We start from the raw sequence: 72,089 nt of genomic DNA, 5'->3' as shown, positions 1-72,089 counted from the left end.
TGTCTTCCTTATTTGCTGGTTCTGGAAGGTTATCTCTGACATCGAAAAAGATCTCTTCTCCTTTTTCTTCGACATCGATTTCTTTGACAGGCCTAATGAGAGATGAGGGGTCAACCTCGTTTTCTTCATCGGAGATAGCCAATGTATGAGCTAGAGGTGCATTGTCAATGCTTGGCTTCTTACTGGAAGGGGGCAACGGCAGTTTGTTATTGTCAATCAGGTCTTGGATGGCTTCCTTTAGCTTCCAACAGCTTTCAGTAGAATGGCCCCTACCTTGGTGATATTTGCAATGTGCGTTGGGGTTCCAATTAACCGACCTCTTCTCAACTGGTGGATCCCCAAATAGTCCAATGGGAGTTATAAGACCTTTTGCATTTAATCGATCAAATGCGGTGTCATAACTCATGCCAATAGGAGTGAAGTTCCTCCTAAATGGTTTCCTTTGTCCTTGGTTGTTCATAGCGAGGACTTCTTCTAGATTAAAGGTGCTAACGTTATTTGAGTGGGCGGTTTTGGAAGAAGAAGGATTGTCGTTCTTCTTTCCTTTCCAGCCACTGTTGGAGTTATTGTTGGCAGCTTTAGACTTAACCAAGTCATCTTCAATATTGATCCCAATATCATAAACAGCTTTAAAGGTATGGAGGTTATTTTGATATTTAAGATGTTTGGAATATTTTTCTTGGAGATTTTTGATGAACAGTCTCACGGACTCTTTTTCACTTGGTACCTCGATTATTTTAGCTGAGGTTTCTCTCCACTTGTTAAAGAAAGAAGTGAAGCCTTCATTCTCTTTCTGTTTGAGGATTTCAAGTTCTCTATGGTCAGTTTCGACTTGAATGTTGCATTTGTACCTATCAACGAAAGCGTTTGCTATAGATTCCCAGGTAGAGGTCTTTTCTTTCTCGAGAGAAAAGAACCATTGTTGGCAAACGGTCTCGAGAGATAGTGAGAATAGAGAAGGGAAGACCTTCTTATCAATACCCTTGATACTCATTATTGTTTCAAATGCTCTTAAGTGGAAGTAAGGGTTGTCAATTGCTCTGAATTTTGGGATGTCGTTGGCGTTGAACTTCTGCGGAAAAAGATCTTTATCCACCGAGACCCCTTGGGATATGAGTTCTTGAAACTTGTAGGCGCTGGACAACTTGCTTAGGCTCTCTTGCATGAGGTCCATTTGTTGTTGTTTCACGGGATCATCGATCCTAAGTGCGAGAAGCTTCAGTGTCTCAGTCACAGTAGCCAATTGGTTCTTAAGATCATTGACTTCTTCTTGAGTTGCCATTATAACTCTTGCTTTCCTCTTGCGGGCTATAGGTTTGTCGAAAAGTTAGACTTGTACGAAGAGGTTATCTTTGATTAATCGTCCTTCCTTTCTTGACCACGCGCTGTAAATTAAACCATTTTGCGTTTTAATTACTTGACTCGAATCAACTTGACTTTATGGTTTTTTTTTTAAAAGAAAAAAAAAAGGATGCATATTTTTTGCAACAATAATGTACATATTTTTAGGGAACTAAGTATTATTATTTATATTGGAGGATTAATCCGACTTACCCCCCTAAAAAAATGACGGAAAAAACGCGCACACAAGACTCTCTTAATCATGATCGAAACATGTGTATTGGTGTGTGCATTGAGTGTAAGTGACATGCTTGGACTCTTGTGTAAGACCATGGGACTTAGTGCCTAAACTCGGTTATTGATTCAATTAAGCATTATTGTCAGTAAAATTAACCGAATTAAACAGACAACTGATTAATTAGACTTTAGACGATGACTCGACAAATAATCCGAACTGTCGGCCAAGCAACAGGACTGGCGTCACACTGTGGTGGTTGGCGCCAGACAATTTAGTTAACGTCTGGCGCTACACACCATAGTGTGGCGCTACAGCTCAGACTTTGGCGCCAATAGTGGAACTTTGGTCTGGGACTGTTTTCGGTATTATTAGTCAGCTAGGGTATGCCTAAAGTCGTACTAGGTCAATTCCGACTAAAAAAAAATAGACTTTATTGACTCAAATTAATTAATTAATTAGGCAAAGTTCTTTAAGTCATTAATTTATTTAATCTTAACACAAGTCAACAAACGGTTAAGAGAAACATAGAATATATATGCACAACAAATAATGCACAATTAGTCAAGTAGGCACAATATGATGCAATGAGTTCGCAACCTAACCATGGCTCTAGTTCTCTAAAGTTCGGGATATGGTTTGGTCAATAGAGGGTCCATGGTTAATTGTCCGGATGCACCGTGCGGAAGCCTAACCGTGAAGGGTTGGTGCGAGTGGATGGGACACCGCGAGTTTTAGAAAAAAAAACTTGTTTCCGTGGTTTGGTGAATTCAACATCTCGGATGTACCCTTTGTTGCACTGAGCGTTCAATCGGGTAGATGGAGCATGAATTCCCAGAGGGTTATGTCCATATGTAGAACACATATGGGTTTCAGAAAAGTGAGAAAAAATTCAATCAGGAAGTAGGATCGAGCAAACAATACGAAAAATTGGTCGAAATTAGAACGCATATTTCTCGCTCGGTATTGGGGGAAATTGGCGCCAGCAATCAGAGACTGGCGCCAACTTTTAACTGTAGCGCCTGGCACTAATACTGGTGTCTGGCGCTACGGCTAAAAGTGTGGCGCCAAGCTCTGGCCTCTGACGCTACTTCCCACATGCCTCAGCAGCTTTCTGTGCTCGATAAAATCTTCCAGTTTCGCGTGGTGTTATTTCAGTCCTAGTTGTGAAAGACATTTCTCAAATTTCCTACGTGTAAAATCCTATATTTTTGACTCATTACGGATGGTATTTCCAATGAGAACCTTTTTATGCATATGACAATAATGTTAATCAAAATTACGCACATGAAATACTTAGAACTTTTCGAGTCTCATCCACTCATTCTAAATCATTGTCGAAACAAATTAGGGAATTAAAATAGAAATCCTCCCCAGTGGAGTCGCCAAAAACTGTAGGGAATAATTTCAAGCCTTTAAATCCCACTAGCTCGAACCCCACTGTGATCATACACTAAAGTACGGTGGCGTCCAAAAGGGAAGAAAATAGAGCAAAAGAGTCGCCAACAAATTTTTAAGGAACTTGTAAACCGTTCATAGGATGAAAGTTACACCCCTTAACGATCCAAGAGATCGTCAACTCCATAAGGTCATGAACCAAATAAGGGTTCGGGGATGAAGGTACAAATCCAACCTAAAAGAGATTGAACCTGCCCTAATAATAGGTCTCTACTTTATTCTGTTCGTATTCATGTGCGCTTTTTAATTAACATGCAATCAATAGAATTAACCCTAAACCTGTTTAATCTAAGTTGGTTGAACTTAATGCACAAATAAACTATTGTTGGCGATCACTTGAAATATAATCATATTAACCCTAACAAGATTATTAAATATCTTATTAAGAGTGATTACAAATACCAAATTCCCTTTAAACATGCAATAAAGGTGATCAAGCAATAACAATAAAAATAATTGACCAAGCAACATAATAATAAACAATCAATATCATGAATAAACATGAATTATAATAATTATAATAATCATCATGAAAATAATAATAATAATATTCATCATCATAAATCATAATCATAATCAAAATCATGCTCATATTAATATTAAAGCACAATGAACATAGCAAGATCCTAGGCATGGTACTAACAAGATTAATAACAAACCCTAGCATGTCACTAAGCATTAAAAATCAAATCTTTAACCCTAACATGATACTAACATGAATTAATATTAGAAAGAACATAGGAAGCATCGTAACAATCATATTTAATATTAAAATTAACCTAGACATGATACTAGGAATCATAACAACAATATAAACATGATATCTACATCGTAATATCAATCAAATCAATTAAAGTACTTACTTTGATGCTTCGTTCCTCTTTCTAATGACAAAATACACACGTTAGTAACTTCAAGGAAAATAATAATCAAAACAATTAAATTAAATAATTGAAAGAGAGATTTGGGACCAAACCCTCATAAATTAAAACCTTTCTCGTCTAGGACGAAGGCAACTTCGAATATGGCTAGGCGTTTCTAGATCTTGTGAATGCGGAATTTTGTATGAAAAAGTAAGAAAGAAAGAATTGAATGAATGAAAGAAAGAATGCTAAAGAATTAATGTTTGTTGAGAATTCGTGAATGAAAGACCATGAATGATGATTGTAGATGATTGAAAACGGAGTTTTTGATACGATATTTATAGAGAAAATCAGCCAAAAAAGATAATTTAACAAAACAGAGTCTGACGCCAACAAGGTTGGCGCCAACCCTGGCTAGCTGGCGCCAGCCACCAATGGCTAGCGCCTGGCGCCAAGCCTGGTTCCAGGCGCCAAGGCCTGGGGTTGGACGCCAAACTGGATTTCAACGCGTTTTCGAAAATCTGATAAATTTACCGTACTAGAAGATAAAATAATATAATTTCTTCGAAAATGCTATTTGATTTTGATTAAAACTCTGAAAAGTCAACAAAGTCAACTTATTAATGCTAATTGAATTAGGAATGAAAAGAACCTTCTAGAAGATTCTAGAAGACTAAAACCATTCCTAATTGCATTAGGAATGATAAATCATATTAGGCCCTCCCCTAGATCATTGGGCCGTACATAAAGCTCAAACAGGGCCCAGTTTAGTAAATTGGTCATAATTTCCTCAATATTCATCGGAATTGGGCTTATAATATATCGTTGGAAAGGTCTTTGCAAGCCACATCGAACTACACTACTATTGGAGCCATATCATGGACCAACCAAACTGGATTGGCTGTTTTCTTAAAATAAAGTTTTCAAAAACAGAGAGAAGAGAAAAGAAATAAAAACATTCCGCAACACTAGACTTTTCACACTTTCGTTTCATTCGATTATGATTCGACGTGAAAGGTACTCATCACTGGGTTTGGTTTTGGGGAGACACAAATGGGTGTCTACAGTGGGTATATATGCGGCAATGGGAAGGGGGGTTGGGGTTGGCCTCGGGGGTAGAGGCGAAGGAAGGATGGCTGGTTGGTGGGGGTTGACTTTTAAAAAAAAATATTTTAGTTGTTACAACAATAGGAAAAATAAACATTATGATAGAGTATAAAACATATTCCTAGGCGCTGCCCCACACAGCCAAGTCACGCACACCACTTGCTCAGGCTCCCCTGCCTACACACCTCCACCTCTCCGAGGTCACCCCCATCACCCCAACTCGTCCACCTCCTTCTCCACAAATGTAAACTCGTTCCAATTACGGTATTTATACACCGATCCCAAAATTCGGAGTTGCCATTACCACCCTGAGTCATCCAATAACCCGATCTCCGCTTCCCAAATATCACAAACAAGCCCTTTCTGACCCAAATTGGAATGTCGCGATGCGTGATGAATATAGTGCTTTAATTAAAACGGGGACGTGGGAATTTGTTCCTAGGCCTACGGGGTGAATATTGTTAATTGTATGTGGATTTTTTGTCATAAATTGAATTCTAATGGTGATTTGGAACGACACAAAGCTCGTCTTGTTTGCAATGGTAATTCACAGGTTGAAGGTGTGGATTGTGACGAAACGTTTAGTTCGATTGTGAAGTCGGCTACTATTCGCTCAATGCTGAGCCTGGCTATGACTCGTAAGTGGTCTATTCATATACTTGATGTTAAAAATGCTTTCTTACATGGTGATTTGAAAGAGTGTGTGTATATGCATCAACCCCCGGCTTTGTTGATAAGAAATTTTCAAGCTATGTTTGCAGACTCTGTAAAGATCTATATGGTCTAAAATAAGCTCCACGAGATTGGTATCAACGGTTTGCTAACTTTCCTTTGCAGATGGGGTTTGTCATTGCTAAAAGTGATAATTTTTTATTCATTTTGAGACACGAAAATGATGTGGCATATCTTTTATTATATGTTGATGATATTGTGTTGGTTACATCCTCAGATCTGTTACGTGAGCGCATCATCTCTCACTTACGTACAGAATTTCCAATGACTGATTTAGGTCCTTTGAATTTCTTTCTGGGCATTGCTGTCACTCGTACTCCATCATACTTATTTTTGTCATAGCATAAATATGCACAGGAAATTTTAGAGTGTGTAGGTATGGCCGGTTGTAAACCTGCGGCAACTCCAGTGGATACTCAATCCAAACTTAGTGCGAAGACAGGGCCTAAATTTCATGATCCAACACTATATCGCAGCCTTGCAGGTGCACTATAGTACCTGCCCTTCACTCGTCCTGACATAGCTTATGCAGTCCAGCAGGTTTGTTTATTCATGCATAACCCTAGAGAGGCTCACTATGATGCATTGAAACGCATCCTGCGTTACATTCAAGGCACCATTGATCACGGGTTATACTTATATCCTTCATTATCCTCGCAATTAAATACTTATACTGATGCAGATTGGGGTGGATGTCCTAACACTCGTCGGTCGACCTCAAGGTATTGTTGTTTTCTAGGTGACAATCTCATTTCCAGGTCGTCCAAGCGTTAGCCTACTCTTTCTAAATAAAGTGCAGAGGCAGAATATCGTGGCGTCGCAAATGTTGTTGCCGAGGCATGTTGGCTTCATAATCTTCTTTTGGAGTTACTGTGTCCTCTTAGAAAGGCCACTGTTGTTTATTGTGATAATGTCAGTGCCATTTATTTATCTCATAACCCCGTACAGCACCAACACACCAAGCACATCGAAATGGACATTCTTTTCGTTCGAGAAAAGGTGGCGTTGGGGCATGAACGGGTCTTGCACGTTCCTTCGCGCTATAAGTTTGCTTACATGTTCACCAAAGGCCTACCTCGACAACTATTTTTGGAGTTTCGTTCTAGTCTTAGCGTACGTCCTCCTCCCGCTATGACTGCGGGGGTGTGATAGAATATGATAGATATTCTAAATATTATTTTGTATAAAAGGATATAGTTTGTTAATATTCTGTAATTACCTTGTGAGATCTCCTAATGTGTTTAAGAATCACTCTTGTAACCCTATACGTATTTGATCAGTGGAATCACTCCAATCTGAGGAGTTTTACACAATATCTAACACATTATATATGGATAATAATTTTAATTAAAATAGTTATTATCTTTGGTAATCAATAATACACGATTACTAAAGACAATAATGTTTTTTTCCAAATCACCAAAGAGGAAAATAAAAATTTAGGTGTTACCAAAGAGAATTTTCCAAAACTATATAATTTAATTAGAAACAATTTTAATTCAGTAAAATTAAATTCAACTCATTAAAAATAATTTTAGCTATGTAAAAATAAGTTCAATTCGATAAAAAAAATCAGTAATTTCAAGGAAATAATATAATAGAAAATTAGTAAAAACAATTTGGGTTCAGTAAAATTAATTTTAATTCAGCAAAAATAATTTCAGTTCAATAAAAAAAAATTGAAGTTCAATAGAAATAATTTTAGTTTAGCAAAAATAATTCAGTTCAATAAAATTAAGGTTAGTGCGTGAACAAGGCCTAATTTTAAAATTATTACCTTAAAATAGTTAAAATGTTTGGGTTTTTTTTTTCGAAAAGTATTTAAAATGAATTAAAGGATGGCTAGAGCGTGTGACCGTTGTTACGTACTTATTCAGGGTTTACGTAATTGATTAATTAGGGGTTATTTATTCTTGTGTGATTCATTCAATTAACGCACTTTTTCCGAGGTTGCCTATTCAGGGTTTTTTTTTTTTGGATTACTCCGTCGGTCAATAGTTACTTATTCTGGGTTACTCAGTCGGTTAGTGTGTTTTCTGTGTGAGGTAACTCTGATCGACCGAGTAAAAATTGACCGACCAAGTAACTTCTAAACAAGTAACTAGTAAATATACAAGTAACCCCTGACTGATCGAGTAACCCCTAACTGATCGAGTAATCCTTAATTAGATAAGTAACCTCAGTCGCACGATATGACCAACCACGTATAAAAGTTTATGTTTACTTTTTTTAGATTTTTTATTCTTCAACCAACCCCATTTCATCTTATTTTTGTAGGGAGTACTTTCTACTAATTCTTTTAAAACTTCACACATGAACGAAAAACATTAAATATAGAGAGAGTACTATTATATTTCCTTTTATAAAGCGTGTAAAAAAAATTAGCTCTAGTGGATATACGAACTCAGGTCTAGAAAATATAATAAACATAACATTATCATCGATACACTTATGTTATTTTCTTTTAGTAAACTATATGTATAATTAATTGATTTCGGGGCTCTTTTTTAGGGGCCTTGAGCCGTAGCCAACCTTGCACGGCTCCAGCCCCGCCACTGATATTAGGGGGACCATGATGCATCCACTCTTCAAGTCCAAAGAGCTCTCATGAGTTGGGGCTGTTATAGAGTATGTAAATCGATTTTGGATTTCAACCATCAGTTTAAGTTTTTGGTTGAAATAATGTTTTATATATATTACCAATAAAAAATATAATGGATGAAATATACAATTTTTTTTTTTTTTAAAAAAAAAAAAAAAGAATGTAGGCCTAACTTTTGATGATGTGAAGAAAGGCATACTCATTGCCATTAAAAGAAGAGTGTCAATAAAATCGGAATTCGGCGATGATGATTTCAAAGAACAGGAGAAGGAATTTTGTAGAAAGCACATGCATGGAACAACATGAGAATGTGGTTCTACCCAATAAAAGCAAGTTTGAGGTCGGCAATACCAAATAATGGGAGCTAAATAAGTAAACTAACTATGCAATTGAAATGGTAGCAAAAGTTCAAACTATTGATGGTCCACAATGGTTATTCAGTACTTTTATTGAGTTAACAAAATCTGTTACAATGCGTGCGCAATGGCGTATTCAGGAATTATGAAATGTGGGTTCGAAATCAGAAAGACTCAAAAAAAAAAATTCATAGTGGAAACTCCACATATGTTAAGCATAATTCATATGATTGTGATGTAAATCTAACTCCATATTTAATTGATATAATTGTATTTCAATCAAATTAAACTTTGTAATTATGTAAATGAAAAATTAATTGATAACCTCCAGAATTAATTTTTATATCAATGGTAATATGGTAGTGTAGACACCTAAAAATGTCTCCCCAAAACCAAACCCGATGATAAATAACCTTTCACCGCCACTATTGGTCGGGTTTAGTATTTAATCCCGAGAGTTCTTAAAAAATCGTATTTTATTAAATTCATATTTTTGAAAGGTCTATGGATCAGTCTTGGTGTTTGGTAAAAGCATAGTTTTAATTTGTTAATTAATTTTAAGCCCAAACCTTTTTATTTTATTATTTTATTATTTATTTTTGGCCCAAATATTTTATTTATTTTTATTATTTTCTTATTTTAACCCGAATAATAAAAGTCAGAAAAAAGCCCGAAATTATCAATCGGCACTTAAAAAGCCGAAAGAAATTAGGGTTAAAAATGAATTTAGACGGAAAAGTGGACTGGAACTGACCGTGTCACGGTCAAGCTTGTCCGTGTCACGGGAACTCTTCCCGTCTGACGGTGGGACTTCCCGTGACACGGGAGGTCTGCCGTGACACGGGGAGTTCCGTGTCCTTTCCGCGTAAACCCTTAACGCGTTTTCCGTTCCGTTTTCTAAAAATTTCCCGCGACACTCCAAAACTGACCGTGTCACGGGAACTTGTACCGTCTGACGGTACAGTCTAACCGTGTCACGGTACAGTCTGACCGTGTCACGGGATGCATTTTTAGGGTTTTTATCATTTTAGGGTTCCGTGTGCTCCCTCAGCACATTTCCCTATAAATACCCCCTCATTTCTGATGTACGGGGCAACCAGAATTCGATTATTCTTACTTTCTCTCTTCTATGCTATTAACCTAAACACTAGCCTACCCTTTTCACTTCAAAATTCCTTCTTCAAGCACTCAAAGGAGTCCATATTTTACTCGAGGTTCTTGTTGAGTCACTTAAGGTTTTGAGTGATGACAAACAGCTGACTAGCTGGTTCTTGTTGGTTTTATATCATATCAACTAACATTTTGAACAGGAACAGCTATCCCAAGTACTTGAGGCAATATGAAGTCCTTTTGAATCAAAGCATTCAAGAAATATGTATCAGAATGTTCTATCAAGGAAGGCCGTCAAGACTTGAAGATTATGAAGTCTCTCAGATTAGGATAGTTGATCTTTGTAGTCTTTATAATGTTAAGTGTGCATGGATGTTTGTACGTAAGCTATCTGTATCCCTTACTTAGAATATTTAGTGTTGTAGAGATCAGGAAAAGTTGACCTGATCTCTAGGACACTAACAGGTTAGGAAACAGCTGCTTCGTAGCTTGTTTCATGAACCTGGACATTAGTTCAGTAAATATTTTCTGGAATATATATTTCCTATCCTTAGAGAATATTTACTAAACTAATTGATTCAGTTTATGCAGAGTTGGAGATGAATTATTTCGCATATAACTTAGAATATATTATTCTACCCATTTATGGAAAGTAGAATAATATCTTAGAATATCTCTTATTTACAAAATAAAAGATATTCTATTTACCTAAGTTATGATCTGAAAAGATCACGAAAGAATTCATCTCCCAACCTTATAAAAGCATAAACTCGATCAGAATTTCGAGAGAGCTTTTCTGAAAAACTTCTCTATCTTTGAAAGCTCGAAATACACTCTAAGGGAAATAGTTAGTTCATCTCTTACAAACTATTTATGCACACAGTAAGAATTGTTTTGTAATTATCTCTTGTAAGCTTTGAGTGGAAGCATTTAGAGGGAAACAAAGGGTTTGTATTGAATCACTAAGAGGTTAGTGATTGGGTAGCATTTACGAGTGTGAGTGCAAGTGCTTGTGAGTTCAAGTGCGAAGTGACACCTAGAGTTAGGTGTGGGGATCACGAGTGTGATCATTTGTAATTGCTTTTGTTTTTCAGAGTTGATTAATAAAAGTAATTAGGGTAGTGGAGGACGTAGGCTCAGAGTTGAGCTGAACCTCGTTAAATCTTTGTGTTGATTATTTATTGAATTTTCTGTTTCCGCTGCAGGACCAGTTCATCACCTGGTCCCCCTACATAAATAGAGAAGAAAATCCAATAATTCTTAACACTGCCCTGTACTCAATTCAACCCCCCCCCCCCTTCTTGAGTACCAGCTGCACTTTCAATTGGTATCAGAGCCTCGGCTTCTTGTAAGGGTAACACCTAGAGAAGTAGATCATGAGTACTCAGGAAATGAATGCTATGGGATATGACAACAAGACACCAAAGTTCAATGGGAAGAACTATGCATGGTGGAAGAACAGAATCAAGAACATCATCATTGGCATTGATTATGAATGTTGGTTGGTTGTTAAGAATGGTCCCTTGACCATTGAGAAGTCTGATCCAGAAGGGAAGCTAGTCCCAAAGACTGAAGATGAATACATCTCCACTGATTACAAAAAGCTGGAGAAAAATGCTAAGGCTATGTCGATACTGCAACAGGCCATTGCTGAGAATGAGACAAACAGGATCTCAGCATGCACCACTGCCAAGGAGATCTGGGATACCCTTGAACTTGCCTTTGAGGGTACCAGTGAGGTAAAGAGGTCTAAAATTGATTTACTTATGTCAAAATATGAATCTTTTAATATGTTTAAGGATGAAGATATTAATACTTGTTTTGGTAGATTCATGACTATTGTAAATGATTTAAAATCTCTTGGTAAAAGCTTTACTGATGAAGATCTTGTTAGAAAGATTTTGAGAAGTTTGACAGGTGAATGGACTCCCAAGGTTACAGCCATTTATGAAGCAAAGGATCTTTCAATTCTTTCAGTTGAACAGTTGATAGGCTCCCTCATGACCCATGAAATGCTGGTTGGATCTAAGTCAGAGAAGGTACCAGCAAAAGGAATTGCTCTAAAGGGAACAGTCGAAGATGAGGATGATGAGATAGGAATGATGGCTAGAAGGTTTGAAAGAAGTTTCAGAAACCAGAAGGGAAAATTCATCAAGGGTAAGTTTAATAATGCATCAAATAAAAAATCTAACAACTTCTCTGCAACAGGATGCTTTAAGTGTGGTGAGAAGGGACACCTTGTGAAGAATTGTCCTCAATGGAAGGACAACCAGTCCAAGGAAGCAGACAAGATGGCCTACAAAAAGGCCATGGTTGCTGCTGTCTGGGGAGATACAGACAGTGATGAAGAGGGAGATGATTCAAGTCAGTCAGATGTATGTATGACAGCAATACTGAATCAAAGTTCAGAAGAAGGTACCAGGAACAGCAGAGGAACTAGCTCAGATGTCCACTGCCTCATGGCAAAGAAGCACCCCTTGGATCAACATCAGGTAAACATTGATCAGATCAAAAAGGATATGCTCTTTTATGATAGAGAAAACTTGATGGAATGTGCTAGTAGTGCTTTAGATCAATGTTTAGAACTTGGAATTGCTTATCATGATTTTAAGAGAAAGTTTAAAGAAAAGTCTAAAGAATATGATATTGCTAATTCAAGTTGTGATTTGTTGGAAAGTGTCTGTGCTAACTTGAAGCAGGAAGTGGCTGAACTAGAGATTGCTTTAGATCAAAGCAAACTTGAAATTCAGAGAATAAAATCTGATATGGGTTTGTGTGATGACAGTGATGATGAATGTGAGAAACAGTTTACAAGTTGTGTCATTAACGTGCTTGATTATAGTGATGATGACTTGTACGACTTTGATAGTATAAAATCTAGGGCAAGTGTTCTAAATAGGTCTAAACTGTTAGAAGGATTCAACTTGTTAGTTGATGATGTAGAGAAACTATATAAAGCATATGTCCTAGTTAAGGACAGCAAAAGTACTGGTTCTGAAACTGTTTCTAGTAATATGCATGATGAATGTGAAGCTAAAATTTGTAGCTTGCAGGTTGAGTTAGCCCAGCTTAGAAAGACTAATTCATGTGATTCTGTAGTTTTGCATGATTAAAGTATTTCAAAATTGCAAGCTGAGCTTGAAAGAGCTAAGCTTGACTTTGAGATAGTTGTTGACCAGAATTTATCCCTGCATGAGAAAATGAACTTAAAGGACAGAGAGTTCATAGAATTTAAGAAGAGAATGGATAAAGTCCTCCAATCCCAGAACTCATTGAACCAGTTAACCTTAACTGCTGGAAACAGTGGTAGAAGGGGACTTGGTTATACTGGGAAGGGGAACAGGAGGAACTGGTCTCCCAGAGATACTACATGGTTACAGGAGTATAAGAAAGGTAAGTATGTCTTAGCGAAAGACATGCATGTGTGCTATCATTGTGGCAAGAATGGCCATAAGAAATATGAGTGTAAAGACAGGAAAAGTAGATTGGATAAAAATGAGAAAAATGTTAAACAGATTTGGGTTAGAAAAGACTTGCTTGAATCTGTTGTTGGAAAGGGACCCAAAAAGATTTGGGTTCCTAAAGCTAACGTTTGAATTTTTCCTGTGCAGGCTGAAGTGAGAGACAATACCTACTGGTATTTGGACAGTGGCTGCTCAAGACACATGTCAGGGGATAGGAAACAGTTTCTCTCACTTACAGCTCATGAAGGGGGAAAGGTGACTTTTGGTGATAACAGCAAAGGTACCATTCTTGGAATTGGTAAGGTTGGTAAGTCACTTTCCCATGCTATTAGTGATGTATATTATGTTGATGGTTTACAACATAATCTCTTGAGTATTTCACAATTATGTGATAAAGGTAATAAAGTTGAGTTCAAAGACAACCTTTGTCACATAGTGAATTTGCAAACAAATGAACTTGTCTGCCAGGGATTCAGACATGAAAACGTTTACATTACTTATTTAAACCAAATCCCTGAGAACAAGTCCATCTGTTTGAGTGCTGTTTCTGATAGGGACCAGTGGCTTTGGCATAAAAGGATGGGACATGTCAGCTTTAGACTTCTTAACAAACTCAGGTCTCAAGAATTGGTGATAGGCCTGCCTAACATCAAGTTTGAAGCAGATAGAGTTTGTGAAGAATGTGCTAAAGGGAAACAAGTCAAATCCTTTTTTAAGCCAAAGAAAACTATCAGTACCAGCAGACCTCTAGAACTTATTCATATTGATTTATGTGGACCCATGAGAGTCCAAAGTAGAAATGGTTCTAGATATGTGTGTGTCATTGTTGATGATTATTCCAGATACACATGGACTCTATTTCTGTCTTCTAAAGATGAAACTTTTGATGAGTTTATTGTATTAGTAAAGCAGGTTCAGAACAAGATCAATCATCAACTGGTTGCCATAAGATCTGATCATGGATCAGAGTTTGATAACTCTAGCTTCATAGAGTTCTGCAGGGAACATGGAGTTTCTCACAATTTCTCTGCCCCAAGAACTCCTCAACAAAATGGAGTAGTTGAGAGGAAGAACAGGACTTTGGAAGAAATGGCAAGAACAATGCTCATTGAGAGTTGTCTCCCCAAGTCTTTTTGGGCAGAAGCTGTAAATACAGCTTGTCACATGTTAAATAGGTTGATGTTAAGGCCTCAAATGAAGAAGACTCCATACGAACTTCTTAGAGGAAGGAAACCAAACATAGCATACTTCAGAACCTTTTGTTGTAAGTGTTATGTGCATAATAATGGTAAGAACAACTTGGATAAATTTGATCCAAGAAGTGATGAAGCTGTTTTCCTTGGTTATTCTTCTCACAGTAAGGCATATAAAGTATTCAATAAGAAAACTTTGTGTGTTGAAGAAAGTGTTCATGTAGTCTTTGATGAATTTAATATGTGTTGTGAGAATGTGCAGGTTGATGACTTAGATGAGATAGGACTTTTGTATTTTACAGGAGAATCAACTGATGTTTCCTTAGAAAAACCAGGTTCACATACTGGTTCACCAGGTGCTGCTGGTGAAGGACTTAGTCACAATGAAGGAGATTCTCAACAAGTAGATACTCATGAGGATGGAGGTCCCCAAGTAAATGGAGAAAGCAACACCTTAGGGGGAACAGAAAACTTTCAGGACAAGTCTTCCACCCAGGTAAGAGAGGTAGGGGGAACATCTCAGCATACTGGTTCATCTGTGCAAAACCAATTTGATGGCACAAATGAACCAGGGATGCATGATGGTTCTGATGGATTAAATGAGAATGCACCTAGATCTAGCTTTTTTAAATATAAATCTTCTCATCCTACTGAACAAATTCTGAGTGATATCAGTAAAGGCATTCAGACTAGGAGAGCAGTTTATGAAAACTTTTGTGCATTTTTCTCATTTTTATCCAATATAGAACCAACTGACTACAAGATGGCTTTAAAAGATCCTGATTGGGTTTTGGCTATGCAAGATGAATTAAATCAATTTGAAAGAAATAAAGTGTGGCATCTTGAGCCAAGACCTGAGAACAGGTCAGTCATAGGTACCAGGTGGGTCTTCAGAAACAAATTGGATGATCTGGGTACTATAGTCAGAAACAAAGCTAGACTGGTCGTGCAAGGTTATAATCAGCAAGAAGGCATTGATTATGATGAAACCTTTGCACCAGTAGCTAGACTTGAGGCAATAAGGATCTTGATTGCCTTTGCTGCTCATAAGAACATTAAGCTCTTTCAAATGGATGTTAAGACAGCATTTCTTAATGGTTATTTGAAAGAAGAAGTATATGTTGAGCAGCCCCCTGGCTTTGCTGATAGTCAATTCCCAAATCATGTATATAAGCTGGACAAGGCACTCTATGGTCTTAAACAAGCTCCTAGAGCTTGGTATGAAAGGCTGTCCAACTTTCTGATGGAACATGACTATAGAAGGGGAACGGTTGATAAGACCCTCTTTATCAAAACCAGGAATTTTGATTTGATTGTAGTACAGATATATGTAGATGATATAATATTTGGTGCTACTAATCAAATTTTGTGTAGTGAGTTTGCAGATCTGATGCAAAGTGAATTTGAGATGAGCATGATGGGAGAACTAGGATTCTTCCTAGGATTGCAGATCAAGCAAACAGTTGATGGGATCATGATACATCAACAGAAGTATCTAAAGGAACTAATCAAGAAGTATGGATTACAAGACAGTAAATCATATGCAACTCCAATACCTACAAATGCAAAGCTAGACAGTGATGATAAAGGAGAGAGTGTGGAAGCTACACGGTTTAGAGGTATGATTGGTTCTCTTCTCTACTTGACAGCTAGTAGGCCAGATATAGTGTTTTCTGTGGGATTGTGTGCACGTTTTCAAAGCAATCCCAAAGAATCTCACCTAAAGGTTGTCAAGAGAATACTTAGATACTTAGTAGGAACAGATGATCTGTACTTGTGGTACCCCAAAGGTGGTTCAATTGAACTATTAGGATACACAGATGCAGATTATGCTGGATTCCTAGTAGACAGAAAGAGCACATCTGGTATGGCACATTTCTTAGGTCCCTGCTTGATTTCATGGGGATCAAAGAAACAAAATTCTGTTGCTTTATCCACAGCAGAATCTGAATACATAGCTGCTGCAGCTTGCTGCTCCCAGCTGTTGTGGATAAGGAACCAGTTGAAAGATTTTGGTATTTTCTATGAAAATGTACCTATTTTATGTGATAATACAAGTGCTATTAACATTTCTAAGAATCCAGTGCAGCATTCCAGGACAAAGCATATTGAGATAAGACATCATTTCCTAAGAGATAATGTTGAGAAAGGTCTTGTAGAGCTGAGTTTTTGCAACAGTGAAGATCAAATTGCAGATATCTTCACTAAGCCATTGGGTAAAGAGTCTTTCTGCAAGTTTAGAGTCATGTTAGGTCTGACTAGGTCAAACTAAGAGACCTCTCTCAGCTGTTTTCCCCAATGATTGGCTAATTAAGTATTCTTTAAATGTGTGCGTGCATCATACCTTTGCAATCTGTCTATTATCTCAATGTTAATTGCTTATCTCTATGTGAGCAATATTGCAGCTAATCACTTTCAGGATTAAAGGCCATATTGAACAGATGAGCAACTGTTTCAGTAACCCTACCAGCAGAGGAAACAGCAGCAAATACAAACGGATTAATTTTGAAATTAATTTCAAATTAAACCGTGAGAAAATATTTTTTATATTCTTATTTGATTTTAAAATCTTTTAAATATGGCAGTTATTTTCCTCCAACGGCAATTTGTTCTGACAGTTGCAATTATGGGCAGTTGTTCATTTATGGAAGTTATTTCCAAATTAAAATAACTTCCAAATATCTTCTGATCCTCTGATTTTATTTCTGATTGTCTCTATAATTCCTCTTGCTATATATTTGCTTCCCTTTCCTTGCTCCGTGATTATTCATCATTCATCAAAAATTCTCAACTTCTCTCTCTACACAAGATCAATTCTTCGAAGCTTAGACTAGCAACAATGGTGAGAAAGGCTGGAACTGGAAGGAAAGGAGGAAGGAAAGGAGGTTCCAAAGCAAGTTTGGCTAGTTCCCCCTCTTCAAAATCTCAAGAAACAATCAAGGATGTTATTATGAACGTCTCTGAGCAGACTCCTTCACAAGCAACACCAGAAATCAACCCCTCTGAAACTGAACCCATCAAGGCCGTTCCCTTGAGACAAACTCCTTCAAAAGAGAATGTCTTGAAGGAAAAACCTGCCTCACCATCAAAGACTAAAACTTTAACCCCTTCTCCACAAAAATCCAAATCCAAAAAGGCCCCAAAAGAGAAATCCATCGAAACCCTCACTCAAATAACTGAAACCGTTTCTTCAAACCCCAAATCACCTTCTGAGGGGGAACCTGTTAAAAAGATAGCCAAGAAACTTGAAAAACAGTTAGAGGAAGTGGCTGATGAAGGATTGGATGAGGAGAAGGAGGACAAGAAGATGGAGGAGGATCTAGATGTAGTGGTGACCAAGGTGGTTGCTGGTACCACTACTGGCTCTGTAAGGAAAAGGCAGACTAGGGCTGCTTCAAAGGTCATTAAGGGCTCAGAAGAGAAGGAGACTACACCATCTGAGCCTAAGAGAGGAGAGAAAAGGAAAGCAACATCATCTGTTTCCCGTATCTCCAAGGCTGCTAAAGGTAAACAACCTGTTAACCCCAGTACTGGTGCAACTTCTTTAAGTTCTAGGACTGTGTTATCTGGTTGTGGTGTTGAGAATGAATATTTTGATATTCCTGCTTTGAGTCAAGTTAAGGAACTTCTTGAGTTCCAAGGATGGATGTCTCTGTTTAATAATTTAAATGATGCTTTTGTTGGTCCTGTTCGTCAGTTCTTTGTTAATCTAAAGCAAAACATTGATATGTCTGTGGCATCAACTGTTTCTGGTAGTATTGTACATGTTTCTGAGTCTGTTTTATTTGAGTTGCTGGGTATACCTAGAGATGGTTTTGGTAGATATAGCAGTGATGGGTGGCCCCTAATGGGAGGAGTAACACCTGAGGAGGTTACTCAGTTTTTGTTTGGAAAGAAGGAAGAAGCTGGTTCCCCTAGTGACTTTAGGGAGGCAATTATGTTGGTTCTGCACTCCATGTGTTTGAAGGTCTTTCTGCCCAAGGGTCAAGGCAGGGGTACTGTTAGGATCATGGACATGGTCCTGATCTATCTGATCCTGAAAAAGGTTAAGGTTAATCTGCCTGCTCTAATGATGGAGCACATGTTGTACTGCCATGCTTCATCCCACAACTCCCTGCCTTATGGTTCTTTTATCTGCAAAATCATCAAGGAGCAGAATCCCAAGTTTTCTTTTTCTGGTGAGGTGGTGAGTCTTCAGTTGTTCTCCAAGAAAATACTCACTCAGAAGAAGATTGACTACTCTGGAAAGAAGCTGACTTTTGTAGGTCAAGAAAGTAGCCCAAGGGATGCAGGGAACCAGGAGGAAATCACTCCTGAGGATGTGGCAATGCTTCTTGCCAAGTTGGAAAGGCAGGATGAGAGGATCATAAAGTTGGCTGCCAGTCTAGTGCAGGCTGAAGAAGAAAGGAAGCTTGATAAGCTTATGAACAACAGGAAATTCCTCACTATTTGCAGGGTGATTGATCACCTGTTGCCCCCAGAGTCTGGGATGCAGTTTGACTCTACACACTGTAGGATCATTGAGACGGATGATGAGGAATCCTCCAGTGAGAAGGGTCCTGATGCTGAAAAAGGAGAAGGTTCTGAAGAAGAGGAAAATGAATCTGATGAGGAAGAAGAAGAAGAGACAGAGGAAAAGGAGAAGAAGGAAGAAGAAAAGACAGCTGAGGAAGGTTCTGACTTCGAGGAGGAGATCAACCCAGAGGATGAAGAAGAGGATGAAGATGATGATGAATGATCACTTCAGTCTCCCCCTCCCCTTCCATTAACTGCCATAATATTTGCTGTTCCCCCACACTGCTAGACTGTTTTTCATGCAGTGTGGTTTCTATTATGTTTCTAACCTTCTGGTGTGTAATCCTGCACAGTTTTAAGCTTTTTCTGTTTCATGTGATTGAATAACCTGTTTGTGCTAACCTGCAGCATTGAGATTGATCAGTGGTTGAAACTACTGATTTTTGGCTTACTTGCGATATTTTGGTGTGCAATTCTATTTTTTGAATGCTTTTTAATGATGCCAAAAGGGGGAAAAGCAGGTTGAAGTTTCTGAAAAGGCCTTGTTAGACAATTAGATTGAGTCTTTTATTTCCTTGAGTCAGATAATCACAAAAACAAGTTAAAATAGAGAGAACAGTTAGATTAACTAACTGTTTCAGTGTCTTTTTCCAAAAATCCAAAAACAAGTTGTTCCTTTTAAATGAAGATGGCTATCCTGGTCAGTCATTAGTGTCATAAGTCTTTTACACAAGATATCCCCTGTGTAGAAAGTCTAGTAGAAAGTCTTGTCTTCTTAAGTGTAGATTAGAACTTTCTTTACTTTGCTGTTTCTCACTAACGTGCAGGTGCAGGAAACTTCAAAGTGTTTGTCATCATCAAAAAGGGGGAATTTGTTGAGTCACTTAAGGTTTTGAGTGATGACAAACAGCTGACTAGCTGGTTCTTGTTGGTTTTATATCATATCAACTAACATTTTGAACAGGAACAGCTATCCCAAGTACTTGAGGCAATATGAAGTCCTTTTGAATCAAAGCATTCAAGAAATATGTATCAGAATGTTCTATCAAGGAAGGCCGTCAAGACTTGAAGATTATGAAGTCTCTCAGATTAGGATAGTTGATCTTTGTAGTCTTTATAATGTTAAGTGTGCATGGATGTTTGTACGTAAGCTATCTGTATCCCTTACTTAGAATATTTAGTGTTGTAGAGATCAGGAAAAGTTGACCTGATCTCTAGGACACTAACAGGTTAGGAAACAGCTGCTTCGTAGCTTGTTTCATGAACCTGGACATTAGTTCAGTAAATATTTTCTGGAATATATATTTCCTATCCTTAGAGAATATTTACTAAACTAATTGATTCAGTTTATGCAGAGTTGGAGATGAATTATTTCGCATATAACTTAGAATATATTATTCTACCCATTTATGGAAAGTAGAATAATATCTTAGAATATCTCTTATTTACAAAATAAAAGATATTCTATTTACCTAAGTTATGATCTGAAAAGATCACGAAAGAATTCATCTCCCAACCTTATAAAAGCATAAACTCGATCAGAATTTCGAGAGAGCTTTTCTGAAAAACTTCTCTATCTTTGAAAGCTCGAAATACACTCTAAGGGAAATAGTTAGTTCATCTCTTACAAACTATTTATGCACACAGTAAGAATTGTTTTGTAATTATCTCTTGTAAGCTTTGAGTGGAAGCATTTAGAGGGAAACAAAGGGTTTGTATTGAATCACTAAGAGGTTAGTGATTGGGTAGCATTTACGAGTGTGAGTGCAAGTGCTTGTGAGTTCAAGTGCGAAGTGACACCTAGAGTTAGGTGTGGGGATCACGAGTGTGATCATTTGTAATTGCTTTTGTTTTTCAGAGTTGATTAATAAAAGTAATTAGGGTAGTGGAGGACGTAGGCTCAGAGTTGAGCTGAACCTCGTTAAATCTTTGTGTTGATTATTTATTGAATTTTCTGTTTCCGCTGCAGGACCAGTTCATCACCTGGTCCCCCTACATAAATAGAGAAGAAAATCCAATAATTCTTAACACTGCCCTGTACTCAATTCAACCCCCCCCCTTCTTGAGTACCAGCTGCACTTTCAGTTCTGTCCTTAAACCAAGGCGTGAAAGGTAGAATTGTTTGAGGGTTTGGCCCCAAAATCAACTTTATTTTATTTAATTTAATTTAATTATTGTTTTATTATTTCCTTGAAGTTACTAACTCGTTTATTATTTTGTAGTTGCAAACAAACAGATTCAAAGTAAGGATCATGCTCTTTTTATCATTGTTATTTTTTCTAACGATTTTTATGTTGTTGGAATTATGATTAAATTGGTTTTATATTAATATTGATTCTATTATTTATTTTGATCACCATATTGCATGTTTAAAGGGAATATGTAATTGAAAATCACGCCTAATAAGATAATTTGGACAACCGGTTTAGGTTCCTTTTTAATCTTGTTATTTAATCAAGTGATCACAAATATTTTAGAATTATATGTTGCATTAATATTCAACCAATTTAGCCTAATAATATTTTGGAGCAAATTGAATATTTTATTGTATGCCTTTGAGATCACAGGAATGCTTTTCACTATAAGAATCGAGTAGAGGCCAATACGGGCGAATGTGACTCCATGACTCACTTCGTACCATCATCCCCGATCCTCCTTTCGTGGTTCCGAACCATATGGAGTTAGTAATCTCATGGATTATGAATGGGGTGTAACCTTCACGGGTCAATCGTTGTTGCCTATCGTTGTCCCTTATTCGTGGGTGCCTTTTATGATCCGTGAACGGTTTACAAGTTCCTTAAAAACTTGTTGGCGGCTCCCTACTTTGCTTTGTCCCTAATCGTATGTCAATTCCCACTTCCTATGAGTGTCAAGCATATTCACCACATGCTTTTAACGTAGGCGCACTTCAAACGACGCCTACAGGTAGTCTATTAGATTCTGAATTTTTAATACACATAAAAAAACTAACAAAAAGTCCAAAACAATCTAAATTTAAAAAATTAATCTAATACTAGTACCAAAAAATCTAAATACACAAATAAAACAAAAATTAAAAAAAAAAAAGTAAAAGAGAAGTCATCCCAATACACAAATTTAAAACAAAAAAGTAAAAATATAAAAGAAGGCTAAAGGATTTGATCACAAAAAATCCCAATATACAAATTAAAAACCAAAATAAAAAATAAAAGAGAAGGCTAAAATTCCGATACACAAAAAACCAAAAAAAAAAAAAAAAAAAAAGCCTAAAGGGATTTGAAACAAAAGAAAGGGAAAAAAAAAAAGCCTAAAGGAATTTGAACCCTTGACCTCAAGTTATGAACCAAGGTTAAAAAATCATTAAGCTACGACACCATATATTAATAGTTATGTACAAAAATATTTATTTTAACACTTTTTTAATATATTATAAAACTTTTTTTTTTTCAAAAAATGGGTGGGTTCAATGAACCCATTTGAACACCCACCCTAGATCCGCCAATGATGTGTTGGCCCTTTTAGGTTTGGAGGGAAAAAATTATGGATTCCTTTCCTTTTTTTTTTCTTTTTTTTTATTTTTTTTTAAACCACCTGCGGTCTGCAGATAATAATACTACCTCCGGTTCATTTTAGTTGCAACAATTTTCTTTTCGGGGTGGTTCACTTTACTTGCAACATTTTTTTTCCCTTTTTTGGTAAGTTTTTGGGTGTAAATTTACATATTTGCCCTTACTTATTTACTAACCTATTATATTAACACTCCTAATCTGTTTTACTTAGTTTACTTATTTTATTAATTAATCTAACTACTTTGTCAAAAAAAAAAAAATAATCTAACTACTCCCACCAAATTTACCCCCTCCTCCTTTAAATTGCTTCATCTCCCAACCACCTTCATTGAATCTGCATTCAATACTGGAAAATGGTTGGGAGAAATAAATTCTGGAAAATTTTTCCAGAAATGAAGCCCCCCCTCTCAAACCCTAACTGTTCAAATTCTCTCTCTCTCGTCGTTTCTTATTTCTCTCTCTTCTTCGCCTTCTCTTTCGTTCTCCTCCAACAGCTTACTTCTTCCTCCTTTCTCTCTCATCATCCTCTGTATTTTCACACCGATTCACCCCATTTCACTCTTCAAATGTCTTCTTCTCAACCAAAAATCATCGATCTCGAAAGCCATGAGTCCCTATCTTCTAGATCTACTCGAACTCCAATAAAATCTGAGCGAACCATGTACATACCTCGTCGTGGTTCTGGGGTGATGAAGTTGCTCCGTCGTGCTTCTGTAATTGCAAGGAGGAAGATTCACGGTGCGAAGCTTGCTGAATACATTTCAAGCGACGAGGATGACAAGCCCATTAAGGTTTCTGGGTCCAAAAGGGCGGTTCCGCCACCTCACAGCGCAGATCTGGAGGTAGTGTCCGCCAAAGACGGTGGATCTGCTGCTGTGGTGGCTGTTCCAACTGCTTCACCACCACCAGACGCTAAATCGGAGACGGGGTCTTTGTTGTTCCAAGAGCTCACTGCCGGAGAAGTTCTCCAGCCACCCACTTCCCATCCCATGATGGGTGGGAGTGCTTCTGGGTCTGGCGCTGGTAGGAAGCGCTTGAGGGGCTTACCTCCAGATCTACTACCCCCAGTAGTCCCTTCCCCCATACTAATTGGGCAGCATAATTTCTAAAACTCTAATCTTCTTCTTCAGTTCCAATTTATGCTATATTATGGTATTCATGAGTCCCCTGTTGGTTGTTATGCCTAGTCTGATATTGTTTGTTGGTTGGCTTCGATTTGATGTGTTTCCTTTTATTATTGAATATGTTGTTGGTGAATCAGTTGTTGGTTGTTTGGGTTTGGATTAAAATTGATGAGCCCCCTGTTTTTTTTTTTTGGAATTGAGATGTTGGTTGGAATATGAAATGCATATGTTGGTGGTGTATCAGTTGTTGGTTGTTTGGGTTTAAATTGTTTTTTTATTAAGGTTTTATCTTTATCCAGTGATATGTTTGAATATCTTATTGTTGTATGAGTTGTTGGTTGTTTGGATATGAATTGTTGTTTTGGATTAAAATTGATGAGTCCCCTTATTTTTTTTTGGATTTGAGAAGTTGGTTATGTGCTTCAGTAACTATGGTTGGAGTATGAAATGGGCTGTGTATGATTTTGTTCCTTGAGTCCCCTATGTATGATGCATTGAGTCCCCTCTCCCAACTGATTGCATCAAATTGAATCTCATCCAAGTGATGAAGGGACTCATCTGATAGCTATTTGAGTGACATGGCTGCTCTAGATACCTCTGATTGAGGTATCTATTGAGGTACCATAACTCATTGATGTCTTGAAAGAGAAATGTAACCCTATCTGATGGAATATTAGTGACCAAAATAGATTGAGTTTCCATTAATTACCAAACTATAGTACCATACAAGACTGCCTAACAATGTTTACATTAACTATGTACCAAAATACACCTAACCAATACCAACAAAAACTACAAAAAAACATGTTAAGCTTTTACTGGTTAGATGTGGCAGTCTTTGGTTGTGTTGGTTTGAATGTGGTTCCTTATAGTCTTCAATCTGCATCCACTTCCATTTGAAATTCAGTTGCATTTGAACTTGGAATTGTGATTGAATCAAGATAGGAAACAACCTCTGCAATTAATTCCTTGTCTACTTGAAGCAATTCTGGTAGAACACCTTGCCTGTCTAGACTTCTTTTTTTCATGTGTGGTATTGTGTAGTTGTTTCCTCCTTTTCTTCTTAACACCTCAACCATGCATGACTAAAGTGTAATCCAACTGTATTTGTTCAACTCTTGATCAAATCCTTTGAATGCTATTTCTACTTCTTTGATGAGATCATCTAAAGTTTGAGGGAATGACTGATATTGCAGTGATTGAATGACATTGAAAAGTCCTAAGTCTATAACATTCATGTCTGGTGATTGTGCTGGTTGAAAAACAAATTGTATGTTGAATCCATATGCTTGACATGCTTCTTGAAATTCTGCATCTTGTGGTATTTGGTGAGGCCTAGCATTATCCCATTGGATAGTTATTTTTTGGGAAGTTGGGGTGGCCATTGTTCATATTGTTGGCTACACATGATTAAGTAGCATGTCCCTTATTGCTTCCTTGTTAATGCTCTGGACTGCCTTAGCCTCAATGGTTCCCTTGTCTCTGTTTTTACTCTTTTTCTTTGCTTCCTCATACTTCACAAAAGGGAAAAGACCATACTTCCCATCATGTAATAATTGTTTGTTTGCATCATACAATGGTTTCCCAATCATACCCATAAACATAGCCTTTATCTTGAACCTTTTGGACTGTTGGGCTCTGTATGGATTGTCTTCAGCTGGGAGGAGGTAGAATGTCCTTGTTTTTGGGTTTATAAAAAACCACTTTTCATCAATGTGTATCCATTGTTGCATGTCTTCAAATAAAGGGTCCCCTTCTGCTGGAATTGGGGTTATGTGACTTAGAGCCCATTTCATTCTTGTTATTTTATGCTGGTCAGTGAGTGCTGGTTTGTTTGTGCTTGTGTGTGTTCTCAATCTACCCCTTTTCCTTAATCTGTGAATAGCTGACTTTGACACATTAAGTGCTGCAGCATATCCTCTTTCAGTTTGTCTTTTGTACAAAGGCACTGATGTTAAAAATTCATCAGTGTACTCCTTTTGTTTTCTGCCTACAGTGCCTATTTTTTTGGTCCTTACATCTACATCATTTCCTTGTAACATGTGTTGTTTAACTACCTTAAACCATCTTGTTGTTGTTGATCTATGCACATGATGCTTTCTTGCCAAACTGGATAAAAATCCCCTTAGCAATGAGTCCCCCTCCATATTGAGCATGATCTCATCAACTAGTTGGCGCTTTTCTTCTACTGTCATTTCTCTGCTTTGTCTGCCATACATATGTAGTGGACCATGTACTTCACCATCATCATCTCCATCATAACCACCTTCTTCTTCTGAGTTGCTGTTTTCATCTTGAGTCTCTTCATCTGTGAAATGATGCCATGCTTCCATTGTTTGCTCCTCATTGTACAGTTGATTTTCATTGAAAAAGAGTTCTTCCAAGAACTCTTCCATGAGTCCCTATACTTTTTTTTTTCAGGCTGACTGTAGGTGATGAAGTGGTGGCTGGATTTTTTTGGAATGGTCTTCAACGGAGCCTAGAAGAATGGAACATAGATGCTGCTTTTGTCTTTTTAGCACTGTGAATTTTAGGCTAACTCTGAACTAAGTTTAGGATTATGTAATTTGTAGGATGGTGTTTTGTAAACAATTAACTACTCACCCTTAACCCCCCCCAACCCCTCCCTGCTATCTCTTTTACACTACAAGAAAATAACCCTTTCGTAGCGTTTATTTTAACCTTTAGTATCGATTGTAATTGCAACAAAAAGCTTTCCCAACGAATGGTCATTCGATACAATATCCCCCGTTGCCTTAGCCTATAGTATTGGTTTTCAATATCGCTGGGGTTGGCCTCAATAATCGATACTAAAAACTAAATCCAATCGTGGTGATTATTGTAGCGATTACAATCGCTATAAATGTTTAACTCATTTTCTTCAAACTATATATATATATATATATATATATATATATATATATATATATATATATATATATATATATATATATATATATATATATATATATATTAGCGTGCGTATGATCTTTACAAGATTCGAACATGCAACCTCAAAATCTTATATTAAATGTTTCACCAATAAGCTATGACATATTTTATGTATTCTTTGTCAAATAATATTTATATATCTAGTGTTAAAAAGGCTTTTCGTATCGATTTTTAGGATATAGTGGCGATTGTAAATGATACGATTTCTCAAAATTATATAAATGTGTAAAAATAGTGTGGATATGTATTATTATGTTTTCCGTATCGATTTTATATGGGAAAATCATGGCAATTGTAAAAATGATACGACATCCTTAATTATTTCACAAACATACTTGCATATTGTAGCGAATGTACAATCGCTACGAAATAATCGCTACGAAAAGAGATTTTTCTTGTAGTGATTTGCTTGAAAAACAAACTGAAATATGGTTTGGATAGTCCTCTTTTTATAAGGGGATATGATTTGAATATGAAAAAGTTTAGGTTTTGGGGTATTTGGCAAATTTTTTGAATTTGCCTTCAAAATTCAGGAGGGAAATTCGTGGGAAGTGAAAAAAATAAAGGGGATACCCTCCTCAATTTGGCTGAAAAAAGGGAGGGAATCCCCACCCATGTGCAAAGTCAGGGAGTATTTGGGAGGGAAAAGTACACCTCACCATTTTTTCCCACTTGTTTTACTTTATTAAAAAAAGACCCCACATGCTTTCCCTCTTATTTTACTCCCTTAATTACTTAATCTCCACATGCTTAAAGTCCCTTAAAAGTTTTGCCTAGGTATGCGTAAAATGGTCCTTTGTTGCAACTAAAATGAACCGGAGATAGTATTAATAAAGGTCAATTTCCACAAAAGTTAAAAGACTTTGAGGAAAAGGACCAATGCAAACAAGTTCATTACAATCTCTAGAATTCCACCTTGTAACATTGTCACCTAGAGTATTATCCGCACGCTTAACTTGAGAAATTGAAAAAGCAAAAAACTATGAGAAATAACATTAATATCATCAATAAGTAAGGAAAACGGAGTTAAATTTCAAGCCTTCTTCTTTACTTCATCCACAACCTTAGTAGCATCAATCTCCAAAACGACCGAGGAATAGCCCAACCTGCCAACCAATTGAGCCCAAATCTGCAAGCAGCAACTTTAGCAACATTAGAGGGCCACCCAGCTTTCTCCTTGCGAAGAGTAGCCAGAAGCTTACCTCAGCATCTCTGATCACAACCCCCAAAGGTGAGATTATTTGTCGCGGACACTCAAAAGGTGAGGTTATTCGCAACAATTTTTCCTTTGACGCATGAATGATCTCGAGTTTTTAATGAAATTAATATGAACCAAAGATTAGGTGGTCTACCACACGTTAATAAGAAGTTAAGATGCTAACTTAGGATCTGTTCTTTTCAGCTTAATTTTAGTTCAGTTTAATTCAATTCTGTTTAGTTCAGTTCAGTCCAACACTTAATTTTCTTCTCTCATAAAATATTCATTTCAGCTCTATTTAGTTCAGTTCAGCTCCAATCATTTCATTTCAGTTCACTTAATCAGAACAGAAACTTAGACCTATCAAAACTTGCCCCCATTGCAATATATGATCACTCTCGTGTGTAAACAAGAATTAAAGATGGTAGCAGTGATAAGTGTTCAAATTAACTAATGTGAAATGAAAGGAGTAACACAAAATATTTGTTTTAAGTTTTTGTGGCATTTAATCTCAATCGGACTCATGAATAAATTAACTCACAATGCACGACTGTTTCGCCTAGGGGTGTTTGCGGTGCGGTTTGGATCATAAACCGCACCAAACCGCAAAATTGCGGTTTTATTTTTCAACTCGCACCAAACCGCATCTCAAGATGCGGTTTGGTGCGGTGCGGTGCGGTTTGCGGTTTAACCGTATTTAATTAAAATTGTAATTATTCTTTTTAAAACAAAACTTTTATTTTATATTATAATTATTAGTTGATAATTTAAATATTAAACTCTTTTTATTAACCTTTAATTAACTAATAGTAAAAAATTAGCTCATATATTTTAGTTCTTTATATAATTTTAATGAAAATATAGTATGAAAATCGCAAATCGCATTAAATTGCGGTTTGGTCTCAATAATTTTGGAAACCGCACCGAATCGCAAACCGCGGTTTGGTCATTTTAAAAAACCGCACCGCATTTTTCAAACCGCAAACCGCACCAAACCGCAAAATTGCGGTTTGGTGCGGTCCAAACCGCACTTTGTACAACCCTTGTTTCGCCCTCTATTAGTTCAATACCAGCTATAGCTCAGGCAGGCGCGCCCCTTCATCTAGTCTAGTAGTTCTCATGCTCAACCCTTGTTCCAACTGATCTGATTATTTTTACAGTACAAAATGGTAAGTACTACACAATTCGCCTAATAACAATAGATAGAAGTCTAGAACCAGTCTAGTGTGTGCGCTCAACCTTTAGGGCCTGTTCTCATTGACTGAACTGATCAGCTGAACTGAACTGAATTGAGCTGAACTAAACTGAACTGAAATGAATATTTTAAAAGAAAAGGAAATTAGGAGCTGAGCTGAACTGAACTGAACTGAACTAAGCTGAACTGAACTGAACTGAACTGAATTTCAACGTAAGAGAATAGGCCCTTACTCTGATTGATTGTTGTACAGTACAAAATGGTAACTATACCTAGATAAAAATGTAGCTAGAACAAGAAGATGAATTTTATTCCTAGATTCGAAAATACAGTTTTCAGAAAATTTACATAGAAATCTCCTAGCAGTACATACTTTCGAAAAGGTATGGCAAGATTAAGATTAACTTATTTGACGAGTTACAAGTTAATGTCAAGATGGTATTGTAGAACATTGCCAATTAATTAGATAGTATCTTAAGTACTCTACTCATCAGATGACAGTTTTTTCTCTGAATTTTCATCTTTTTCCACTTTCTCTACTTCAGTTTTTTCTGTCAACTTCTTTTCTTCCTCTGCTTCTTTTAGTTTAGCCTTCTCCTTTTCTTCTCGCTCTTCTTTCATCTTCTCATCCTCCTTCGCCTTCTCAAGAGCCCGAATCAAACTCACCAAACACGCCTCGACATCCAAGTCAAAAGACTTAGGCATCAAATTCTCACCAACATCAGCAGGAGTCATCTTAGTGTCCTCCAACAAACTCTCTATCCTCTCAAACAGAGGATGTGTATCAATATCCAAATAATTCCAAGCAAGAACCTTAAACGCCTCGAAACAACAATAACTTAACTCAATATGCATATCCATTCGACCCCTTCGAATCAATGCAGGATCAAGTTTCTCAATATGATTTGTCGTAAAGATTATCACCCTCTCTTCTCCACAAGCAGACCATATCCCATCAATAAAATTCAGTAACCCTGATAACGTTACCTCGCTTTTCTTGGTTTCGCCTTGTTCCTTCACCTTCTTCTTGATTGCATCAGCCCCTTCTTCGCCTTCCTTATTATCCTCACCATCCTTGTCTTGCTTCTTTTCTGTTGATCTTTGCCCGGTTAAATCAAGTGAGCAATCAATGTCCTCGATCACAATAATAGACTTACTCGACGTCTCAATTAGTAATCTCCTTAACTGAGTATTGTCCTTGACAGCAGTAAGCTCAAGGTCGTAAATATCATACTCTAATAAATTTGCCATTGACACAACCATGGTTGATTTACCCGTGCCAGGCGGTCCATACAGGAGATAACCGCGTTTCCATGGCTTTCCGATTTTTTTGTAATAATGGTTTGCCTTAGTAAAACGGAGAAGGTCGTTTACAATAAGTTCTTTTTTAGATGCCTCCATTGCAAGGGTGTCAAATGTAGCAGGGTGATTGAACTCGATATGAGTCCATAAGTTTGATTTTCCATATGAAGGTGATTCGTTTAAGTTTGTGTACAACTTTCTTTGTCTCTTCTTAATCGCGATTTCTTTGCCTTGATCTAAGACGTGCCCCAAGTATGATTCAGTGATGAGGTCTCTGTTGCGACTGTGGAATGTAAGCTTGTAATGCCTGTTAAATTGCTTAAACAAGTTAGCATTGCTTCAATATTAATAGCAACGTTTTAAGAAAGTCAATATTACACTAACATAATTAATTTTAATTGAAAATTTGATGCTAGAAGAAAGCCACATTAATTACAAACTTAGAGTTCGTTCACATTTACTAAACTGAACTAATTGGAGCTGAATTAAAATGAACTGAACTAAAATTGATTGGAGCTGAATTGAACCGAACTAAATTGATATTAAGTTGAAGTGAACAGGCCCCAAATCTTTAAAAAGCTACAAATGTTACTTAGATACTTGCTAATATCTTTTCATAACCCGCTACATAATAGTATACACGTTACGAGTTCAATATAAAATGTTATCATCAAATAGGGCCAAAACACGTGATAAGTGGAAGGCTTTAGAAACTGGACGAAAAGATTTATTTGGTTGGCAAAACCATATGGAGTAGGTTATTTGCACTTTTTTTTTAACAGATGAAGAAGGCTTGCATAAGTCTTGTAGATAAGTGGACTATTCCATTAAAAGTTTGTTACTTCATATGGTTAACAAAAGAGTTAGTGAACTTCGGAAATGGAAGTACGTGCTAAAATAATTGAATTCTTATAATCTTACCTTCAGCCAAAAATTCACTAAGGGCATGTTATATTCAGCTTAATTTCATTTTAATTCAATTCAGTTTAGCTCAGTTATTAATTTTTCTCTCATAAACAATTTATTTCAGCTCTATTCAATTTAGTTAAGCTCAGTTGTTTCAAGTAAATTAGAACAAACCCTAAAATTTTCAAGCATTTTACCTTACCAATTCGTACATTTGTTATGTAGGATGAATATAGAGCATTTATAAATGGATCTAGAGTAAATAGTATTGCTTTTTCGTGTACGTTTTGTGTATCATTTATGTTCACTACTCAATTGTTATTGATCCAATATAAATATAGGTGTTATATATTAAAATCTAACCCTAATGACTTAATTAGATAATAATTCAAACAAAAATTCAATTGCGTGGAGACTCGAGTTTGATTAGACTACAAAAATAGTAAAATCCTACCCAATGACCCGAACCAAAAGGATTATTTTACAATGCAACCAATATTCCCAAAAGTTAACAAAAGGTTTCAAGATATTAATAATCAAATCTTTAAAACGTTGAGCACCCATTCACTATACATGGATATACTCCAGTATTGTATATTCTCTCTGTCTCTAAAAGAACATTTTTTGGGCATTTTTCATGGGTATTAAGAAATTTAAGTGGGAAATACAAGTGTATGGAAAGTTAGTAAAAATATATTGAAAAGGTAAATATACTTAAGATTTGCAGAAAAGAAAGTATTAAAAGTAAACGGAAAAAAACAAATTTTATATGAGGAAGTTAATTTTGCACAAATATTATTGTAAATTGGAGAATATTTTAATGCAAATGGGAAGAAAGGAGTAATATAATTGAAGTATAAAAGTATTTTGTTTTTTTTTTTTTTAAAGAAATGTATTAATGTATAATACTATAAAGTAAAAATACGTGTACCATGTGAGCTACACACTAAATTTGTCCATAAATGAGGCCTACCACGTGAGCTACACACTAATTTTGTTCATAAATGAAGCCCAATATTTTTTTAATGCTTGGTGAGGGTTATCCGCCATGTCGGTAAAGTTGATTGTTGGTTCCACGTGTATTATGTGTGCACATTTCCAATCTAAACAAACCAAACATCCTTTATTTGTTTGGTTTTGGTTCCACTCTACTACTCTAGCCTAGCCATTAATAGTTTAGTGATTGGTGAAGTCATCTACTACCTCTGTTTTGCTGAATCTTACTTTTACTTAGTTATTGTATGTAGTTATGAAATAAAAAAATTAAATTAGGATCATACATTAAGAGAGGAGAGATATGATGAATAAGAAATTTATTAAATAAATTGAGCCCCACAAGATGGGTTTGTGAATGATACCAAGTAATAAATTAATAAAAAATTATCATATAAGGAATAAAGTAAAAGTGAGTAGAACTTAAAAAGACAGATAAAAATAAAAGTAAGTAAACTTAGAGAAATGAAGCAAGCTAGTAGTACTTAATGTATTATACACTAAGTTGCTTTTTATCTTTTATTTATTTACTCTACCTTTTCATTTGAAGATGTTTTTAACAAATTATCCTATTTTCATTGTTGATCATGAAGATTCCTCTTGTATATGCTTGCATAAATTTCATTTAGCCTTGTTACTTTTGTTTCTTAATAAGTTTACTTATAACTTGTTTTGTTTATCTTAATTTTACTTATATTAGAAAATTTTGATATGATAGTTTAATGCTTTATGAAATACAAGTTTTGGTAAATATTAATAAAGGTTTTTTTAATTTAAATCTAAACTAAAGTAGTTTTTAATAAGTTCATGTAAGTTTTGATAAAGATTAGATAAAAGTAAAATTATGTAAATAAATCGTACACTTACTATAAATAATAAAATAAAGAAAAGACCTCATTTATCACCTTGAGATAAACAAAATTTGTTTATCAAGTGACAAATAGTAAATTATGAACAAAAAAATTTTAATCAACCTGATATATTTGTAATAGTATCGACAGTTACGGGATTAATTTTTTTTAATAAAAAATTGTTTTTTTTTTTTTACACTTTTTCCATTTAATAAATACTTTTTGTTTATAACGATGATAAAGGTTATTTCTCAAAAATAAAATCCAGCACAAGAAATTGGAAAAGAAGATAAATTTATTTTAAAAGGGATCAAACTCTTTTTTCTCCTTCTAGTTCATTGAATAACCAATTTTCTATTTAATTTTTTTCTTTTTTCAAACTCAAAAATAGCAACCTCACCAACCATGGGCTTTTAAAACTTTTTCATTTTCTGAAGTCCAAAAAAAGCAAACTCAACAACTATGGGCTTTTAGTTTATATATAATACTCATTTGAAGTCAATGACTACCAACTGTCCAACTCTACCACATATTAGTCAACGAAAAAAGATACTCCGTAAAAAGGAATCCAAAATCAAAATTGATTAAATAATTGGAATTCTCTTTCTCTCTTCTCTCTAAAAATAATTGGAATATTCTCTGTATTTTTTTTTTGTTTTTGGGACTATTGGGCATTTCATACGCATGAGTCATGACGATGGATTCCACGCCATTTGCAACTCAGTCAAATTGAATATACTACTACCTCCGTTACCGGTTATGTGCAACGATTTGACATAAAACAGAGAGGAAAAATATCTAATCATTGCACATAACCTGTAACGGAGGTAGTATATACATACTCATCCCGCTGTTGTTATTTTTACCCTATAGTTTTATGATCACTTTAATTTTTCGTTCTATATATTTGGTACGGAGTAAAAGAGAATAATATTATGTCCAAATTATTATTTGTGAGAGAATAATCCTAACACAATCTCTATGATTTACAAAAATCAAATAATCTAATAAGTAATTACAATATATAATATCAAATATATTTCACATAACATAATACTCCATCCGTTTCATAATGTTAGTTCCATATGGAATCAATCACATAAAATAAGAAAACAAATATATTTGGAATCAAACATTAAAGTACAACACAATTCATAATTAATTTACTTATTTAACTTTTTTGATTTTTTATTAGAAAAACACAAGTCATAATTGCTTACTTTAAGGTAAAAATTTCCTTATTTAGAGTCATGTCATCAATCCACAATCAATTAATTCCAAAAATATCAAGTTATAAATGAAATATATTCAATATGGGGTAGATTTTTTTTAAACGTCCAAAATAGTATTTGGGACTAAGGCCCTGTTTGATTCACCTTAAAAAAATAATATTAAGTAAAAATAATTTCAGTTCAGTAAAAATAAGTTCAGTTCAGTAAAATTAATTTCAGTTCAGTAAAAATAATTTCAGTTCAGTAAAAATAAGTTCAGTTCAGTAAAATTCAGTTTTCTTAAAGAAGAATTATAATAGAAAATCAGTAAAAATAATTTCAGTTCAGTAAAATTAAGTTCAGTTCGGTAAAAATAATTTCAGTTCAGCAAAATTAAGGTGAATCAAACAGGGCCTAACATTATGAAATGGAGGGAGTATCGTTACACCAAAGATAAAAGGATTTGATTATAATGTTGATATCAAGATAATATCTCTAATTATTATGTTTTCAAATCAATTTAAATAAATTAAAATGCATAACTCTAATAAAATACAATCTCATACTCCCTCCGTCCCGAATGGTAGTCACTATTTCCATTTTTGGGACACCCAAAATGTTAGTCACATTTTATAATTTTAGGTCCCATATAATAACACAAAATGGCCTATATACCCTCATTTTTTTTGGCTGTATTATCTGTGCTTCCCAAAATACCCTCATATTTGCCTTGTACTTGTGCCTTAATTGAATGAGTTGTCTCCCTTTTTAATGACAATCAGTTTCTCTCTCTTCTTTTTGTTTTGCACATGATTGGATTTTAGTTTCCATGTACTTTATTTCTCCTTGATTCCGTGATTTTCACCCAAAAGTGACTATCATTTGGGGATGGATGAAGTATTATAATGACCCATGAATCCATGATATCATCCAAGTCAATATATGTAATCCCTATAATTTAAATCACTTACAACTCCCTAACATTTTTATATATTTGCATATTTTGTGACAATCAAGGGGCAATAGAAAAATTATACACATTGCAATTATAATTAAAAAATACACCTACTAAACAGTCTGATTTAAAAACAAACAAACGAACAATGTACTAACCTCTTCTCATCGGAACCAGGATAGAGAGCAATTCCTTGAGATCTAGTAACAGTCTTACAAGCATTCCACCAAACCTTAACACCTTGATACTCATCCGTAACTTCCTCGTTATCAGCTAATCCAAGCACTAACGACTTACTATCTTTAATAAAATTGGCCTTCAAACCCCTTGCTTTATTAGAGGTTCTTTCACTTAGGTACGTTTCAATGGTGGTGTACGCCTCGCTACGCTTGAAACGTCCACCTGCGTACTCATCAAAGCTAATGTGGTTGTAAGGGGTGAGTACCTTAACAAACCTCTCTGTATAACGATACAGAAACGAGTTGATCGAATCGCGCCATTTGTACGGCAAGTATTGCTCGTACAATGCTTTCAGAAATACTATTGTTGCTAAAATTGAACCAAATTGCATAAATGTATCACTCGGATTTATCATCATCATCTTTTTTTATTTCCTCTCTTATTTTACTTTGTTTTGTGTTGTACGATTGCAGCCCATGTGAAATGTAATTTATAAATGTGTATTAATACATTGAAGAGAAACGTCAACGGTCAACAATCGTTCTTTCTAAAATAATGTCTACGATATTTCTTAAAAGTTTTTTTTTTTTTTTTGAGGAAATGTTGTTTTAAGTGCCTTTTGATCAATAATATTTATGATGATGTGTTTTTATTATATTTCATTTGTTTAACTAAAATTACCAACACTTTTAATTTCACGGTTGTACAATATTATTTCAATAATCTGTTACACAAACGTCACAAATAGAAATGGGGTAGTAGATTTTTTAGTAAATTTAATCATAAATCATTATATTAATATGGAAATTTTGTCAAAAACCACCCTCTAAAAACACTTTTTTGTCAAAAACCACCCACTTAAAAATTTGTTGCCCAACACCACCCAAATTTAAAATTTTGTTGTCAATGACCACCTGACTCAACATTCCGGCATTGATCATAAACTCAGGCGTTGACTTGGGGCACGTGACTTTTAATGACCCCCCAAACCACCTTCGCAATCACTGCCATTAACCCCCACAGTATGCACAGCCGCCACAACCACCCCAAAAACCATCGAATTCCCCCCCTTCACCTGAAACCAATTACACTGCCCAGAAAAAACCCCTACCCAGCCACGAAACGCAGCCACCACACCAAAAAGTTGAAAATCGACCACCTCCACCACCTAAATCCACCTCTTCTGCAGATCCAAACCTACCAACCAAAAATCCACCACAGCCGCTCTTCTCCTTTTCCTCAAATTTACCCTCACCACTTCGAAAACCTACCCCCACCACTCGTAACGCTAGACCCACCACCACAAACACCTCGCCCTACCTTGAAATCTTAGACCCACTACCCTATCCTTACGCTAATTCCCTGAAACCAACCCGCACTTTGTTTGCTGGAGATTGCGACATTTAACCTGAAATTTGCCCAGTTCCAATCAATTAGTAAACCCTAAATTAAGCAAATTGGGGGGGGAAAAAACGAAAGACAACCACGACAATGACACTGTAGGTTTCGGAATTATCTAAGGTTGTTGATACTAATTACAAACCTTTTCGTCACTAACAATGGAGCTTTTACAGATGGATGAGAGTGAAAGAACAGAGAAAGAAAGAACAGAGAGGGGAGAGAGAAGGAAGAGGAGAGAGACTATAGAGGGAAGACTGAAAATTTCGAAAGGAAAATAAAAATAAAAAAAAATAAAATTGGAAAGGGAGGGTTCATTAAAAGTCACGTGCCTTCAACGCCGGAGTTGGCAGTCAATGCCGGAATTCAGCCCATAGTGGTGTTTGACAACTTTTTTTTTTATAACAGGTGGTCCCTGGCAACAAATTTTTTTTCGGGTGGTTTTTGACAAAAAAGAATTTTTAACGGGTGGTTTCTGACAAATTTTCCTATTAATATTGATTGAAATTCCCTTAACCATGAGCTACAATAGATGATTAAACTCTTAACAAAGGATAATATAAATATTAGAGCTAAGGAAGAATAAAATCTTGACAACTATCTTCGTGTATCAATACACATAAAATTTACATTGATCGAATTGTGTTATTAATAAAGCCGATATAAAATATTAGGAGCTCTTCTGGTAAGAAGGCAAAGTTGCATAAACTGATAAACATATCGTATTCGGGTATACATCATCATCACCAATTATGTCAATATCTTATTTCGTTTTTATATTAAAGACCACTGCCTTTACTATTGACTCATACATGTGAATGTAATGAATTAATTAATGTGTACTAAGATTAAGACGACCCTTCGTAATTAAGAAATAATTTTGCGATGACAGAAACTGACATAGAGTGAAGGAGACCCAAAAGAGGCGTCAATGATCAACATTACTTGGTCTTTTTTGTTCTTTTATTATAAGGAGACTTCAAGTCTTTGGGTTGTTTTCTAATACATTCACAAAACAAGTTCAATGTATCTTTTTTTTTTTTTTTGAAACAAAGTTCAATGTATCTTAATGTTACTGTGCATGCGGAGTAAAAATAGTCGTTTTACTTTTGTGGTGATGTACTACCTTTTCGTCCCAACTCTTTTTTCACTATGCAATTATTATAAGTCAAAATTTTGATACATAATAATTTAGCAACTTTTCTTTGATATATATTAGGAAATTGTATCTTAATTTCTATATTTATGATATATGATTTTGAGAAGCTATTGTGTCAATCCGGACAAACAAAATGCAGATTTTTGATTCTTTAATTGGCGAGATGATATCCTCTATTGGCTGGATAATATCCTCCAATAACTGAATAATATCCTCCAGTAACTGAATAATATCCTTTATTAGCTACATGATATTCCTTATTGGGCGGATGATATTTCTACTAGCTGAATGATATCCTCTATTAGTTGGATGATATCCTCTACTAATTGGATGATATCCTTTATTGGCTATATGATATCCATATTGGGTGGATGATAATTCTACTGGTTGGATGTTATTCTCTATTGGCTGGATGATATCTTTTATTGACTTATAATATCCTTTTATTGGCTGGATGATATTTCTACTAATTGGATGAAATCCTCTATTGGCTATATGATATCATGGCTGGATGATATCCTATAGCCAGATATCATTCAGGCATGATATCATATAACCAATAGAGGATCAGTGCGTTTCTGGTGCGGCAGGGTGCCCTATTAGTAACCCCTAAAGTAACACCTCAAGTAACCTCCCAAGTAACCCCACTTAAGTAACCCCTCTATTAACCCTCCAAGTAATCCCCAAAGTAACCCCTCAACTAACCCCACTTAAGTAACCCCCCAAGTAACCCCCAAAGTAACCCCTGACCGGACCAAGTAACCCCTGACCGTATCAAGTAACCCCTAATCGGACCTGATAACCCCCATAGTAACCCCTAACTAAGTAAGTAACCCCTAATCCTACACCACCTCAAAGCCATAAACTCCACCACACCACCACCACCTCTCGTACTCACTACCCCATGCCACCAGCCCCAACGCCACCAGCAACAACGCGCAACAACCATGCTGCCACCAACTCCGATACCAAAAAACACCCTAACTACCAGCAACCACCGACCACGCCCAGCAACCGACACCAGCAACCCACACCAACCACGCCCACCAACCCACACAACCAACCACCAGCAACCCCACCAACCACGCCCACCAACCCACACTAACTCCGATCCCAAAACGAACCCACCCTAACTACTAGCAACTCCAATCCCAAAACCACCCACACCAACCATGCCCAGCAACACACACCACGCCCAGCAACGAACCCACCACCTCCCGTACCCGATGCCACCAACTGCGCTGCCACAAACAAACCCAAATCCAACCAAAACACATCCAAACCGGAAAAACATGCAAAAACAATTAAATCTAACAAATACCTTAATTATTAACAATGGCTTCAAATTGGCTAAAAAGGCAAAATTTGACCATGAAAACACTAGATCTGGAGTTTTCATGGTTGAATTTGACCTTAAAAACCTCTAAATTGTTTTCCGACGACGGAGTACGAGGAGCTTCACGACGACCACGGGCTAGGTTGGAGCTTCAAGGAAGTCGAAGACGATCTGAATTGGATAAGGAAGTCGACGACAATCGTTGGAGCAAGAAGTCGGTGCTTCAAGGATGAGAAAATGGAGGAGAGAAGAGAGGGAAATTTTTTTTATGGCTGGCCGTACGGTGCGGCCAGCCGCAAATAAAACTTTGTGATAGAGGATATTATCCGGCTAATAAATGATATCGTAGACACAATTATAAATGATATTAAATAACCAATCAATAGAGGATATCATCCAACCATGATATCATATAACCAACAGAGGATATTATCCAGCCAATGAAAGATATGTACAACTTGTTTGATGATATGTATAATTTGTTTGATAATATGTATAACAATGGTGGAGCCTCCATTGAAGTGCTCATACTAAAGGTTATGGGTATAACATAACCACTACTAGAAAACAGCCAAATTACGACGGAAATTTTCCGTCGGAAAACTAGTTTCCGACGGAAATCCGTCGTAACTGGTTGTCGCGATATACTTTGTCGGAAAAACGCACTTTTCCGACGAAAATTCCGTCGGAAAAGCGTTTTCCGACGGAATTTCCGACGGAAACCAGTCCGTCTAAAGAGGTTTTCGGGCCTAGGAAAGTTCGTCGGAAATTTCCGACGGATATTATTCCGCCGGAAAATCCCGACGGAAATTCCGTCGGAAAATTTAATTAAAAAAACAAAAAAAAACTGCACCCACCCAAAACCACCAGCCCCCACCCCAGAACCACCAGACCCCACCCCAGAACCTCCAGATCGTTCTTATCCCACCACCACCGACACTACCACACCATTATTGAACCCCAAAAAATGAAAATAAATCCCGAAAACACCCAAAAAAAATGAAAATTAAACACCAAAAAACGAAAATTAAACCCAACGAAACAAAAATCAACCCCAACGAAATGAAAATCCACCCCCAGATATTCGAAAACTAACACCACAACGAAAATTAGCCCAAAAATCTTAAATTAACAACGAAATCGAAAAAATCCACACAATTATCTAATAAAATTCATAAATTAACATAACAATTACAAAAATATACAATTAGCCAATATAATTCATAAATTAACATAACAATTACAAAGAAATTAACTAGATCTACAATCTAACCTAAATTAAAACTAGATCTACAAAACAAAAACCTTGAAAACAGTCGGCTTTGTTATAATATTGTTGCGTCGTTGTTGTTGCTGTTGCGTTGTTGCGTTGTAGCGTTGTTGATGTTGTTGCGGTCGATGTTGGTGGTGGTTTGGTGGTGGTTGATGGAGAAGATGGAGGATTGGTGGTTGAGGGAGAAGATGGAGGATTGGTGGTTGAGGGAGGATTGTTGTAGCTGTTGCGTTGATGCGGCCGTGTTGGTGGTGGTTAGAAGATGGAGGATTGGAGAAGAGTAGAGGGAGTAGAGACGGAGAGGAGGGGCAGAGGGAAAAGAGGAGAGAGAAGAGGAGAGAGAAAGAGAATGTGAAGGGGAAAGTGTAAAGAGGCGGAAGAAGGGAATTAAGGAATTAGGGAAAGTGAAGGGGGGGTTAGTTGTTTAGGGTAGGTTCCGAATTTTTTTTTTTAAATTAGTTTACGACGGAATTTTCCGTCGGAAAATTCCGACGGATATAAATTCCGTCGGAAAATTAAATTTCCGACGGAAAAATCCGTCGGAAAGAACATATTTTCCGACGGATTAATTTTCCGTCGGAAATTTCCGACGGATTTCCGACGGAATTTTCGAATTCGTCGGAAATATTCGACGGAAATAAAATCCGTCGGAAATATTCACTACTAGAAAACAGCTAAATAACGACGGAAATTTTCCGTCGGAAACACCCTGTTTTCCGTCGGAAAACTCGTTTCCGACGGAATTCCGTCGTAACTAGTTGTCGGAAAACTATTCGTAGGAAAATGGGCTTTTTCCAACGGAATTTCCGTCGGAAACACTATTCCGACGGAATTCAGTCCGTCGGAGAATATTTTCAGGCCCGAGAAAGTCCGTCGCAAGTTTCCGACGGACTGAGTTCTGTCGGTATGTTGCGACGAAAATTCCGTCGAAAAATTATTTTAAAAAAACAAAAAAAAAAGCCTCGCACCAGCCCACATCACCAGCAACCAACCACCCTGCACCACCAGACGGCCAGACCCCACTGCATACCCTTTTCCCACCTTCAAACATCACCACCAACACCCACAGCAACCGTTTTCCCACCTTCAAACACCACCACCGACACCCAAACCAGCCACCAATCCACCTTCAAACACCGCCACCGACACCCACCCTAGCCCCTTCCCACCTTCAAACACCACCACTCCTAAAATAAACCCCAAAAAACACAAAATTTAGCAAAAAAAAACCGAAAATAACCCATGATCGAAAATCAACCCAAAAATACGAAAATTGAGACAATAAAATCGAAAAACACCACACAAATAAATCAAAACCAATAGATCTACAAATTTAGCAAGAATTTCATAAAGAAAATTAAAAAAAAACGATAATTAACCACAAAAATTATCCCGAACCACAAAAATTATCCCGAACCACAAAAATTATCCCGAACCAAATCTCCATAAAATTTTTAAAACAAATCTCAAAAACCAAAAATACGTAAGAAAAAATTAACATACCTTGAATTTTACCAACAAATCCCCAAAATAGACTCGAATTTGGGTTTTAAAGGTCAAATTCGACCATGAAAACTCTAGATCTAGAGTTTTCATGGTCGAATTTGACATGAAAAACCACTAATTTCTAGAAATCGGCGAGAAATCGACTTGAACACCACTATACACACTGCCCATTGTCTTGAACACCACCACGAAGAACTAAAGAGAGAAAGAGAAGAGGAAAGAGAGAAAGAAGATGAGGCGCAACGAACAGCCAGCAGGGAGAAGAGGAAGGAGAGAGAAGAAGAGGATAGAGAAGAAGAGAAGAGGAGAGAGAAGAAGAGAAGAGGCGCATGCAACAGGAGAAGAGGGAGGAGAGAGAAGGAGGAGAAAAGGAGAGGAGAAAAGAGAATGGAAACGGCTGAAGGAGAGAGAGGAGGAAATAAAGGTTTTAGGGTTTCTTTAAAGAGGGTGTTTTTTTTTTTTTTTAAAAATATACATTCCGATGGAATTTCCGTCGGTAATTTCCGACGGATTTAAATTCCGTCGGAAATGGTACTGTACGACGGAAAAATCCATCGGAAAAGTAAAAATTTCCGACGGATTTATATTCCGTCGGAAATTTACGACGGATTTCCGACGGAATGTTTGAATTCGTCGGAAATATCCGACGGAATAAAAATTCGTCGGAAATGTCGACTTTTACGACGGAATTTTGGGTCCGTCGGAACTATTCCGTCGCTATTTGCCTGTTTTCTAGTAGTGATTGATTTTTCCGACGGATTTTTAGGTCCGTCGGAACCATTCCGTCGGTATTCGACCTGATTCTTGTAGTGAACTTGCTCATTTCTCAACCAAAATACATGCGTATGTTATCAAAATGCTTACAATTCAACATACAATCATATAGGTTAATCATATATATATGATGACATATAATTCTGAGAAGCTATTGTGTCAGTCCGGACTGACAAAATGCGGATTTTTTATTTCTTCAATTGGCGGGATGATATCATCTATTGGTTTCATGATATCCCTTATTGGGCGGATGATATTTCTACTAGCTGAATGATATCCTTTATTGGCTGGATAATATCCTTTATTGGCTATATGATATCTTTTATTGGCTGGATGAGAATTCTACTGGTTGGATGTTATTCTCTATTGGCCGGATGATATCTTTTATTGACTATATAATATCCTTTATTAGCCGGAAGATGTTTCTACTAGTTGGATGAGATCCTCTATTGACTATATGATATCATGGCTGGATGATATCCGATAGCCTCATGGATGGATGATATCCGATAGCCAATAGAGGATCAGTGCGTTTCTGGTGCAGTTGGCCGCACGGTGCGGCAGAGTGCCCTATTAGTAACCCCTAAAGTAACCCCTCAAGTAAACTCCCAAGTAACCCCTCTAGTAACCCCCCATGTAATCCCTAAAGTAACCCCTGACCGGACCAAGTAACCCCTGACCGTACCAAGTAACCCCTGATCGGACCTAGTTACCCCCTTAGTAACCTCTAACCAAGTAAGTAACCCCTAATCTTACGCCATCTCAAAGCCTTAAACTCCACCACACCACCACCACCTCTCGTACTCCCTACCCCATGCCACTAGCCCCAACGCCACAAGCAACCACGCGCAGCAACCATGCTGCCACCAACTCCGATCCCAAAAACCACCCTAACTACCAGCAGCCACCAACCACGCCCACCAACCCACACCACCAACCACCAGCAACCCACAACAACCACGCCCACCAACCACGCCTACCAACCCACACAACCAACCACCAGCAACCCCCACCAACCACGCCCACCAACCCACACCAACACTGATCCCAAAACCTACCCTAACCACCAGCAACTCCGATCCCAAAACCATCCACACCAATCATGCCCAGCAACACACACCACGCCTAGCAACCCACCACCTCCGTACCCGCTGCCACCAACTCTGCTGCCACAGACAAACCCAAATCCAACTCAAACACAACCAAACTGGAAAAAACAATTAAATCTAACAAATACCTTAATTATTAACACTGGCTTCAAATTTCACTTCAAATAGGCTAAAAAGGCCAAATTTGACCATGAAAACACTAGATCTAGAGTTTTCATGGCTGAATTTGGCCTTAAAAACCTCTAAATTGTTTTTCGGTGACAGAGTACGAGGAGCTTCACGACAACCACGGGCTAGGTTGGACCGTTGGAGCTTCAAGGAAGTCGACGATGATCTGGGTTGGAGAAGGAAGTAGACGACGATCGTTGCAGCAGGAAGTCGGTGCTTCAAGGATGAGAAAATGGAGGAGAGGAGATAGAAGAGAGAGAAAAAAAATTATAGTTGGTCGTACGGTGCGGCCAGCCGCATATAAAACTTTGTGATAGAGGATATTATCCAGCCAATAAATGATATCATAAACACAATCATAATTAATATTATATAACCAATTAATTGAGGATATCATCCAACCATGATATCATATAACCAACAGAGGATATTATCCAGCCAATGAAGGATATGTACAACTTGTTTGATGATATATATAATTTGTTTGATGATATGTATAACAATGGTGGAGCCTCCATTGAAGTGCTCATACTAAAGGTTATGGGTATAACATAACTTGCTTATTTCTCAACCAAAATACATGCATATGTTATCAAAATGCTCACAATCCAACATATAATCATATAGGACAACGAATTTCAATAATTATTGTAGGCGTCGTTCAAAGTGCGCCTACGTTAAAGTATGTGGTGAATATGCTTGACACTCATAGGAAGTGGGAATTGACATAATACGATTAGGGACAAGGAACGTAGGGATCCGCCAACAAGTTTTTAAGGAACTTGTAAACCGTTCACGGATCATAAAAGGCAACCACGATAAGGGACAACGATAGACAACAACGATTGACCCGTGAAGGTTACACCTCATTCAGAATCCATGAGATTACTAATTCTATATGGTCCGGAACCACGAAAGGAGGATCGGGGATGATGGTAAGAAGTGAGTCATGGAGTCACATTCGCCCGTATTGGCCTCTACTCGATTCTTATAGTGAAAAATGATTCCTGCGATCCCAAAGGCATACAAACAAAATATTCAATTTGCTCCAAACTATTATTAAGCTAAATTGGTTTAATATTAATGCAACACATTATTCTAAAATATTAGTGATCACTTGATTTAATAACAAGATTAAAAGGAACCTAAACCGGTTGTCCAAATTATCTTATTAGGCGTGATTTTCAATTACACATTCCCTTTAAACATGCAATATGGTGATCATAAATAATAATAGAGTAAACATTAATATTGGAAGCAATTTAACAATAATAGTGTTAGTCAAATCAAATATAAAATTAACCTAATCATGATACTAGCAATATTAAAATAAAATAAGAGTGATTAAATTAATTAATTACTCACATTCTGCGCGTTCCTTTAAATTGCTACATCATGAATAAATTGTTTGTAACTTCAATAGAAAATATAAATCAAATGAAAATTAAATTAAATAAATGTAGATTTGATTTGGTCCAAACCCTCAGTTATTTGTACCTTTCACGCCTTGGTTTAAGGACGTAACCTCGGGTTAAGTATGGACTCCTTGGAGTGCTTAAGGAAATAATGGTGTAATTAGGAATATAGGTTTGAGGCTTAGAATATGAGAGAAAGAGAAGAGAATGATTTTTGGTGTAAAAGAGAGAAGGATTTGATGTCCCGAACTGCAGAAATGAGGGGGGTATTTATAGGGAAAATGAGTAGAGGGAACACGCGGAACCCTAAAAAGATAAAATCCCTAAAAAATAACATCGCGACACGGCAAAGAGCACCGTGACACGGTGGACAACTGGAGTGACGCGGGAAAAATTTGACCTACGGAAGTGAAAACGCGTAAAGGGTTTACGCGGAAAAGACACGAGAAAATTCCGTGACACGGCACACGTACCGTGACACGGCAGTGCCCACCATGGCATGGTATAGTACACCGTGTCACGGTATGGTAAAACGCAAAAATTACACGGATAAAGCACCGTGAGACGGTGAGAAATACCGTGTCACGGCAGCAGGTACCGTGCCACGGTGGAGTTTGACGTAAAAAATCTTCGAAAATGGCACTGTGACACGATGTACAGTACCGTGACACGGTGCCTGGAACCGTCAGACGAGGCATAATCCCGTGACACGGTGCTTTTGCACTGTGCGCGGTGATTCCAGTTTTTTACTTGTTTTTAAAATATCATAACTTTTGATCTGTAACTCGAAATAAGACATATAATACATCATTGGAAAGCTTATCAAGTATAATTTCCAAGACAATTAAAATCAAGTCAAAATAATTTGTATATTTTACGATAAGACCGTTTTAGTGGAAGGGTGTCGGTTTTGGGCCGAGTTTAGTGTTTTGCTCATATCTTTTTCGTTATAACTCGGAATTGGGCTTATGATATATGGTTGGAAAGCTTATTTCAAAAACCATCCATCAAAATAATAATTGGATCAAAATTATTTATCCATAAAATCAGTTCAGCTCTGTTTTGCGATGTGGACACGAAAAGTGGAAAATAGGTTATGGTTTAGGGAAATGACCTAGGAAATGGATTGGTTTATGAAATGTATTGGATAGAACATGGATTTAAGCACTCCAAAGATTAAATACTCAACCCGACCAACAATGGCGGTGAAAGGTGTTCATCATCGGGTTTGGTTTTGGGGAGACATTTTAAGGTGTCTACAATTATACATCACATTAGAAAACCCTAATTTGATTTTTAGGCATTTTCTAAAAAATTCGAAAATCTCAAGTTTTCTCTCTCTTTCGCCATGGATGACCTCGCTCCTCTCCTTTGCCGTAACCACCACCAATTTTTCATCGGATGAAAACTTATTTTTCATCGCAAGATGATGACGATGATCCGATACGTTCTCGAGTTTTGACTGACGAAATATTAGGTGCCCACCCAATACTTTGTGTATAATTTTTATTTATGTTAAATATTTCGTAGTTTATAAGGACATAACATATTTAGTTCATCAAAAACTTTTGTATGCCCCCGATTTACAATAATTTTATTGTACATCGAACATTTTGCGAAATGTGACCCTTTTTTTGTACAAAAGTGACCCTTTTTCTTTTACAAAAGTGACCCATATTTCACAAAAGTGACCCTTTTTTTTTCACAAAAGTGATCCCTTTTTTTTCACAAAAGTGATTTTTTTCACAAAAGTGACCCCTTTTTTCACAAAAGTGATCCTTTTTTTTTTCACAAAAGTGATCCTTTTTTTTTTTCACAAAAGTGACCCTTTTTTTCACAAAAGTGACCATTTTTTTCATAAAAGTAATTAAGCTACATATGCAAAACAGAGTACTCCGTATCAAAATCAACAAAAATAAACACAAAATTAGCATTAGTCATGGAAAAACACAACAATCCCAGTCAAACAAATCAATTAGAGAGAGAAAGATCATCATCTTCAGTTCCATGCATCGTCATCGTCATCATCAATCAACTCACGTTCATCTCCACTAAATCAAATTCAAACTTTTCATTCTTCCAAATTTTCAGCAAAAATGAATCTAATTCAATAAATTTCACAAAGATTTTCAAATTCAGCAAATAAGTTATCATTTATAAAAAAAAAAAAATTGCTATACCTAGACGATGGAGCAGATGTGGAATCGTCGCCATTATCGTCGGAAGAAGAAGATGTAGAAAGATTAATCAAGACGTTCGTTCGTTTGTTGGTTGTCATTGCAGATATTATAGCATTATAAAGAGAGAAAGAGAGGGGAATAGAGCGGAATGAATGGAAGATGAAGAAAGTTTTTAGTGCGAGCAAACCGATTTACAATAATGATAATGTATATCGGATTTTAATAAATTTTTGTGTTTAGTTCATAGCATCAAAAACATTGAACCTAAGACAATGTCGAATAAAATTTCTCAAAAAGATGCCAAATAATTAAGTCAAGATAATGATGATGATAAAAGTATATAAATAAATCAATAAACCCTATTCAAATTTGCTCATCTAGCTCAACAGTCAACACTACTAAACAATACGAATTATATTAAAATTGAAATAACAGCCATATACATTATTAGCACATATGTGGTACTAGTTTTATTGTTAATACTACCAATTACATGTTTTTTTTGGTGTTTAGAGAGCCACAATGACGAGTTGATGAGAATCGATCTCATAACTACCTGTAATCGAGAGGGGCTCTAACCACCTTGAGCTAATCCCTCACTCTCATCAATTATGTTTAATTAGTTATGCGTTAAAGATGAATAATTTTAAAATGAGCTAATATAACATTTACCTCAAAACAAAAGTTATACTACATAATAATTTAATTTGATTATAACTAAGGTTTATAATTAATTGCAAAATACATATGACAACATGAGATATCACTTAATAACAAGTACGTACTAAATCCCCTTCTCCCCAACATCATGGTTTTTTTTCATACATTATTCGTCATTCTTAGCCTTATTCTCATTAGCATTTTCTTCTTGTTCCTCCTTCCCTTCTTCCTTAGCCTCTATTTTTGCTTTCATCTCCTTCTCCTTTTTTTCCTCCTCTTCCTTCTTCAATTGATCATCCAATTTCGCCTTTTCCAAAGCTTTCACCAAATTTCCTAAACAAACATCAACATCCAACTCAAGAGACTTGGGCATCAAATTCTCAGCAACATCAGCAGGGTTCATCTTCGTCTCCTCTAACAAGCCCTTTATAGTATCAAACAAACGATGCGACTTAACATCTAGATAATTATTCGCAAGCACCTTAAACGACTCAAAACAACAATACGAAAGCTCAATATGAACATCCATTCGCCCCCTTCGAATAAGTGCTTGATCAAGCTTCTCAAAATGATTAGTAGTAAATATAATTAGCCTCTCTTCTCCAATAGCAGACCAAATTCCATCAATAAAATTCAACAACCCTGAAAGAGTTACCTCACTTTTTTTGCTTTCTCCTTCATCTTTCATCTTCTTCTTAACCTTCTCCTTATCATCTTCTCCTTCATCATCCTTCTTCTCATTCTTTGTCGTTGATCTTTCTCCAGTAAGATCAAGAGAACAATCAATATCTTCAATCACAATTATCGACTTCCCTGAAGTCTCAATGAGTAGCTGCCTTAACGTAGTATTGTCTTTAACCGCGGTTAGCTCAAGGTCATAAATGTCATACTCCAACAAGTTAGCAATGGCTACAATCATGGTTGATTTGCCAGTGCCAGGAGGTCCATACAAGAGATAACCGCGCTTCCATGGCTTTCCGATTTTGTTATAGTAATCCTTAGCACTTCTAAAGCGAAGGAGGTCATTTTTGATGGCATTTTTCTTGGTCTCTTCCATACCTAGGGTTTCGAAAGAAGCCGGATGCTTGAACTCAACATGGCTCCATAAGCTTCCTCTACTATAGTATGATCCACTTTTTTCTTTTACGTTGGTGAACAATTTTCTTTGCCTGTTCTTTATTGTGATTGCTTTGCCTTCGTCTAAAATGTAATTCAAGTATGTTTCAGTGACAAACTTTCTGTTACTTCCATGGAATGTAAGTTGATAATGCCTGTTACAAGGATAATAAACCAAAATATTGGCATTAGTTAGGTTTTTTTTTGTATTCTAATTTCCAAAAAGGAGTTTCTCTTTGCCTGATTTTACAATTATACAATATTGATTTCTGGTTGTTTTATTATTATTATTATTATTATTATTATTATTATTATTACTAAATTAAACCCCTTGTCACGCCTAGGTTTTACAAAATTTTGTAACAACTTGTAATGTTAATTCAAAGTCTATAAAAAAAAATCCTCAAATTTTTATATGAAATTGAAAAAAGTTGAATCTAAGGGCCTGTTTCCATTTACTAAACTGAGCTGAACTGAATTGATTGGAGCTGAACTGAATTGAAATGATTGGAGCTGAAATGAAATGAAATGAATATTTTATGAGAGAATGAAATGAGGAGCTGAGCTGAACTGAACTGATTGGAGCTGAATTGATTGGAGTTTAATTGAACTGAATTGAAATTAAGTAAATGTGAACAGGCCCTAAATTTATATTCAAAACTGAGTCCCGAATCCGAATTAGCCTAAAGGATGAACCGGATGTAAACCCAAAAAAGATATGAAAAATATGTGAATAATTTTTTTTAGGAAGTGAATTACAATTATGTATGATTTGTTGATATTTTTTTTTAGGAAGTCAATCACAATTATATACAAAAATAAATAGCTTTTTTTTACAAGGTGAATTTTTTTTTTTTTTTTTAAAAAAAAGAAAAATAAAAGTTTTGGAGGGAAAAAACCGTACCAGAAAATGACACGTGTCATTCCTGCTGTCTGTTTTAATATTATATATTGATATTGATTGATTCTATGCTTATTGAGACCAAAAAATGTAGTAATATGATTATAACAAAATGGATGTGACTGTTATTTTCAGATGGAGCATGTGACTTTTTTTTTTTTTTTTTTTTTTTTTAATGAAATTCTCTTTACGACTCCTTAACTGGTCCGCCTGGTCGTAATAGACTCAACACTCAACTGTGCTGACGATGAATCAAATACAGAGATTGGCCATTTGGCCGGTGTATGTGGACGTTGGAGACTATGACCTCTATAATACTATGACTTATATTATATAGTTGTATATGTCAATATGGTGCCATTTAATAGATTAATGCACAAATGCACACCAATGACATCAATTTTTTGTGGTTCCTTTTATTGTTATGAAGAATTTCATTGTTCTTTATGCACAAGGTCAAGTGATAAATCAACAAAAATAATTCTAATTAATTTCAATACAATTTTTTTTTTTTTTTTTTAATTCCAGGTATGTAAGAAAACGACAAGTTTACCACATTAAAAATCAAGGGAAGTGATAAGCTCTGAAAAATCTACATATATTTTTTTTTAGCGTTTAATTCAACTTATAATGAGTTTATCAACCTACCGATCTATATATCTGTAATATTTATGATTCTGTAATCTATCAAACAACTTCTCCATAAACTCCATATATTACTGCTAAAATGGATAGTAGTCAGTGATACATGACAACATTTTATTTAAAAAAAAATAAATAAATAATCCTCCAAAACTACATATTAGCTAAACTTGAAGTTATATACAAGGAAGCTAATTTAAGCTTCTCAAATTATAGGCTATGATATCAAAAACCTAATATAAATCTAACTCTAATCCTCAATTATTTTGGGTGTCTTTGATAAACTTTTTTTTTTCTGGTGTTTAAGGAACCATAAGAGCAGATGATGAGAATCGATCCCAAAATTTTGATACACCTTTGGTCCCTTAGGTTTATTATTTATTTATTTTTTTTCCTTTACATTCACTCTCAAATTGAGATACACTTATAGGGAAAAAAAAATTCCACTAATTAAATTACAAACTAAAAAGCATTAAGATTAAAAAAATAATAATAATTAAAAAACAATAGATTTTGAAGCAATGTACCTTTTTTCATCCATTCCAGGGTAGAAAGTAATGGTTTGAGACTTAGCAAAACTCTTATGGCTAGTCCACCATACCTTAACACCTTGATAGACATCGGTCACCTCCTCGTTATCAGCTAATCCAAGCACTAACGCCTTACCATCCTTAACAAAATTACCCTTTAATCCCCTCGCTTTATCCGAAGTCTTTTCACTAAGGTAAGTTTGTATGGTTATGTAAGCCTCACTCCGACTAAACCTTTCCCCGGTATATTCTTCAAAGGTTATATGAAGATACGGAGAGAAAAACCTTACTATTCTCTCCGTGTATCGGTACATAAACGAACGGATCGAATCACGCCATTGATGAGGGAGGTATTGCTCGTACATGGCCTTTACGAACATCATTGTTGCTAGAAATGACCCAAATTGCATGAACATATCGTTTGTGTTCATCATCATCTTTTTTTTTTCTTCTTCTTCTTCTTCTTTAGAATATTCTAAAGTGATTTTTGTTTTTCTTTTTGGAGGTTTTTTTTTTTTTTTTTTTTTTTTTTTTTTTTTTTTTTTTTTTTTCTTTGCTTATTAATTCAAACTTTTTTGATTTAGTATGGTTCATGATCATGGCTATTTATATTGTAGTAATGCTACGAGAAAACGACGACTTATTAAGCGTAGGTAGGTCTTGGGGTTATAATATATTAATATTGAAAGTTTTCATTCTTTTTCTCTGTTTTGTCTTTCATGTTGAACTTTCAATGTTTATATAATTTTATGTAGAGATTTTATTATTGGTGTAAGATTTTATTTTGTTTAGGTAAACTTTTGTAGGTTATATATTTTGGCGAAGAACATCAAAACAAGTTAAAGCATTTGTTTCACAAATATTTTACATTTTACCGATTGGATGTTGGTGTAGTAGTGATAGGGACTACACTTGGTAGGAAGGTCCTGTGTTCAGACTCTCGCAACAACAATTGAAAGGGAATTGGAACTTAACCAACTAGAATTGATCTCGAATCCGGATTAGCCCAAAGGGTGAATCGAGTGGAACGCAATAAAAACAAATATTTTACATTATTCAACTATGCCATAACTTTGTCGTTTTCTGCACTAAATTATCACAAATCCTTATACAGTAAATAAATTTAGGAAGGTAAATATCAACTTGGCAAAGGTAATTAGATAACCCGCCCTAATAAGGAATAATATTTGATTGAGTTAATTGTATTTTAAAAAGATAATTACATGGTATTTATAGAATTATATGGCCAACATGATATTATATTATAGCACTGTCCTAGAAGAGAATCAACTCTAATTAATTGAGAGGATATATATTACTCCCTCCGTTTGTTTCATGATGTTAGAGCATTGCCATCAATGAGGAAAATTTTCCTCATGAGCAAAAATGTTGAGCAAAAATGATGAATTTGGTACTACAACAATGAGGAAAAAAAAATTTGCTTATGAGGAAGTCCAAAAATGCTCATAGGATGAGGAAATCTGATGATGAATAGTGTATAGTGGGCCCCACAAAAATTACTAATCGCAGCTTTTTTTTTTGCTGAGCCCACCCCCAAAACGACGCGTTTTGGGAAGCTGAAAGAACAAGCTTCCATCAAAACGCGTCGTTTTGATGGTTGCTCAGGAAAAAAAAATATATAATTGCAGCCGCTGACAGGGCGCGTCAGCAGCGCCAATGAATGGCTGACACGCGTCCTGTCAGCATTTCTTACCCAATCAGAAAATTCCTACCGTTTTAAAACGGTCACATATCTAAACGGCTATTTTCGTTTAGATATAATTAAAAAAAAAAAAAAAAATTCACAAACGGTCTTAAAATTTTTTTCCCTACAAATAGACATCTATTTTGACATATTTGACAAACTTTTAAAAAGCACAAATTTTTTCTTTTGCTAATTTTCTCCCAAATCTACTTACATCTAAATATTATTTTCTTATATAAATTTGAGAAAGGCTATAATTTAAAAAAAAAAAATCCCATAATTTTGTTTCGTTGTTTTAATTATAATTTCGGAGCAGTTTTGTTGTCAAGTAATTATTATTGTTGTTTATTTAAAAACAAAATTTTAATTTCTATTGTTAAGTTAATAAAGGGTTTTTTTTTGTGTTCCTAAGTAATTTGTTTTTTTTAATTAGTCTAATATTTAATTAATACGTTATCGTTTATTTAATTTTTTATTGTAATTCCGGAGGTTTTTTTTTTTTTTAAATAAAGTAATTATTATTGTTGTTATTTTAACATACAATCTAATGGATCCCAACAACCCTAATTACTATCATCTTTCTCAACATTTTTCTGATTTAGGAGAAGATTTCATCACTAATCCCAATTTTCAACTATTCCTAGGAAGATTAGGCAACCCGTCTTTGCAAAATTCTGATCACCAACAAACACCTCCACAAATTCCTAATCAAAACAGTTACTATGAACAACAAACTCCTCCCGTTACTGTAGGGAGCAACTCTGAGTATGATGAGAGCCAAGAAGAAGCTGTTCCGGAGACACCTCAATACCCTCCACCACCTCCTAGAATACCGACCAACCAACCACTAGCTAAAGCAAGTCGCATTTGGTCAGTTGCTGAAGATGAAGCTCTAATTGGGTTATACCTGAAAATAAGTGGAGACGCGCTTGTTGGTACGAACCAAAAAGCATCTCACCTTTGGCGAAAAGTATGTGACGCTTATAATGCAGCTCAAGCAGAGAAGCCGCATATACTACCGCCAAGACCTTTGAAGAGTTTAGAGACACATTGGCGAAGAATGGCAGCTGATTTGCTTCAGTGGACTAGTTGCTATGAGGAAGCGGGTAAACTTCCAGAAAGTGGAAGTGGTTACAACGAAGCTGATCGAATTAAAAATGCATCAAAGTTGTTTTATATCTCCACTAATCCACAACATAATTTTGCTTTTCCCCACGCAGTGGAAATGGTTAATCAAGACCCGAAGTGGAGGACAAAGCTTAGATGGGGTCTGTCGAAAGAGGAAAGAAAGGCTTGTGGTGCTGATGACGAAGAAAATAGTAGTGGAAGTGGGAAGAGGTCTAGGGCTGAGGGTGAGAGTGACGTTCGAACTGATGGATTTTCGTCGGGAGGTCTACGACGACCTGATGGTGTTAAAAAAACGAAATCTCAGCGTAAGGGCAAAGCAGTGGCTTCCGAGAGTGCATTTCTGAGTATCGGTGAACAGATGAGGGCGTGTACTGAGGTTAGAGAACGAGAAGCAAATCTACGACAACAAAGGTTGGAACTTGATAGGGAAAAGGAAAAGAGGAAGCAAAAACAAGTTGAATTAGCAGAGAAGAAGATGAATTTTGATATGCTGCAACTGTATTTGAGTAAGACAACACCACTCACTGCTGCTGAAGAGGCGCACAAGGAAGAGTTAATTGAACTAGTTTACGGGCGAAGACTCGTGTAGGTTTTTAAGTATTGTGATTATATATTTGTAATGAGCTAAGTATGTACTGAAGTTTATTTGTTTTAAGCAATGACTAGTCGTAATCAGTTGTTTGTTTTGGGTTGCATTGAAAAGTCACTTGTCTCATTTATGTCAATCCCCTTTTAATGTATTTTCAGTAGTCATTGAAAAGTAGACAAGTCTCATTGAATTGTCACTCGTGTCTTTTTGGATTGATAGTAGTCATGTGAACTTTGTGTCATTGAATTGTCACTCGTGTCAGTAATTGAATTGTCGCTCTAGTTTATGACCACACATTGAGTCCATGGTTTATAAATACCACTGAAACAATCACCCACAAACACACCAAAATATAATAAACCCTCCAAAAATTCTTTCTTATCCCACATACAAAATGTTTTCCATTAGCTCAACATCAAGCTCATCTGATTCTGATCAATATGCGGAATTTGATCAATTAGTTGATGACTTTTTCACTACTCAGCTACCAACTATGTTGCCTAACCAAACACAACCCCAACCCATAACCGAAATTGATCGTGTTCCAGAGCCTAGAGGCGATACAGATAAGAGAGATAGGGAAAAGGGGCATGTACAGTTGTTTAATGATTATTTTGCAAGTAACTCAGTATACAACGAAAAACAGTTTCGCCGTAGATTTCGAATGCAACGACCTTTGTTTTGTAGGATTATGAACAAGGTCGTTGAAGGAGATCAATTCTTCCAACAACGTAGGAATGCAGCTGGCAGACTTGGGTTATCTCCGTTACAGAAATGCACCGCAGCAATTAGGATGTTGGCATATGGGACCGCCCCGGATGCCGTGGATGAATACTTACGCATTGGTAACACTACCGCTCGGAATGCATTGCAACACTTTTGCCAAGGGGTTATCACCCATTTTGAAGCTGATTACCTTAGAAGTCCCACGGACGAAGATTTAAGGAGAGTCTTGTATCAAAATGAAATGCGTGGCTTTCCCGGTATGATATATAGGTAGCATTGATTGCATGCATTGGGAGTGGAAGAATTGTCCTATGGCATGGAAAGCGGAATACGCAGGCCGAAGTAAAAATGCTACCCTTATTCTGGAAGCCGTGGCAGATCAAGATTTATGGATTTGGCATGCCTTCTTTGGAATCCCTGGAGCTTGTAATGATCTTAATGTCCTCTATCGGTCTCCGGTGTTTGATGATGTTTTGCATGGCCGGGCACCTCCAATTAATTTTTCTGTGAACGGCCATGAATACAACTTGGGCTATTATTTAGCAGACGACATTTACCCTAAATGGCCTACTTTCATTCAAGGTATAACTCTACCTCAACTTCAGAAGGATAAATTATTTGCTGATAAACAAGCCGCTGCTCGGAAGGACGTTGAACGAGCGTTTGGGGTACTACAGGCCAGGTTCGCCATACTACGACAACCGGCACTTGCCTTTAACGAAGACATTTTGTGCGATATTATGAAAGCTTGTATCATTATGCACAACATGATTGTCGAAGATGAACGACACAACTATACTCGGGCCGAAGTTTTGAGAAAGTACTACGAACAAGATCGGCCACAACACAACAGTGCAACAACAAGTGTCACGGTGAACAACAACGAGCCTTTTGAATTCAATGTTGGCCGACCGCCTAACGTTGATTTTGACACGTATGTTCAGAGAAGAATGACCTTACGTGATAGAGACACTCATGTTTCTTTAAAGGCGGATTTAGTGGAACACATTTGGCAAAAATATGGTTCTACTAATGAGTAAAAAAATCAAATATCGTACAATGTTCGAATTCAGTAAGCGTAATTTTAATAATGTAAGGTTATTAAATATTAAAGTTTGTAGAATAGTTTATAATAATTGTACGACAATATATTATTTTAGTATGTAGAATAGTTAACGATTGTACGTTATTTTTCGTTCTATATTATTATCCAAAAAAATTCGGTTTTATTACTACGGAATTTTTTTTTCAGGTTTTATTTTTATGCACGTTAAATTAGAAATTTATATTTTAAATTCATTAAAATAATTTGATTACTAAACCTAAATCGTAATATTTACACTTAATTATACAAAAATCAACAAATATATGGTGATGTGTAAGAGAGATAAAAGTAAGTGGAGTATTGGAATAAGTAGGAGAGAGAAAGGTGAGGAAATTTTTTTTGATCATTGATGGGGTAAAATTTCCTCACCAATTTTCCTCATGAAATAAAGGAGAGAGAAAGTGGGTAGAGAGAGAATGAGGAAATTATTTTTTCCTCATTGTTGTGCATGCTCTTAGTCCCATATGGAATCAATCACATAAAATAAGAAAACAAATATATTTGGAATCTAACATTAAAGTACAACATATTTCATAATTAGTTTACCTTATTTAACATTTTTTATTTTTCATTAGGAAAGCACGTGTTATAATTGCATAATTTAAGGTAAAAATTTCTTTAATTAAAGTCATGTCATCAGTCCATAATCAATTAATTAAAAAAAAATCAAGTTATAAATGAAATATATTCAATATGGGTATATCTTTCTGAAACGCCCAAAATAATATATGGGACTAACATTATGAAACGGAGGGAGTAACATATACTGATGGTAATATATATATTAACGGCAATATGTTTGATTATTGCCGACTGATTGAAGACGTGATATTTGGAATATCAATTATCTTTAATATATACCCAACATTACCTTGATTGTAAAAATAATCTTACTCGACCCAAAATTGACTCAATCCCAGACACATTCATCGATAATCATTTATAGTTGATTTTTTTTAGAAGGGTTATAGTTGAAATTAAGGGTCTGTTCACATTTACTGAGCTGAACTAAAATGATTGGAGCTGAACTGAACTGAACTAAACTAAACTAAACTGAGCTGAAATGAATATTTTATGAGAGAAGGAAATTAGGAGTTGAATTGAATTGATTGGAGCTGAAGTGAACTGAAATTATATAAATGTGAACAGGCCTTAAGGGTGTGTTCTATTCCCCTAATTTTTACTTATCTAACTTTAATTGATCTTATCTAAATTTATTAGCTCTTATTAGAGCTTATTTTAGTTATAAACTAGATAAAGCTCGTGCGATGCACGGTTTGTTTGATTTTTTTTTTAAATAATGTTTTTTTTTTTTGTATTTATGAGCCTAAAATTTGTTATATATTTAGATAAAATTCCTAATATTAAAAGATAATATATAATATTTAATTAATTTAAACTTAAAAATCTCATTCGCCAATTTTGCTTACATGACATTTAAATTATTTAATTCTAAAAGAAATTAATAATCTCTTATTTAATTGGCTACTAATAAGATTTATAATCCTACATGGCGCTGAGAAAATTAGATCCTACGTGGCTCTCTAAAAACTCGGGAAAAAAACTCCCGTATATATATATATATATATATATATATTAGATTAAACTTGGGTAGCCCTAATTAACCCTTATCACAACCTATCTGAACTTATTTTTCCTGAACTTATCTTATTTGAACTTTATTAACCATAAACTAACATTATCTGAACTTAATTTTCCTAAAATAAGTGAAAATAAGGTCAACAGAACAGGTCCTAATTTGTTTCTCACAAATAAGTTCGAAAGACTTGTTTCAAACATTAAACACAGCTCAATTACGTATAAAATCTGAAACTTTTCTTAACCGAATAAAATCCGACTCAAATAAAGTTTTAGAACCAAACTACATGATTTTCACCACTACTTATTACACAACCTTAGCCAACTTTTAATGATGATAAACTATTACTATAGGGACAAATATAAAAGGAGGGAGTGATTACTTAATTGTTATTTCAATTTGAATAATTAAGATTGAGTAGCCTAATGGCCAATGGGTCAAATTGTATTAACAAACGGACAAATCAATTTGTCATGGATCATGAACATTTTAGTGGAAATAACGGGGCAATTCAAGAGGTATGACCTATTTTGTTTTCATATAATATTGCCGTGATCCCTACGTCCTACGTAACGGGTTCATCAATTTTTCCACATTTCTTGACTATTGACTGCTTCTCTATCTTTGTCCTTAAATTTTTTAATTTTAATGATGATGTGATGCAATTAAAATTTTTCCATATGATCATAAGAATTAGATTAATTTCTTATTATACAGTGTGTTTAACTATTTATTCAACCATGCAAAATAATAGAAATTAAACATGTTAGAAAGGGTCAAGATAATTAACACAAATGCAAAATGGGATGTCATGAATCCTTTAGTAGTTTGAGGAAATGCTATAGAATTACAAGTTACCAATATTATTTGATAACTTATTGCTGTCAAATGAAAATCTTGCGTAAGCTAGTAGCTAGACCACTTATCTTAGGTCATTGAAGACCTTTTCTTGCATTTGAAAAGGTGAAGGGATAGAGAATAGTTTTGTAAAGGGGGTTGTTACCATAGAGCATTTGGTCAAGGGGGTTCTGTACTGTTTAGCAATAATCATGTGGATTGTTAGCCATTTGACATCAACGTGATGTAAAGGTAATATTTTAGCCGTTAAAGTGATCATGATGACTTAGTCCAAGTCAACTAAGTTAGTTGTTTAATGCATTAAGTGTGTTTAAGATTTAAAATCGAATTTCATATACATCACTATTATTTGTTACCTAAGAAATTGTTCCAAAACAAATGGGTTCATGACCTTGATTGCGTTTGTCACCCATTTATTATCTAGCAAAGCATCGGGATAAAAAATCCAAGAGGAATTGGTTTGGCCCGTTAGTAGTAGCCCTTCGATCAAATTGCGCATTTTTTATTTCATTTTACTCCGTAATGAAAGACAATAAATTGGATATAAGCTTATTTAGTGGAATCAATATTTCAACTTAATTTGTGAAAAAGCTCCTCAAAGCAATTGGTTGGAAATAATCATATTGGGTGGAATCAACTTTAATTTTCAAATCAACTAGCCACCAAACACCCCAATTAGGTTACTGTATTGGTCAATCAACTAATTTAAACTGGTTAAATTTGATAATTTCGCCCCAATAATGTTTTGTAAACTCCAACATTAAGTTGCTAGTAGGGTAACTAATTGTTGATAAAAATAATACACAGTACTGTATATAGGATTACGTAGTATGTCTACTATTGTACAATTTGTACTACTATATTTTCTATAGTTAATTCTGGCCCTTAATATCTCCAGCAGCCAAAACATATACAAATTGAGGCAACGTATTTGATGCATTAGGTAGACAAAACAGGCTTATATTTCATATTAATTACTATATTAGTAGTAATTAAGTATAGTGGCTAGGATTTTTTTTTTTTTTTTTTTTTTTTTTAGGCAAAAGTACAGTGGCTAGGATTACATATATGATATATACTAATTTTTTTCTTCTACTATATAATCTGAGTCGTTGAGTTCTTATTAGACCATCTTCATTGGTGAGGCTCAACTTTGAGTATTAAAATTCAAAATTAGTTGTTTTTTTACCTCCAATGGTGATATCCAACCCACTTCTCAATTTAAGGCCTCTTCATATTTATTGAGCTGAGCTGAACTGAACTGATTGGAGCTGAATTGAACTGAACTGAACTGATCTGATTGGAGCTGAACTGAACTAAATAGAGCTAAAAAGAATATTTTATAAGAGAAGGAAATTAGAAGCTGAACTGAACTGAACTAAACTGAGCTGATTGGAGTTGAACTGAACTGAACTTAAGCTGAAGTGAACAAGCCCTTAGCAACTTGTGTGAATTCTAATTTCTTAATGGTGAGACTCTCTAAAGTATACTAATGTCACTTTTAGTTTATGGCTCACCTAATCCATATTGTAAGCTTTTCAAAAATAAAACTTAAATAAATTACAAAATATATTATAGGGAAATTCTACACAATAATCCTCAGGTGTTCACTTTTCCACGCCGTGCCCCCTCCTTTTAGAAGTTCCACATTGTAACCTCAAGGTTCATTTATTGATTACGTTGTAACCTTGCCTTAAACCCTTTGTTACATGTTGTTACTGGGGCCCACTTTACACCTATTTAAAGGTTTTAGGGGACATTTTATTCCTTAAGGGTCCAAATTGAGCTCGAGTTTTGCAAAAAATAATGTAAAAACCCCATTTTGTGAATTCTAAATTTAATTACGGGAATCCGAATTCACAAAACAGGGTTTTTACGTTATTTTTTTGCAAAACCCGAACTCAATTTGACTCCTTAAGTTCTAAAATGACCCCAAAAACCCTTGACCGGAAATATTTAGCACGAAAATCGAGGAAAAAAATTAAACAGGTGTAAAGTGAGCCCCACTAACGACAACATGTAACGGAGGGTTAACAACAAGGTTACAACGTAGAACTTTTAAAAGAAGGGGGGCACAGCGTGGAAAAGTGAATACATGAGGATTATTGTATAGAATTTCTCTATATTATAATATTGATAGAGGGCCCACAATTTTTTGTCAAATGAGACTCAAGTTGAGTATTTAACTTAACAACTTTCTTTTGGAGTTGCTAAAGTTTAGATACCAACTTATTAGTATCCTTTGCAAAAAAATATTCTCTCTCTCCTAAAAAAAACTCCCTCAAATCTCACCATATTGGAGATGGTCTTACACTGCATCTAGTCATCCAGCATTAGCTGGGTCATGCATTATAACTACTAGATTAGTGCATGTGCGACGCACGATATATAGTAATAATTTTTTGGGTTTTTTTAAGCTATGCCCCCCCAAGTTCTTCGGTTTCTAAGTCGTACCCATACTTTTTCAAAGTTATAAGTTGTGTCTTCCACCTTACAATATTTTATCAACAATACCCTTTGACAGTCATATCCGTTAACGAAAGTTAAGTTATTCTATCAACAATGGTGTCGTGGCGTTATTAATTTGACATGTGTCACGTCTTAATTGGTTTTACACTTTTAAAAAATTTTAAAATCAGAAAATAAAATAAAAAAAAATATATTATTGTTAACGTCAAAGGTTATTATAAATAAAAATTAGTGAGTTTGAGGGCACAGCTTAGATGTTTGAAAAGCATGGGCACAACTTAGAAACCGAAGAATTTTGGGGGCATAACTTAGAAAAACCCTAATTTTTTATATTTAATTAACTCGTGATATAATATAAAAATGAGGCAACTTATGTGGAATAAACAAATGCAATGCATCTAAGAAAAATGAAATAATAAGGCAAAAATTATTAAAAATACAATAATATAAAAGGAAAATGATAAACATAGCCCTAAGGAAATATTAAGGATAAATTAAAATCTATTACACCGATTTGTGCGTGATTTTGTTATGAATTTCCAACTTAATTCCATTTTACGAAGTATATTTATTGCTTATATATAACCCGGCTACATATATCATTACACAAGTTTTTGCTAAAAAAGAGAGAAAAAATAAAGATTGTTGATTATACTTGTCCATGATTTATGCTTGAATTGGTTTGATAATTGCTTGAGATTCTTGGATTTTTGAAAAATGCCTAAAAAAATCGATTTGGGGCTTTCTTGTGTTGTGTATAATTATTGAAATCAATTGTCCTATGTGATTGTATGTTGAATTGTGAGCGTTTTGATAACAAATGCATGTATTTTGGTTGAGAAATGAGCATGTTATGTTACACCTATGAGGTTAGTACGAGACCTTCAATGGTGCGATGCCATTGTTGACCTTTTAATTATTTTTACAAAAATAAATTATATTGTCTAGATCATATCATCTACAATAAGTTGGATGATATCATCCATTGTCTAGATGATATCCCGTATTAGTTTCATGACATCCTCTATTAGTTCAATGATATCCTCTATTATATAGGTTTTATGATATCATATATACGCTGGATGATATCCTCTATTGGCTCCATAATATCTATAAGCTGGATGTTATCATCCATTACCTAGATGATATTATTTATAAGCTGGATGATATATATCCTCTATTAGTTTGTTGGATGATAATCCTTTATTAATTCTATGATATCCTCTATTGCTTCCATGGCATCATCTCCCCAATAGATGATATCAATTATAGGCTAGATGATATCCTCTAGCTATTGATTATATGATATCATCTAAAAATTGGATTGTTGTTTTAAGGCTTGACTCACCAAACTATTGGTGAGGCAAGCCTCATACAATATCTTCTCCAGTATAATTGACTAATTGAGGATATTTATTAAATTTTGAAAACAACAAGAAGGCAGGATAGTCTACAATATAAATGGCTTAAAGATAGAGAATTGAAGAATGAGCTAGCGTTACATTTGGGGACGAATAGAGTGACAAATAAAAGATAGTCCACAATAATAGATTATTCTAACCCAATATATACGAGTCATACGACACGACAATAACAATGACAATACATTTTTTTTTAAAAAAAATTCTTATGTATGTGGGATAGTACGAATGAATATTTTTTGTTGTATAGATTATATATTGAATAATACGTTTTTCATTCAATCTTTTTTGTGTGTCTCACTTTTCTTTTGGTTTCTTCCTTTGAGTTTAAACTAGCCTTCTGGCCCGTGCAACGCACGGTTTATTTATACGTATACTATATAAATAATTATTTTTTAATATATTTATATTGGCAAATGAATAGTTTATAGAGGAGAAGAAGAGGTGAAAATTGAATGTAATTGTAGTAGAAATTAAACTGGAGGAAAGTGAACCAAACAACATTCAATCATTCATATATGTATTGAATTAAAGTTTTTTTTTTCATATGAGAAAAGATATTAAAAAAAAAAAGATTAAATAAGGTGACATGTGGCATTGGAGAAAAAAAAATGAAATGTACATGTGGCATTATAAGGTTGATGGTTTTTGTTTTTAAATACTAGTATAGAGTATAGATTACTACGTATAATATAAATGACTTGAGAGATCACTACTTTACTCACACATTAACTACATTTAATGTTTGCAATTTTGCCACTCATGTCATACCTCACCCAAAATAAAATAAAAAATTAAAAAAAAATTAAAAAATTGTAACACAATCATGAAAGGCACAACAAAAGAAAATATATAGAGTCTAAGAAAACATTGCAAACTAAAACAAGATGTTTTTTCAAGAACAATGTCACATTACAAAATGGCAATATACATAATTAAAAGGTTAATTTTTAAATTATCACCAAAAAACGTAATCATTTTTGAACGAACTACTTGTTTAATTTTTTAATTTAAATTACCACCCCTCAAATTAAATAAATGGTCAAATTACCACCCATTTTAAAATTCAGTGGATTTTCCGTCTGTGGGCCTCACCTAACACTTATTTTGACCATTTTGACTGATTTTTCTCTTTAAAAATGTTCTCTAAACTTTAATTTACATTTTCTTCACCAAATTATTCTACCAAATTTCAAAAAGAAAAATGTGAATTGTATTTAGGAGAGCGTTTTTAAAGAGAAAAATCGGGGGGGGGGGGGGGGAAATCAGTCAAAAGGGTCAAAATAAGCATTGGGTGGGGCCCATAGACGAAAAATCCACCGGATTTTTGAAATGGATGGTAATCTGAGCATTTATTTAATTTAAGGGGTGGTAATTTAAAATAAAAAAATAAACGGGTAATCGGTTCGAAAATGGTTACATTTCTCTTTGCTCTATTGAAAACCATCTCACGGTAAGTTTTGTGGCCAGCTGTACATAGTACAAATAAATAATTTTTTTATCATAAAGCACCAATATCTATGCAATTTATTTACAAAATTGTCATTTGATAAACAAGAAATTTTTTCTCATAGTCATAAACTTGAATTAGCTCCTATTTGGACCAATATAATCTAGCCTTTATTCCTATATTTATGTATTACATATATATACAAATAAATAAGGAGTAACTAACTTCTCTACACCCCAAAAAAAAGTCTCGACCCTTTCTCTCTCTAACCCCAGCCTTATCCTCAACCGCCTCCACCGCTCCTCCTTTTCTCACCCGCCTGCTCGCCGGCGACTGGCAGGCTCCGCCTAGCCGTCGTCGGCGAGCCTAGCCCTGCAATTTCCTTTTTTTTTTTTCCAGTTATTTAGTTTTCGTTTTTGGTTAGTTGGTGTGGAAGTCAGGGGTTCGATCTCTTGGTCGTGGTTTTGTTTGAATTAATTGTCAGTGTTTAGCGGCCTACTGTAACAAGTCAAGAACTAAAGGCTAGCCTTAACGCCGCCGTTGAAAGGAACTTCGTTAATAGATTCCCGACGGTAAAGGTGAAGTTAGGGTGCTAGCCTTAACGCCGCCGTTGAAAGGAACTTCATTAATAGATTCCCGACTGTAAAGGTGAAGTTAGGGTTAGGGTTTCCTCGCGTACCCAAGGGTTGGTTCAGTGAGGGGTTCTTTGTGTTGCCGTGGACGATTGCTCCGGGTGGTGGGTTGTTTGCTACTGTGAGGGCGGCCGTAGAGGTTCCGTCCCTTCTCGCTCCCTTGTTTCTTCTTGCTAGTTTACATACTGCTTTGTTTATTTTAGTTGTTTTTTTAATTTTGTTTTGCTTTAGTTTACTTTTGTTGTGTTTGCTTATGTTGTGTGATTGGTTGTTTAGTTTGCTTTGTTTAAATAATTCTCTGCTTAGGCATGAGTTAGAGTGTGTTGGAGTACTTCTTGTTTCGGGAGTTATTGAAGTGTTGTTGTGGTTTTTGGAGCCTAGTTTGTGGTTTTTGTGGGTTGTAAGTTTAAACGCCTCCTTTTTCGTTGGGTGGGTGGTCCTACTTGGAGCCTTTTTGGGGTGTAAAGGTGTTCCCTTGGTAGTTAATACAGTTTACCCGGGGGGAAGTTAATTGCGCAGCTGGATGATTCTCTATGCATATGGAGTTTGCAGGAGAAGTGTGGTTTTTGGGGAAGAGCTTGGTTTGTTGATCTTGTTGCTGGGTTGTGGGATGATATAGGCATTCAGGCAATTGCTATCATCTCGTTGTTAGTGTGGGTGATGACAAGGTCAGTCATCGCTGTTAACCATTATCTTGAAGGAGGCTACCCATCTTTAATGTTTGGGTTGAGCAAAGTCCTCCATTTTCTTGCATTCTGTGTCAGTAGAATTGCAAGAGGAGAACCTGCATTTGGATGCACGGTTTCTCATAGAGTCATTAGAGTATATGACTCTATAAGTTTTGTTTTAAGATTCCTAGGATGCAGTTTTGTTTTTCGATCCCTAGGAGTGGAATGATGTCATAGGTTAGGTCTTCAGCAACAGGGTGCTTTTTTCGGGTTCTTTCGTTTCCCAACAGTTTCCATCATGAGTTCCGGTTGCTTTCAATGCCAGTTCGGGTTCTTTTCAAGGTTTATGATCTGCGCGCTCGGTCCATCTTGACAGTTTCAGTTCAATCGGCTTCTCTTGGTCCACAATTTGGATGTGATTTGGTATTCTGGGTTGTCCAGGCTCCGTGGCTCTTGGTCTGCTGCACGATCTTTTCAGTATTTTCTTATCTTAGATCCTCCTGAACTAGTTCTTAGTGTGTGTGGTTTTTTTATGTTCATGTATTAGTCTGTTTAGGTTGTAATCCTGTTTTTCTTTAATAGTATCTTTTGTCAAAAAAAAAAAAAAAAAAAAAAAACTAAATGGCTTAATGTCTTGTTGATTTTTTTTTAAAAAAATGTGTACACCCAGCCTCTTCTGGGCCTTAAAACTGGTGCAAGATAAGGGAATTGAAGAAGAAAGAGCATTATATTTGGGGACGAATAGAGTGACAAAATTAAAGTCTATAGTAGACAATAGCTTAGATTATTCTAACCCAATACATAAATCACAACAATAACAATGTCAATACATTTTCTTCTGTAAATGGAATTGCATAAATACCTTTGATAAATACTTTTTATTTGTTGTTTATAACAAATAATACGTAGAAATTAAAATTACTTCAACTTACCTGTTTTATTTGCCTTTTAAATTTTTTTTTTTTGGATTTTTCCTTTAAGAGTATTCTATAATATAATTTGAGGGAGTATAACTTTACTCTCACATTCACTACCAGTTATGTCACTCCTATCTCATCCACCGAAAAAGAAAAGTAACAAATTCGTAATAGGCAAAACAAAAGAAATTAAAATATTTGGAGTATAGTCTAACAAAACAAAACATAAACAAGGTGATTTTTCAAGAACAATGCCACTTTACAAAGTGGCAATACACTTGATTAAATTTTCTTTTCAAGAATATCATGGTTTAATTATCCAAAGTTTCATCTTCATTCTTAAGATCCTCTCCATTAGCATGCACTTCTTGTTCCTCCTTCAATTCTTCCTTTTCCTTTTCCTTTTCTTTCTCCTTCTCCATCTTCTCCTTTTCCCTCTTTTCCTCCTTCTCCTTCTTCCTTTCTTCCTTCAATTGATCATCCAATTTCACCTTTTCAAGAGCTTTCACCAAATTCTCTAAACAATCATCAACATCTAACTCAAGAGACTTCGGCATCAAATTCTCAGCTACATCAGCAGGATTCATCTTAGTCTCCTCTAACAATCCCTTTATAGTCTCAAACAAAGGATGCGACTTAACATCTAGATAATTATTCGCAAGCACCTTAAACGACTCAAAACAACAATATGAAAGCTCAATATGAACATCCATTCGTCCCCTTCGAATAAGTGCTTGATCAAGCTTCTCAATATAATTAGTAGTAAATATAATTAACCTCTCTTCTCCAACAGCAGACCAAATCCCATCAATCATATTCAACAACCCCGAAAGAGTAACTTGACTCTTTTTGCTCTCAACTTGTTCTCTATCCTTCAACACTTTCTTAACCTTATCCTTCTCATCCTCGCTTGTTTTAACCTTTTTTTCCTCCTTCATTGACGATCTTTGCCCCGTTAAATCAAGTGAACAATCAATATCTTCGATCACAATTATCGACTTATTCGATGTCTCAATGAGTAGCCTCCTTAATTGAGTATTGTCCGCGACCATAGTTAGCTCAAGGTCATAAATGTCATACTCCAACAAGTTAGCTATTGCTACAATCATGGTTGATTTACCCGTGCCAGGCGGTCCATACAAGAGATAACCACGCTTCCACGGCTTCCCGATCTTAGCGTAGTAATCCTTTGAGTTACTAAATCGAACAAGGTCATTCATGATGTAATTCTTCTTAGCCTCGGCCATGCCTAACGTGTCGAAAGTGGCCGGGTGCTTGAACTCGACATGGCTCCATAAGGTCCATCTACCACTAGTTGCTCCTTTTTGTTCCTTAACGTTGGTAAACAACTTCCTTTGACGTTTTCGGATTGTTATTGCTTTGCCTTCTTCTAATATGTAAGTCATGTATGATTTGGTGATAAGATCTCTATAACGGCTATGAAAAGTGAGCTTAAAATTCCTGTTACAATGATGAATCAAAACATTGTAGGTGTAACTGTATAAGGGACTAATAAGTTGTAAGGTTCAAAAGTTATTCAAATAAAATAAGATTAAATACAATAAAGGTTATAAAGTAGCAATAAAGTCCAATAACACCTTATATATTGTAGGTATAAAGACTAATAAGTCGTAATTATAGATAAATTAAGTTCTCAAAATCCACTATCGATTATGACTTTATGAGTCTCGAAAAGTAAGATAGTACGGAGTATTGATTTAATTTGTATTCATGGGAAATTATTTCATACATACAATTCCTAAAAAAAATGACCAAAAGTTATACTATTTGTAAATTTTCATAAATTTTCACTTCTCAGGTTTTTAAAGGTTCAAACAAGCATAAGCATGAAAGATGATAATAAATGCATCGCTTGTTTTTGGGGCCTTAGCTTCCCCTCTCTTTCAATATATATATATATATATATTTTAAAAACATCAATAAATTGCAAATGACCAGTCAAAGTGAAGTAGATGAAAAGTTAAAAAAAAAAATGCATCAATAAATTGCAAATGACTAGTCAAAGTTAAGTTTAAAAAAAAATAAAAAAATAAAAAAAAAAACTAATGAGTTAATTATATTTGAATAATTTTTGGAGTCTAGTTAAGTGGATTGTGTTATGAATTAGTCAAAGAGTATATCATTGGGTCAGTGGAGTAATGTTACTATGTTAGTGGGATAATGTTCCTAAATTATAGGACCCATTAGTTAGATTTTTTGTTCTATTTAAATGCATTATGTAAGTTGATTTCATTGTGTGAATATATCAAATTATAAGGTTTTTTTTTTTTTTTTTTTTTTTTTTTTTTTTTTTTTGAAAGCATATCAAATTATAAGTTTGAGTTTCTATTTTATAGCTTCCGTGCATTGTTCTTTTCATCCCTCTTAAAAATATCAAACAAGTCATATAAGGATGGATTTTATTTTATTTTATTTTTTTTACGAAAAGGATGGAAATTTTTTTTGGTAAAATGATTCACTACAAAAAAATATTTTATTGTTTAAATATGCATGTTCAATTTTCACAAAAGTATACTAGTATGGTAAAAAAAATATTTATACGCAAAAAAAAAAAAAAAAAAATAAATAAATAAAAAAGAAAAGAAAAAAAAACTGTATTTTTTTACAATGGAAACACAAATTATAGAGAGAACAAAAATTAAAAAAAATCAGTTTCTTAAGAAAGAAGTGTATATTAATAATTGAACATATATACCTTTTATCATTCGATCCAGGGTAGATATTGATGCTTTGACTTCTGGAAACACTTCTACGACATTTCCACCATACCTTAACTCCTTCATATTCATCAATTACCTCTTCATTATCAGCTAATCCAAGCACTAAATCCTTACCATCCTTAACAAAATTACCCTTTAATCTCCTCGCTTTTTCAGAAGTTTTCTCGCTTAGGTATGTCTCAATGATAGTGAACGCCTCGCTTCGATTAAATCGTTCACCCGTAAACTCTTCAAAGGTTATATGATGATATGGAGAGAAAGAGCTCAAAAATTGATATATGTAACGATAGAGGATGGATGATATCGAGTTTCGCCATCGATACGGAAGATATTGCTCGTACATAGCCTTAACAAACATTATGGATGCTAAGAATGACCCAAATTTTATGAATAAGTGGTTTGTGTTCATCATCATCAACAATTTTTTCTCTATGATACGAAGGAATGTTATTTTTCTTTTTTTTGGATCGCCATTTTGTACTAGAATATCCATCTTTTGGTGTGAGAAAATAAACTACTAAGCTAGCTTTCATCAATAATGAAGGATATATATATATACACACATACTTGTATATGTCTAAGGACTAAGGAGCGACGACTTTAAAAGTCTTTAATTAAATAGTTATGTACATTAATTAAGCTGTATCATTTATTTTATTCTCTATTTGGTCTATAGTATGATTCTATTGTTTATGTACGTTTAAAATGGTTATTAAGCAGCTTAAAAGGCCAAGAATAAGAAACTGACAAATTAAGTGTTAGGTATATAGGCCTATAGGGAAATGGTAAAGATTATAATAGACCCGATCTACAATGATTTATTGTAGATCCAACTGTCTAGTATACCATACGAATGTGATTATATCATACGAAATGTGATTATATTACTATAAAAGTGATTATATCATCCTGAAACTGTTATGTAAAGTATCACTCAAAAAGTGAATTTATCATTGTAAAAAGTATCAAATAGTAAATTACATCATTCAAAAGATGATTTTTAAATTTATCATCCTAAAGATAATTATATAATCTCATTAAATGGTTTAATATGAGATTATATAATTCAAAATATGACTCACAAAAAGATAATTATATCATTTAAAAAAGTGATTATATCATTCAGAATGTGATTATATTATTTACAATAATTTATTGTAGACCGGGTCATACAAGACCAATTAAAAATACTCCTATGCATTTTAGAAATATTCTAATAATAGAATTTTGTTAATTATTGATATTGAAATATTATCTTATTAGGAAGTTTAGGGTTTAATTAGGATATTTAGGAGTGCTATGTTACTAGTGTATAAATAGTTTATTGGTGATCAATAATAATAATGACAAGCCAATAATAATTTAAACATTTACTCTAAACTTGTCATTAGGCTTTGTCATGCACCATGCATGATGATTCCTGTTAAAATGCTATAGAACTAACAAGAAGTCTATCTCACTGATTTGAAATGTTTACGATCGTGTTGTATTTTTATTGGCAAGGTGATGCGTAGTCTCTGCATAGTGGGCAACTGGGCATAGCAAGTAGAGGACAGCAAGTCCTTGCAGTCAAAGACCGGTATAATTTCTTTAATATACTCGGGTGTCCCATCGATACAGAGTTACATACTTTATACTTCCTCCGTTTTGTTAATATTGCAACAAGGAGGAAATTACGCATCCCAAAACACATTTTATATGCTAAATATATATAATTGTGTAAGAGTAAAAATTATAAAAAGTTAATATTGTGAAAGTATTTTATGAGACGAATCCAACAAGATCCCACTTGACTATATTTTGCTTAACGTATAACTCATATTATATGATCAAACAAGAGTAATGAATAGTGCAAAAAGTTCATTGTTACAATATTAATAGAACGGGGGAAGTATGTGTTTTTTTTTATTGGCTAGATAATGTGTTCTCTTCTTCTCCTCTATTATATTGTGCCAATAGTGGGCAATTGGGCATAGGTAGAGGAGTAAGAGGACACATTCGTTGTTGCAGTCAAAGACCAATGTAATTTCTTTAATACACTTGGGCATCCCTAAAACTGAAACATATATATTTTGTAGTTTCGCCGGTATAAGTTTCACACTTTTGAATCCAGGAGATGGGTTAGTTCATTACAAGCCATGTTTAATCAATTTTATTTTCACTAGTTTAAGAAAATTAAGTTATTACTAATAAAGTCAATACTACCTCCGTTTTATAAAATCTGCAACAATTTCCATAAAAGGAAGCTACACATTATGTGTAACAAAGTATAAACTTTCCAAATTTAGTAAATTTTTTTGTGTGAAGTTACAATTATACCCTTATTTTTTTTGTTTAATCTACACTTACAACTCCTAATCAAATCTGATTAAATTACTAAGCTAATTTGATTCACCTAATCTCTCCCACCAAAATTAAAATAACTCCCAACTACTCTCAATTAATTCACCCACCCTTTCTTCTTTTAACATCCAGATTCAACAATATTCATCCAAAATTAAGAACCCTAACTCTTGTTCATC

The 72,089-nt window shown here is 35.2% G+C and overlaps 4 protein-coding genes across 4 annotated transcripts; all 4 read right to left on the bottom strand.

Moving 5' to 3' along the window:
* Positions 1-25,048: 25,048 nt before the first annotated feature.
* Positions 25,049-26,044, bottom strand: LOC145642714 (uncharacterized). Its single transcript, XM_081693888.1, has one exon. It carries the CDS (start codon positions 26,042-26,044, stop codon positions 25,049-25,051), a length of 996 nt encoding a protein of 331 aa, XP_081550014.1.
* A 3,234-nt stretch (positions 26,045-29,278) lies between these two features.
* Positions 29,279-36,300, bottom strand: LOC145641696 (AAA-ATPase At3g28580-like). Its single transcript, XM_081692612.1, has 2 exons — positions 35,370-36,300; positions 29,279-30,602 (listed from the first exon to the last, which is right to left on the bottom strand). The coding sequence occupies exons 1-2, from the start codon at positions 35,810-35,812 to the stop codon at positions 29,477-29,479; spliced, it is 1,569 nt and encodes a 522-aa protein (XP_081548738.1). The 5' UTR covers positions 35,813-36,300; the 3' UTR covers positions 29,279-29,476.
* Positions 36,301-48,353: 12,053 nt separating this feature from the next.
* Positions 48,354-52,124, bottom strand: LOC145641695 (AAA-ATPase At3g28580-like). Its single transcript, XM_081692611.1, has 2 exons — positions 51,556-52,124; positions 48,354-49,640 (listed from the first exon to the last, which is right to left on the bottom strand). The coding sequence occupies exons 1-2, from the start codon at positions 51,993-51,995 to the stop codon at positions 48,536-48,538; spliced, it is 1,545 nt and encodes a 514-aa protein (XP_081548737.1). The 5' UTR covers positions 51,996-52,124; the 3' UTR covers positions 48,354-48,535.
* A 14,870-nt stretch (positions 52,125-66,994) lies between these two features.
* LOC145555811 (AAA-ATPase At3g28580-like) lies at positions 66,995-70,045 on the bottom strand. Its single transcript, XM_081617534.1, has 2 exons — positions 69,543-70,045; positions 66,995-68,287 (listed from the first exon to the last, which is right to left on the bottom strand). Exons 1-2 carry the CDS (start codon positions 69,980-69,982, stop codon positions 67,138-67,140), a joined length of 1,590 nt encoding a protein of 529 aa, XP_081473660.1. The 5' UTR covers positions 69,983-70,045; the 3' UTR covers positions 66,995-67,137.
* Between the last annotated feature and the right edge of the window lie 2,044 nt (positions 70,046-72,089).

This window comes from Chenopodium album, chromosome 8 (assembly GCF_948465745.1).
Source record: "Chenopodium album chromosome 8, dcCheAlbu1.1, whole genome shotgun sequence".
Classification (NCBI taxonomy): Eukaryota; Viridiplantae; Streptophyta; class Magnoliopsida; order Caryophyllales; family Amaranthaceae; genus Chenopodium; species Chenopodium album.
This window is presented reverse-complemented; position numbering and strand designations above follow the sequence as displayed.

Coding starts and splice junctions, on each gene's coding strand:
- LOC145642714 (XM_081693888.1), bottom strand. CDS start 26,044: ATGGAAGAGTTCTTGGAAGAACTCTTTTTCAATGAAAATCAACTGTAC.
- LOC145641696 (XM_081692612.1), bottom strand. CDS start 35,812: ATGATGATGATAAATCCGAGTGATACATTTATGCAATTTGGTTCAATT. Junction 30,603..35,369: donor CCTGGTTCCGATGAGAAGAG/GTTAGTACATTG, acceptor GCAATTTAACAG/GCATTACAAGCTTACATTCC.
- LOC145641695 (XM_081692611.1), bottom strand. CDS start 51,995: ATGATGATGAACACAAACGATATGTTCATGCAATTTGGGTCATTTCTA. Junction 49,641..51,555: donor CCTGGAATGGATGAAAAAAG/GTACATTGCTTC, acceptor TCCTTGTAACAG/GCATTATCAACTTACATTCC.
- LOC145555811 (XM_081617534.1), bottom strand. CDS start 69,982: ATGATGATGAACACAAACCACTTATTCATAAAATTTGGGTCATTCTTA. Junction 68,288..69,542: donor CCTGGATCGAATGATAAAAG/GTATATATGTTC, acceptor TCATTGTAACAG/GAATTTTAAGCTCACTTTTC.